The sequence below is a fragment of the Pinus tabuliformis genome, chromosome J (genome assembly GCF_031772625.1).
Source record: "Pinus tabuliformis cultivar Carrire ecotype Pingquan chromosome J, CPIR1, whole genome shotgun sequence".
NCBI lineage: Eukaryota > Viridiplantae > Streptophyta > Pinopsida > Pinales > Pinaceae > Pinus > Pinus tabuliformis.
In genome coordinates, this window is record NC_142295.1 from 225,312,827 (window position 1) to 225,384,915 (window position 72,089).

The window sequence follows — 72,089 nt, forward strand, 5'->3', positions numbered from 1 at the left end:
TTTCCATTTGGCAATTTCATTTAAAGTAATCTTTTTTGAAAAAGTCTTACATACATGGATAAAAAGATCGCATTTAGTGGAATCTACATGAGCATGTTACGTTTGAAAAGTTTTTCAACAAACGCATTTAGACATATTTTAAGCCACAAATTCATTTTAAAAAGTTCGCAACAAAGGTATTTACGCATCTGTTATTTTTTTTAATGGGTTAAATTTTGAATACGTTGGAAGAACAGAGGGCGATGGTGTTGTTTTAAAATGGTTCATCTCATTTTTAAAAGGGCTTCGTTGATAGTTATTTGCAAAACAGATAAAGATTTCTTAAAAAGATGACATTCAAATTTTCCTTTTAGGTATATTTAGAAAAAATGGGCATTTTTCCATTTGGCAATCTCACTTAAAAGAACCTTTTTTAAAAAAGTCTTCCTCCATGGATAAAAAGATCGCGTTTAGTGGAGTGGAATATACAGGAGCATGTTGTTTGGAAAGTAGTAGTGCCATTGTTGTTAGAGCCAGAGTTGATAACGAAGATTGTTTATTGTTTTATAGAGGTGGTCAGCAGAGAAGTTAAGTTGTTATGTATATGGGTTGTGTGGATTTGTTATTAGTCAATGTTCAACAAATGGATAAAACCAAGAAGTTAAGAAAATCAAAGCAACAATAAGAACTATTTGAGATTTACTTGAAATAATTAGAAACCAAAAGGTTAAAGAATGCCTTTGCATTAAAATGCATGAAGGAATGTGTAGATAACAACATTCCTCCCCTCACTACAAATGACGCTTCAGATTGAGAGGCTTTTTGGTGTAAGGGTGAGTACTCAAGTTGAATATGAAAATGAAGGTTGATTTAAAGTAGCAGATGTACAAAAAGATGAAGAGTTTGGTGAATACCACTTAAAATGGATGACAATGATGATGGTGTGTTACGTGTTGCAGAGAAAGAACACATAGATGGCCATAAATCCTATTGTGCTCAGCTACAAGTGGATGATGATTTAGTGAATCCAACAATAGATCTTGCTAAAGATAGTGAAGTTTCCATTGAAGCAATTAAAATGATATGGTGGATCCAACAATTCAAAATTGTAGATGTTAACTTTGATGAAGAACAATTAAATAGTGATGAGTGGTTGCATATGATATAACATAAACATTTCATTGATATGTTGTTATTTGGTGACAAGAGTCTCACTTGTGTTTGGAGGTCAAGTGGAAGACAACAAGTTTGCAACAACAAAAGTTGGTAAAGAAATGGAAGATAAAGATTATGATGCAACACTAGAGGTAGGGAGGGAAGAGGAAGTAGAGAAAGTTATCATTGCAAAGCAAGAAGATCATAATCCATATGGTTCTGCATATGTATTTTCATATAAAATTAACATTGATTTGAGTGTGCAGATGTTAACAACAATAAAGAATAAACAACAAAATTTGAAGAAGAATTAATGTTTCTTGAATCATGGCTTGAAACACTATGTTTTGATGAAGTTTGCATAGAAGTTGCAGCAATGAATGTTGAAAACAATGTGGACAATGAATGTTGAAGACATTGTGGACATTGTAAAAAAACTTATAGAAATTTTCATGTATTGGAGTCTTGAAGAGAGAAAATTTTATTATGGACTTATGTTGCAACAAATTAATGATCAAAAGACTGATGATAAAAAGTAAACTATAGAAAATGACATGTGGCAAATTTTTGAAGAAGTAGAGAATATACATGGACAACCTCAAATAATTTTCTATATTAAACAATGAAAGAGATGCAGAAACTGAAATTTAAAACCAACTGCAAACAAAAATAAAGTTGAAACAATTAAAAAAATTTAGAATTTTGAAGAAAAAGGAGAAAAAATCCAACCAAAACATCGATGTCAAAGTTTTTGAGGCTTTGTAAACTTAGTTGAGACTCAAACCAACATACATCTTAGTTTAATTTTTGTAATTGTAAATAAAGGGCCGTATTGGAAAAAATAAGTGCAACCTCCACGTATACGTCTTAACTGTCAATCCACGTGCTTTTATAATTAGTCTAGTTCATTTCAATTACTTGAGTTCTAGTCAATGTTGAAAATGTAATTTCAACGCAGCCAGACCACTGCCTGAAAACGTTCAGCCAACCAGCCGGAAAGCTCTCGGGTTGATTTCAGGCAAAGGTACTTTTCCGATGTTTGAACCCGAGAAATTTTGGTGATGACACGTGGTTCAGCCCTGACGTAACGCAACGTAAGAATCTCGGGGGATAAAGTTCAACACTTGTTGGTCTTCCGATATTGCCCTCCACCGTCGGATGTGCTCCACCTTCTTCAACCGTTGATTGCCCGAAGCTGCTCCAAACCTGCATACGGCAAACATTAAATTCATAGCGTGGAGTAAATCAAAGTTTTGTTGACCATACGTTTAATTAATGAAATGTCATAGTGGTAGGTAGTATATTGAAGTTTTCATATATTGCACGTAAATCTTTTTTATGGAGGTATGGGCGCATATACTCATTAATTAAGTTAAGTATGGGATATGGGCACGTTTTAATATTTTTTTATATTTACATACGGCATGTATTGAATGTAAAAAAAACGTATGTAATAAGTCTTTTATGTTTTGAGTGTTGACTTTTTTTTTGTAAGTGTTGCACACGGGAGGAAAAGAAATTATTCTTCACAGCAGTGTAAAAAAGAATGATGGAGCAGTAAAAAGAAAAACACACAGCAGTGTGTAAAATGAGAAGAACCAGGTGATGTAATTTTTGGAGTTGTAAGAAAACCATGTGTGGTTTTTGCACAAGCAGTGCATAAAGAAAATGGTGAAGTTTTTTTTGTAAGTCTGTGTGAATTTTGTTTACAGCAGTAAACTTATGTAAACTTTTATTACAGCAGTAAGTTGTTTTCACTGCAGTGAATGTAAAAAGGGATTTACAGCAGTTAACCCAGTAATTTCTCAGAAATCTTTTATGGTGTTGAAATACTCTGTCTCTCAGTGAATTTTTTTTAAGTCTTCTGTGCACAAAAGGATCCTGGAGAAAAGTAAAAACAGAGCATTGCCTCTGTGTGTTTGAATGTTTGGTTTTTGGTATTTTCCCCATCAAAAATACCCAACAGTGGTATCAGAGCAGGCTTAGGCTCTTTGAAGGTGACAAAGAAGCTGAAGGGAGAAGGTTTGTAGCTGCAGCAAAACTTCTCAGGCAGACAGAAGACTCAGACATCAAAGGATTCAGGTATTTCAAAAGTTTTTTTTGTGTTGCTGAAGAAACAGTCAGCTGTTTTAAACACACAGTCAAGGATTTAGAGACATAGATCAGAATACAAGGAATGGCTAGCACAAGCACTGGTATGGGTTTGTTTAACACCCAGCTCCCACAGTTTAATGGGAAGAACTATGACTACTGGTCAATAACTATGACAGCCCTGCTTGCTTCCCAAGATTTATGGGAAATAGTTGAAGAAGGTTTTGAAGAACCAGCAGATGAAACTGAGTTCAATGCATTAACTCAGGGAGAGAAGGATCTGCTGAAGAACAATAGGAAGAAGGACTCAAAAGCCCGTGTGTTGTTGTATCTAGCAGTAGACCAGAGTATGTTTCCAAGGTTAGCAGCAGCTAAGACAGCCAATGAAGCATGGCAAACCCTTAAGACAGCCTATCAAGGCATGGAGAGAGTGAAGACAGCAAAACTACAATTGCTGAGAAAGGATTTTGAGAACTTGAACATGAAGGAGTCAGATAACATTGACTCATTCTTCACTCATGTGATTGGTGTAATCACACAAATGAGAACTCATGGAGAAACCATTGAAGACAGAAGAATTGTGGAGAAAATATTGAGGGTCTTACCCTCAAGGTTAGGTTTGATGCCATAGTCACCACCATTGAAGAGACAAAGGATCTCTCAAGCTATTCAGTTGATGAGCTACATGCATCACTGATAACACATGAGCAGAGGTTGAGTAGGAATGAAAACTCATCTCTTGAGCAAGCCTTCAAGACCCAGATGTCCTTTGGAAGAGGTAGAGGTCAAGGCAGAGGAAACAGAAGAGGAAGAGGCAGAAGCCAGAACAGAGGTGGAAGGAACAGCCCATCAAATGCACAAGGAAGAGGCAGCAATCCAAATCAGAACTAAGGTCAAGGCAGCAGCCAACAAAGAGATCAGTATCAGGCTCAAGGACAAAGGTATGATAAATCTAATGTTCAATGCTATTATTGCAAAAAGTATGGACATTATGCTAGTGATTGTAGAAAGAAACAACATGATATGAACAGTAGACAAAATGCAAATGTTACAAGAGAAAACAGCAGTCAAGACAATGTTCTGTTAGCTTGTAACATGGCTGAAACACATAGTGAGGACATATGGTTTTTAGACTCAGGTTGCAGCAACCATATGACAGGGAATATAGCCCTCTTTTCAGCCTTAAATCAGAATTTGAAATCAGAAGTCACACTAGGTACTGATAGCAAAGTGTCTGTTATGGGAAAAGGAGAGGTAAAAATATTTACAAAACAAGGAGAAAAGAAAACCATAGCAGATGTATACTATGTCCCTGGCATGAGATGTAACCTCTTGAGTGTTGGACAGCTTGTCCATAAGGGGTACAATGTTTTCTTTAAAAATGATGTATGCACCATCATGGATATACCACCCAGCAAAAGATGCATTGCTGAAGTGAAGATGACAAGGAACAGGATGTTCCCCTTGAGGATCAGGGCAGATTTGAAAAACAAAAATGAAATTGCAGCAGTCACCCAAGAGGCCTTCCAAAGCGTGCCAAAGGATGAAAATTGGTTGTGGCACTTGAGATTTGGTCATCTCAATTTTGGAGGTCTAAACTTGTTGAGTAGGAAAGGAATGGTAAGAGGATTACCATTGATAGAGAAACCGGACAGCCTATGTGAAGGCTGCATTTTGGGAAAACAACACAGAGAAAGTTTTCCATCAGGGAAAAGCATAAGGGCAAAGGCACCCTTAGAGATTATCCACTCAGATTTGTGTGGACCAATGCAAGCTCCATCATTAGCAGGCAGCCTATATTTCCTAACATTCATTGATGACTGTACAAGAAAGACTTGGATATATTTCCTTAAAAACAAAAGTGAAGTGTTTGAGAAATTCCAAAACTTCAAGGCATTTGTGGAAAACCAAAGCGGGCTGCATATAAAAGTTTTGAGAACTGATAGAGGAGGTGAGTATATCTCCAAGGAATTCCTAAGATTTTGTAGAGAAAATGGAATTCACAAACAGTTTACAGCAAGGTACACTCCACAGCAAAATGGAGTTGCTGAAAGGAAGAACAGAACCATCATGGAGATGGCAAGGAGCATGTTGAAGGCAAAGCATTTGCCAAATGAGTATTGGGCTGAAGCTGTACATTGTGCAGTTTATATATTGAACAGGTGTCCTACAAAAGCAGTCATGAACAAAGTGCCAGAAGAGGCATGGAGTGGGAGAAAGCAAGGAGTCACCCACATGAGAGTTTTTGGATGTGTGGCCTATGCACACATTCCAGATCAGCTAAGGAGGAAGTTGGACAGCAAAGGGGAGAAATGCATCTTCATTGGATACAGTGATGAATCCAAAGCCTACAGGCTGTACATTCCATCTACCAAGAAGTTCTTTGTCAGCAGGGATGTTCAATTCATTGAAGAGGAAGCTTGGGATGGAAGCATAGAGAAAACAGTGAATGTCAAAAACTGTTTGTCTCAAGATGAAGATGATGAGGAGGTGGCTGAGATACATCCCCAAACAGCAGCACCAACACAAGGACAACAAGGGACACCATTGAGGACAACACAAGGACATCAAGGTACACCATTGAGGATCAATGAGAGTGCTTCTCCATGCACACCACAAGGAGGAAATTCAAGTGCATCCTCAAGCACTTGCACACCAAGTGAACGAGGTAAGAAGTTTAGAAATCTAAGTGAAATTTATGATGAAGGAATGAATTCCTTATTTGCCTTGTATTGTCATGTTGATGATCCTATTCATTTCGAAGATGCAATTAAAGATAGGAAATGGATAGAAGCTATGGATGAGGAGATGAATGCCATAGAGAGAAACAAAACATGGGATTTGGTTGAGCTACCGAAAGGCAAAGAAGTCAGTGGTGTGAAATGGGTCTACAAGACCAAGAGCAATGCTGAAGGCAAGATTGAAAGGCATAAGGCAAGGCTGGTTGTCAAAGGGTACAAGCAGCAGTATGGGAGAGATTATGAGGAGACTTTCACCCCGGTTGCAAGAATGGAAACCGTGAGAGCAGTGTTGTCCATGGCAGCACAAAACAAATGGAAAGTCTACCAAATGGATGTAAAATCAGCATTCCTAAATGGAGTGTTAATGGAAGAGGTCTATGTGGAACAGCCTCTCGGATATGAGAAGAAAGGTGAAGAGCACAAAGTGTGCAAATTGAAGAAAGCTCTTTATGGGCTGAAGCAAGCGCCAAGAGCATGGTACAGCAGGATAGATTCATATCTATTAGATAATGAATTTGACAAATGTGAAGGAGAACCCACAGTATACATCAAGGAAAATGATGGTAAAATTTTAATTGTTGTCTTGTATGTTGATGATGTGATTTTCACAGGTAATGATGATCAGCTCATTGAGAATTTTAAATCAGTCATGAAGGATGAATTTGAAATGACTGACATGGGTTTCTTGAGATACTTCTTAGGCATAGAAGTAGATCAAAATGAAAAAGGAATATTTATCTCACAAGCTAGATATGTAAATCAAGTATTGAGCAGATTTAACATGCAAGAATGCAAGGCAGCCATCACTCCCACAGTGATGGGATTAAAGCTCAGCAGAGAGGACAGCAGCAAGGATTTTGATCCTAGCTTGTATAAAAGCATTGTAGGCAGCCTTATGTATTTAACAGCAACTAGGCCTGATTTAATGTATGCTGTTAGTTTAATTTCCAGGTTCATGGAGAGGCCGAAGGAGGCACATTGGCAGGCAGCAAAGAGAATTTTGAGGTATGTCAAAGGTACTAAAATGTTTGGCATATTATATAGTGTCTCAGAAAGTTCAGATTTAATTGGATACACTGACAGTGATTGGGCTGGAAGTGTAGATGATCGGAAGAGCACTTCCGGTTATGTTTTTCATATGGGTTCAGGAGCCATTTCATGGGCTTCTAAGAAGCAGTCCATTGTAGCATTGTCTACAGCAGAGGCTGAATATGTGGCAGCTACAGCAGCAGCATGTCAAGGAGTTTGGATGAGAAGAATGTTGAGAAGCTTAGGCCAAGAGCAGGCAAAAGCGACAGTGATCTTTTGTGACAATAGCTCTGCTATTGCATTGTCAAAGAATTCAGTGTTTCATAAGAGAACGAAACACATTGATACAAGGTTTCACTACATCAGAGAATTGGTGAACAATGGAGAAATTGTCCTAGAACATTGCAGGACTCAAGAACAGGTTGCAGACATCTTGACAAAGCCACTTGATCAGAAGAGCTTTGAATTTTTGAGAAAGTGTCTGGGTATGACTGAATGCCCAGCTGTTGAAATTAAAGGGGAGTGTTGAAAATGTAATTTCAACGCAGCCAGACCACTGCCAGAAAACGTTCAGCCAACCAGCCGGAAAGCTCTCGGGTTGATTTCAGGCAAAGGTACTTTTCCGATGTTTGAACCCGAGAAATTTTGGTGATGACACGTGGTTCAGCCCTGACGTAACGCAACGTAAGAATCTCGGGGGATAAAGTTCAACACTTGTTGGTCTTCCGATATTGCCCTCCACCGTCGGATGTGCTCCACCTTCTTCAACCGTTGATTGCCCGAAGCTGCTCCAAACCTGCATACGGCAAACATTAAATTCATAGCGTGGAGTAAATCAAAGTTTTGTTGACCATACGTTTAATTAATGAAATGTCATAGTGGTAGGTAGTATATTGAAGTTTTCATATATTGCACGTAAATCTTTTTTATGGAGGTATGGGCGCATATACTCATTAATTAAGTTTCGTATGGGATATGGGCACGTTTTAATATTTTTTTATATTTACATACGGCATGTATTGAATGTAAAAAAAACGTATGTAATAAGTCTTTTATGTTTTGAGTGTTGACTTTTTTTTTTGTAAGTGTTGCACACGGGAGGAAAAGAAATTATTCTTCACAGCAGTGAAAAAGAATGATGGCGCAGTAAAAAGAAAAATACATAGCAGTGTGTAAAATGAGAAGAACCAGGTGATGTAATTTTTGGTGTAAGAAAACCATGTGTGGTTTTTGCACAAGCAGTGCATAAAGAAAATGGTGAAGTTTTTTTTGTAAGTCTGTGTGAATTTTGTTTACAGCAGTAAACTTATGTAAACTTTTATTACAGCAGTAAGTTGTTTTCACTGCAGTGAATGTAAAAAGGGATTTACAGCAGTTAACCCAGTAATTTCTCAGAAATCTTTTATGGTGTTGAAATACTCTGTCTCTCAGTGAATTTTTTTTAAGTCTTCTGTGCACAAAAGGATCCTGGAGAAAAGTAAAAACAGAGCATTGCCCCTGTGTGTTTGAATGTTTGGTTTTTGGTATTTTCCCCATCAAAAATACCCAACAGTCAAGCTCTACTACATTTTTAATTTATTCTGGTTTACGTCTTCAGCCTTTGCAATCCTTATCAACACCGATAATAAAATAGAGTACTACAGCATCGAGGGGCAGATGAACCAGTGATGAGCGAGTAAATAAAGTATGAATCCCACCAAATTTCAGCCAAAATGAACTAGAGAAAACTTCTAACATTTAGACTACGTCAGCTGGAAATCCCACCTCCGCGGAGAACATTACGATCTCTCTTAGTTTAGGGCGGAATCTTACGAGGGGTAGAGGGCGGAATCCTATGAGGGGCAGAGCACGGAACGGGTTACTGTAGTCAATTTACTAGTGATTGTACAAAGAGTGGAAACTCAGACAGGCGGCTGGGAGCAACTAGGCTTTTTTTAGTTTTTATACCTTTGGGATATTTTTGGCAATGTGTAATCAGGATAAATTTAGTATATTTTTGGTTTTTATACTTTTGGGATATTTTTGGAATTTGTATTGCGTATTTGAAAAATAATTTAAAAGTAAATAAATAGATAAATTGTTTGAACTCACTCTTAAAATTGTGAAATATTCTTTCAATTTATAGTTAAAACAAGAATGCTTACCCTATTATTTCTCAACCTATTAAATAAAATAAAGCAAGTTTTTATATTTAATTTTTTTTATCACCCAACTTTCAATGACGCTAAACTTAGAGTAAACAGATTTTTTCCTCGATATTTTATTCAAAATCTGCTTAAAAATAAATAAATTGCGATCATTCAAAACTCCAGTTAAAGAAAATCAACTTTTCCCTGATTCCAAATGCAGTATGGAGTTACTCAAATGCAGATGTAATCTTAACTAATTGTAATTATCCAAATTGTAACTTTTCAAGGGATTGTTTACTATGGCTATCCTTATCTTAAATATTGATTTTGAAATCTTGGGAATGTTATGGGTAAATATTTTCGGAATAGAGAATGAAATTAATTAGTTAACACATTTAGTTATTTAGTGGACCGCTTTTCTGTCGGATGGTACGAGATATAGAAATATCATAGTTCTTGTTTTTCAAATCTGACGACTGTATTTGCTCGGCAGACACAGACGAAAGTGCCAACTTGCCAACTATCTTAATTGACAAGTTGCCAACTATATGTACGGCTCAATATTAATTGCATCTCTGACAGTCTTGGCTTCTCCTAGAGACATTTATTGTCTGCTCTTGAAAATATTTATCGTTCTTTGGCCCACATAAAGTGTTTGCTACACATTATATTGGCATGATCAGTAGCAGCCCAATTGACGGTCAAGTCATTTGTCCGTTCAATATAGTTAAAACTTTTATAAAAGCCTTAAAATAATTTTTTGAAATTGTGAGTTAATCAAATTGATGGGAAAACCACTCAATATAATAAGTGAGTTTATTTTGAAATTTCAATATAAATGTCACTTAATCAGATTGATGGGAAAACCACCCAATATAATAAGTGGGTCTATTTTGAAATTTCAATCTGAATGTCACTTACTCAGACGACCGATAACTGTTTAGAAAAAAGTCCAAAATGTTTTGAAAAGTATATATAGAGTTGGAATGGGTTGTTAAAGCATTTTTTAATTGCAATTTTTAATGTTTAAAATGTTTTTTTCAAATTTAATATTTTGAAAAAAAAAAATTAATTATTAAAATTTATAATTTTTCTTCAAAAATACAACATAACCAAACTCATATTAATATATTTTATAAATGTATATTTTTGGGCTTGATTTTACTAATAATGTACTGCATTACATTTCATGTTCAGTACAAAAAATATATTTCAACCAGTTGATTCTATACATTTTATATCATTCCATACATTTTATAAGCTTGTATATTTTTTTCAGAACAAAAAAGAAAAACAGTTCATATATTAATATAATATGTTACAAATATACCGTGAGCAAAACACTGTAATATCTGCACATAGTAAAGATCGTCACTAATTGCAAATTAAATATTTGCAATAGAAAAAAAAAAAGAGCACTCTCACTGCGAAAACAAGGGAGCAGCTGGTGTGGATCAGTCCAAACTAAAAAAACTAAACCACGATGCAATAGCCCATCTACCTGGAAATTCTGCTCCCTGTATACCTAGGTTTGATTTTACTATTGATGTACTGTATTACATTTCATACGAGAGGACAAAAAATTATATATCAAGCCGTTCCTTCCACACCAGATAACTTTCAGAGTTTAAACATCTCGTATTTTTTCAAATAGGTATGTTCCATGTAAAGGTTGCTCTCATTCGAGTAAAGAATCAATAAAGCTGCAAATTCACGGCCCTCAGTCCACACGCCACACGCGATTGATGAGCATGTATTCAGATATTCAGATTTAGATAAGGTTGGAATTTCAAAACAAAATTATTTTTAACAATTTTTCTAGGATTCCTCACGATTTCAGAAAAGATAATGACAATTTTGTAAATGTTTGAAGGGCTAAAGTTCCCCTTATTGAAATAAAGGTTAAATAAAGCTGCATATTCACGGCCCTCCGGAGTCCATAAGCGATTGATTGAAAATGCAATCAGACATAGACCAGGGGTTAAATTTTGTTGGAATTTAATTCCAACTGCAACAATGAACAGCTGTACATGAATCTGATTTGCAGTAAATGTTAAAGGTGTTCGGTGCAGCCAAGTCGCCTTTGATATTTCTGGACATTAATATGCATTAAAGTTTGAGTTGATTTCCCCTGCATACAGCCGACTTGTTTTTGATAAAGGCATCACCGCCTTGCTGCAATAAATTCTGAGATAAACATTAGAAGATATTTTGTAATATTTTTTTGTTTTAATCAGATATCTTTCAGCATATAAATACCGCACAGCAGTTCTGTTTTAATGTTGGAAGCAGCAGCAGCAGCTGAAGAATCAGACAGAGCAGAGGAAAGCACGCAGCAGCGTGAAGAGGAAGAAGAATAATTTCAGAACAGTGAAATGCACAGCAGTGCAGAAATTTGAATGTAATTTGTTTTTTTTATGTTCATCTGTGTGGAACAGAATCGTTCCTTAGTGAATTTCTGAAGTAGATGTTCAGCAATAGAAGTTTTGAAATTCCCTCTGTATGAGGAAGACAAATCTGTAACAGTTAGTTTATTTTGATAAATACAAGTTAAATTTTTCTTGTTGTTGTTACACCGTCACCGTTGCTGAAACACCTCGTAACTCAAAAATTACTTGACGTCAAAAGTTTACGTTGCTGAAACACGACGATCAGCGTTGCTGAAACAGGTTCAGCAACTGAAAAAAAACTGTGTTGCTGAAACACCGTTTCCAGCAAGCGAATTTTTCTGTTTTTCTGTGTAAAAACAGAGTGTGTTTTTTGTCTGTTTGTTATGGGATTTATCAGAAAATTCCAACATGGTATCAGAGCTAGTCTAGGCACTCAGTGAGTCAAAAACAGAGATTGTTTTTCACTGTAGGAGCTGTAAGAAGTTTGTTGAGTAGAATTTTTCCAGTAGAGAAAGTTTTTTCTTGTTTTTCAAAATACAGTCAGTATCTTTTCTTTACCAGTACAGGTTAATATGGCAGATGCTGGAACAGGTTTGACAAATTCCCAACTACCTCAGTTTAATGGGAAAAATCACAGTTATTGGTCCATAACAATGAAAGCATTGTTTGCTTCTCAAGGACTATGGGAGCTGGTTGAAACAGGTTATGCTGAACCTGCAGATGCAACAGCGTTGGCTGCTTTGACAGCAGCAGAAAGAGACTAGTTGAAGAGTGACAAGAAGAAGGATGCCAAAGCCCTCTTTTTCCTCTTCCAATCAGTACATGAAAGTGTTTTTCCGCGGATTGCAGCAGCAACAAAATCTAAGGAGGCATGGGATATTCTCCAAACTGCCTACCAAGGCATGGAGAAGGTGAAGACTGCAAAGTTGCAGATGTTGAGGAGAGACTTTGAAAATCTCAGCATGAAGGAATCTGATACAATAGATTCATTCTTCACCCAGGTTATTGGCTTGATAACCCAGATAAGATCTCATGGTGAGATTCTTGAAGATAAAAGGGTTGTAGAGAAAATCTTGAGATGTTTACCCTCAAGGTTTGAATCTATTGTGGTGGCAATAGAAGAAACAAAAGATCTCTCACAGTTCACGGTAGATGAGCTGAGTGCTTCTCTGTTGTCTCATGAACACAGACTGAGTAGAGGAACAGATTTCTCTTTTGAGCAAGCATTCAAGACTCAGATGTCTTTTGGCCAAAGAAGAGGTGGAGGCAGAGAAAATTACAGAGGTCGTGGAAGAAGCTAAAACAGAGGCAGAAATTATCCAGCTAGCACAAGCGGAAGGAGCTGCAATCAGAACCAAGCTGAAGGTTCAAGCAAACAACAAGCTCATGGACAAAGGTATGACAAATCCCAAGTCCAATGTCATTATTGTAAAAAATTTGGGCACTATGCCAATGAATGCAAGAAAAAACAAAATGACATGAACAATAGGCAGAATGTTAATTTTGCAAATGAAGAAGATAAGAACCCAAAGAATGTGCTGTTAACATGTAACATAGCACAAGACAAACAAGATGATTTTTGGTTCTTAGACTCAGGTTGTAGTAATCACATGACTGGAAATATTGCAATGTTTGCCAATCTGGATGAAAATGTGAAATCTGAGGTAACAACAGGGACTGATGATAAGATAACTGTCAAGGGTAAGGGCAGTGTCAATATCCGAGCAAAAAATGGAGAACAGATGACTGTGCAAGCTGTATACTATGTACCTGGTCTGAAATGTAATCTTTTGAGCATTGGACAGCTCATGAACAAAGGTTACAACGTGTTCTTCAAAGATGATTTGTGTACTATCACAGACATACCTCCAAGTAAGAAGATCATTGCACAGGTGCAGATGACCAGCAATAGAATGTTTCCTCTCAAACTCAGGGCAGATTTGAAGGAAGGCAGAACTATTGCGGCTGTAACACAAGAAGTCTTTCAAGAACAGGTGAAAGATGTGAATTGGTTGTGGCATTTGAGATTTGGACATCTCAATTTCGGAGGCCTGAATTTGTTGCACAGAAAGGGCATGGTAAAGGGATTGCCATTGATTGAGAAACCGGACAGCCTTTGTGAAGGCTGCATCTTGGGCAAGCAACACAGGGAAAGCTTTCCAGCAGGAAAGAGTATAAGGGCAAAAGCACCATTGGAAATTGTTCATTCTGATGTGTGTGGACCGATGCAAATACCATCATTTGCTGGAAATAGATATGTTTTAACTTTTATTGATGATTACACCAGAAAGACATGGGTGTATATGCTGAAACAGAAGAGTGAAGTGTTTGAGAAATTCCGCCACTTCAAAACTCTTGTTGAAAAGCAGAGTGGGCATTATATCAAAGTGCTCAGAACAGATAGAGGAGGAGAGTACATCTCCCAAGAATTTCTGCGTTTTTGCAGAGAGAATGGCATACAAAAGCAGTTCACAGCAAGGTATACACCTCAGCAAAACGGTGTTGCTGAAAGAAAGAATAGGACCATTCTTGACATGGTCAGAAGTATGCTGAAGGCAAAACATTTGCCGTATGAGTATTGGGCAGAAGCTGTTACTTGCGCAGTTTACATCTTGAATAGATGCCCAACTAAAGTTGTCATGAACAGAATACCAGAAGAGGCATGGAGTGGTCAAAAGCAAACTGTCACTCACATGAGAGTATTCGGTTGTGTGGCATATGCACATGTACCAGATCAGCTAAGAAAAAAGCTTGATAGTAAGGGGGAGAAGTGTGTCTTTATTGGCTATTGTGATGAGTCAAAAGCATACAAACTCTATAATCCATCCACCAAGAAGTTAATAGTAAGCAGAGATGTGCAGTTCATTGAAGATGAAGCTTGGGATGGAAGCTTGGAAAAAAAAGTGAATGTGAAGACAATAGTGTCTCATGAAGAAGAAGAGGAAGGGACAGCAGCAAACAATCCTTCCTTAGTGGCTCCTCCTACACCACAACAAGTACAACAAACCACACCACAAGCTGGAATCCGAACAACCTTGAGAAGTCAAGGAAAAACAGTTGCTGTTACACCACAAACAGCAACTGCTGAAACACCACAGGGATCAAATACACCCTCAAGTTCGGATGGAACTCCAAGCACACCAAGAAGACCAAGATTCAGAAATCTGAATGAGATTTATGAGCAAGGAGAGGTAAGTAACAATACCGGTCTGAATTCATTATTTGCTTTGTATTGTCATATTGATGACCCAATCCATTTTGAAGATGCTGTAAATGAAGATAAATGGATTGAAGCAATGAATGAAGAAATTGGTGCAATTGAGAAGAGTAAAACATGGGAGTTAGTGGATCTCCCTAAAGGCAAAGATGCCATTGGAGTTAAGTGGGTCTATAAGACCAAAAGTAATGCTGAAGGTAAGATTGACAGGCACAAAGCAAGGCTTGTTGTGAAAGGCTACAAGCAGCAACAAGGCAGAGACTATGATGAAACCTTTGCACCAGTAGCAAGGATGGAAACAGTGAGAACAGTGTTGTCTATTGCAGCACAACACAAATGGAAGATTTATCAGATGGATGTTAAATCTGCATTCCTGAATGGGGTGTTAAAAGAAGAGGTTTATGTTGATCAACCTCCGGGCTATGAAGTTGAAGGACAAGAGCATAAAGTTTGTAAACTGAAGAAGGCTCTTTATGGGCTGAAGCAAGCTCCAAGAGCATGGTACAATAGAATTGATGCTTATCTGATTGAGAATGGGTTTGCTAAGTGTGATGGTGAACCCACACTCTACATAAAGCAGAATGATGGTAAGATTATTATTGTTGTTTTATATGTAGATGATCTAATTTTTACTAGCAATGATGCTTCTCTCATTGCCGATTTTAAAGCAGTCATGAAGAGTGAATTTGAAATGACTGACTTAGGCTTCTTAAGATATTTTCTTGGAATTGAAGTAGACCAAAGTGAAAATGGTGTTTTCATTTCTCAAGATAAATATGTAGAAGCTGTTTTGAAGAGATTTAACATGCAGAACAGCAAGGCTGCTGTGACTCCAACAGTAGTGGGGCTGAAATTAACCAAAGAAGACAGCAGCAAATATTTTGATCCAAAATTGTACAAGAGCATAGTTGGCAGCCTTATGTACTTGACTGCAACTAGGCCGGACATTATGCACGCTGTGAGTTTAATCTCCAGATTTATGGAAAGACCGAAAGAGACTCATTGGCAGGCAGCCAAGAGAATTCTAAGGTATGTGAATGGAACGAAGGGGTTTGGTATTTTATACTCCTCTTCTGAAAGTTTCATGTTGACAGGTTACACTGACAGTGATTGGGCTGGAAGTATTGATGATAGGAAAAGCACATCGGGATATGTGTTTCACATGGGATCGGGAGCCATCTCATGGGCTTCCAAGAAGCAACCAGTTGTGGCTTTGTCAACAGCAGAGGCAGAGTATGTGGCAGCAACAGCAGCAGCATGCCAAGCAGTATGGCTGAGAAGAGTTCTCAAAGATTTGTGTCATGAACAAGAAAATGGCACAACCATTTACTGTGACAATAGCTCAGCAATAGCATTGTCTAAAAACTCTGTTTTTCATAAAAGAACAAAGCACATAGACACCAAATATCACTTCATACGTGAATTGGTTAACAATGGTGAGATTGTTTTGCAGCACTGCAGAACAGAGGATCAGCTTGCAAACATCTTGACAAAACCATTAGAAAAGAAAGGTTTTGATCATTTCAGAAAATGTTTGGGTATGCAGCAGTTGAAATTAAGGGGGAGTGTTGGAATTTAATTCCAACTGCAACAATGAACAACTGTACATGAATCTGATTTGCAGTAAATGTTAAAGGTGTTCGGTGCAGCCAAGTCGCCTTTGATATTTCTGGACATTAATATGCATTAAAGTTTGAGTTGATTTCCCCTGCAGACAGCCGACTTGTTTTTGATAAAGGCATCACCGCCTTGCTGCAATAAATTCTGAGATAAACATTAGAAGATATTTTGTAATATTTTATTGTTTTAATCAGATATCTTTCAGCATATAAATACCGCACAACAGTTCTGTTTTAATGTTAGAAGCAGCAGCAGCAGCTGAAGAATCACACAGAGCAGAGGAAAGCACGCAGCAGCGTGAAGAGGAAGAAGAATAATTTCAGAACAGTGAAATGCACAGCAGTGCAGAAATTTGAATGTAATTTGTTTTTTTTATGTTCATCTGTGTGGAACAGAATCGTTCCTTAGTGAATTTCTGAAGTAGATGTTCAGCAATAGAAGTTTTGAAATTCCCTCTGTATGAGGAAGACAAATCTGTAACAGTTAGTTTATTTTGATAAATACAAGTTAAATTTTTCCTGTTGCTGTTACACCGTCACCGTTGCTGAAACACCTCGTAACTCAAAAATTACTTGACGTCAAAAGTTTACGTTGCTGAAACACGACGATCAGCGTTGCTGAAACACCTGTTTCAGCAACTGAAAAAAAACTGTGTTGCTGAAACACCGTTTCCAGCAAGCAAATTTTTCTGTTTTTCTGTGTAAAAACAGAGTGCATTTTTTGTCTGTTTGTTATGGGATTTATCAGAAAATTCCAACAAATTTCACGCCCGTTTACACGTTTTCTATTGTTTTAGCCGTCAAACACACGTTATTTAAAAATATACACGTCATTCTTGACTGGCCAATAATTTTAAAAACTGTCATATTAACGGGCATGTTAAAAAATGACCAGTTTCTGTATATATATATATATATATATATATATATATATATATATATATATATATATATATATATGGGTTAACGTCTATAAGTTTCAACTTTTCCTAAATTAAAAATCGAAGTTCAATACGTCACCCGCCAGCTTAACTCATTTCAATTAATTGATACCATGGTTTGGTGAATCAGGCTGGATGGACTATCAGATGGACTGTGAAGTATTTATGAAAATTATGGATTGTCCGTTTCACATCGATGTACCACAGATTTCATCCCACTTCTTCTATGATCATTGATAATATCAAATCCTATGCGGTGGTCCTCGAGGATTTCGCAAGACTATGCCCATAAATATTGGACCCCGAGGATTTGGATTATGCCCATAAATATTGGACCCCGAGACTTACACTCCAAGGCCTAAAGTCACTGTTTTATATTTCCATTTTTTTTCCAAAATTTTGGTTTACCTAGCACTAATACACAACCTATGTATTTATTGTTGAACAAACGTAACTTGTCCATGAAAATTGTATAATTTATTGCAAGTTAACTGTATTGATGTTTGGTACCTTTATGTGTGTAGTTAAAAATAATGGAGAAATGGTTATATGGTTGTAACGCATCTCTTTAATTTAGGATTTGTTCCTAGAGTTTTGGAGGTTGTTTACAACTATGTAATTTTCGGTGATGTATTTAATATTGTAATATTTATTTGATGTAATGGAGAGAGTGAGTCTCCTCTTTGTTTGAGTGCAGTCTCCCAGGTGCTGTACACACTTGTGAGCTGCAACTCCTTTATTTAATTCAAAGTTTGATATTTAATTATGGTATAAGAGCTTAGGGTAGAGATAGCCTCAATTTTTTTTTAGGGATGTATCATTAGTTACATATCTGTAGTGGTAAGAGAGCATGTAAATGTATCTGTGTGATCAGGGGGAACTGCAGTAACACTTAGAGCGAAGGGTCTCAGATGACTGATCATCTCTGAGCTAAAGAAAGGGTTGGAGCACATTTTTTTTCCAGAAGAAGCAGCACTTGGTGCGGATTTTTCGTAGACAGTCGCGCCAATAGAACAGAACAAGCGACTGGCGTGATATTTTAGAGAACAGACGCGCCCATTTGCACGGATTTGAGTCTGATAAGAGCGCCAGGTAAAAAGTAACTGAATTGGCGTGGATCCGCGGCTGTTAAGCGCGCCAATTTTCGTGCACATCATAAATTTTTTTTTTCCGCAATTGGCGCACGTTCGTGGCTATGTTCAGATCGCCAAAGATCCAACCTCTTTCTCTCTGAAAATCTGCAATTTTTCGTTGCAGATCAGAGTTGCCCGGTGGTGGCATGTGGAGATATCTGCTCGGTGGCAGCGGATTTGATTTGCCCGGTGGTGGCGAATTGGGCTTCCGTGATCCGCTCGGTGGTAGCAGATCGGACCTGCCCGGTGGTGGCGAATCAGAGCTCTGTGATCTGCTCGGTGGAAGCAGATAAGTTTTTTGCCCAGTGGTGGCGCAATGCAGCTCCTTGATCTGTTCGGTGGAAACAGATCGCCTTTGCCCGGTGGTGGCGTGTTGGAGCTTGTTTAGTGATCTATTCGGTGGTAGCAGATCGGTTTTTCCCGGTGGTGGCACAGTGAAGTCCCTGATCTGTTCAGTGGCAGCAGATCGGACTTGCCCGGTGGTGGCACAGTGAAGTTCCTGATCTGTTCAGTGGTAGCAGATTGGACTTGCCCGGTGGTGGCCGATTGGAAATTCAAAATGCAAACTTTGCTGGAGAGCGTAAATGCATGGTCGATCGTTGAGGGAAATGAGCAGAGATCTGGAACAGTGACCCAAGAACAAGATTGGGATAAAAGAGAAACGAAAGCAAAATTTATATTGAAGATGTCCGTTAAGGACAATATTATCCCACATATCAGAGATTCCAAGTCGGTCGCTGATATATGGACAACGATCAAGAACTTGTACGAGACACAGAATACAAATAGTGTTCTGGCACTCAAGGGAAAGTTGTTTGCATTAAAGATGGACGAGAATAAGTTCGTTGTTGGATTCTTGGCCAGAGTCAAGGATCTGAGTGACAAACTGGGAGCTATTGGAGAAAAGGTGTCCAACTCAGATCTAGTCACACTCACATTGAACAGAATGACTGATGAATATCAGACGTTTATCTCAGGGCTGCCAGCGAGGGAGAAAGCCCCTTCATTTGATGAGCTGACAGCGATTCTGCTCCAGGAGAAGGAGCGACGATAGAATTTGAAAACTCAGAGCAATGATCTTGCTCTGATGGCGAAGAGGCGACAGTACAGAGGAAAGCAGCACCAGCACGAACATCAGCACCAGCAACCGCAGCAGCAGCAGCAGAAGGGAGCCAACTCTTTTCAAAAGAGATCATTCAGAGGTATGACTGATAATTATGTTAAGAGATGTTTTCATTGTGGGAAACTTGGTCATCAGATTAAAGAATGCTATAAGAGGCAGGCGGGTGAAAGAAGAGGCAAACAGAGGAAACATCAGGGCTATTTTCCTAGAGAAGAAGAGGACCACAACCATGATATTCGACTATTCACAGTCAATTGTGCTCTTTCAGCATCAAAGGGAGATGAGGACGACATATGGTATGTCGACTCTGGCTCATCCTCACATATGACCGGTAAGAAGGACTGTTTTGAATTTCTTGAAGAATCTACATGTGGATCAAAAATTGATCTAGGAGATGACAGTGGGTATGAGATCAAAGGATATGGAGACATTCATGTGAAGCTACCTAGTGGCGACGTTAAACATCTTAAAAATATATTATATGTTCCAGGAATTAAGAAAAACTTGATCTCTGTCTCAATGATTACAGACCAGGACATGCAGGTGCAATTCTTTAAGAATGGTTGTGTCATTAAGGATAACCAGATGGAACGTTGCAACAGGAGTACGCGTGGGGAATTTGTACAGATTGGATGCAAAGAGTATGCCACGACAAGAAATGTTTGCAGCTGGATCAACAGTTGGACATCTCAATTTGCAAGACCTCATCTTACTTCAGAAGAAAGGTATGGTCGATGGACTACCTAATTTTTATAATGTCAAGCTGGAATGTGATGGATGTGCATTAGGGAAAATGCATAGAGAAGAGTTCCCTTTGCATGTCAACAGAAAGGAAAGAGACATCCTAGAACTAGTGCATACAGATATTTGTGGACCTATGCAAACTAGGTCCCTAGGAGGTGCATATTATTTTCTGCTGTTTACAGATGACTGCACTAGGTTTTCATGGGTGTATTTTTTAAGTAAAAAGAGTCAAGCCTTTCGGTACTTTAAAGAGTTCAAATCTATGATAGAGAACCAAACAGGAAAGAGGATAAAGATTCTCCGCTCGGACCAAGGGGGAGAATACATGTTAGGAGAGTTCATGAACTTCTGCAAGCAGCATGGGATTATGCAGCAATTCACAGTGCCACACACTCCACAGCAGAATGGAGTAGCAGAACGCAAGAACAGAACTCTTGTGGAGTGCGCGAGAAGTATGCTTCAAGGTAAAGGTCTATCGAATGGTCTTTGGGCAGAAGCCATTAATACTGTTGTTTATTTAAAGAATAGGAGTCCTACTAAATGTCTAGGCTTCAAAACCCCCTTTGAAGCATTGTTTGGACTCAAACCAGCAGTTAGTCATCTAAGAATATTTGGATCTAAAGCTTATGCTCATATACCAAAAGCAGATAGAAAGAAGTTAGACCCCAAAGCCTTGAAATGTATATTTGTAGGATATGGCACAAAGTATAAGGCATACAAGTTATATAATCCTGTGACTCATAAAGTTTTTGCAAGCAGAGATGTTATTTTTCATGAACAGAATGAAGATGGAAAGGAAGACTCTAACAGTGACAGCCACAATCCATTGTTGATAGAGATGAACATTGACGAAGATGAAGAGCAGGAGCAGGAGCAGAAACAGGAAGAAGTAGCAGCAGATAGTGTAATAAGTGATGATGCAGGCCCGAAAAGTGCTGAAACAGATAGAGTTGAGGTAAGTCCTTTACCTAGAAGATCAGGTAGGAAGACTAGACTACCTGAAAAATTGAAAGGGTATGCTTTAATGTCCAAAATTTTAAACATTGTAGAACCTTCAAACTATGAAGAAGCAAGTAAATCAGATGAATGGAGGGTTGCAATGCATGAGGAAATTGAATCAATATATAGAAACCATACTTGGGATTTAGTTGAGTTGCCTGAAGGAAAAACCCCCATAGGTTGTAAGTGGCTGTATAAACCTAAGATAAATGCAGATGGGAGTGTAGAAAAATTCAAATCTAGACTGGTAGCAAAGGGTTACTCACAGCAAGAAGGAATAGATTTCGATGACACCTTTGCCCCTGTAGCTAAACTAAATACAATTAGAATGCTAATTTCTTTAGCAACAAAACATAAATGGAAGCTACACCAACTAGATGTTAAGTCTGCATTTCTAAATGGAGAATTAAAGGAAGAAATTTATATAGTACAGCCTCCTAGTTTTGTGAAAAAGGGGCAGGAGCATTACTGTGTAAATTGCATAAGGCACTTTATGGTTTGAAACAAGCATCCAGGTCATGGTATGAGAAAATTGATTCATTTTTTATACAACATGGTTTTCATAGGAGCCTCAACAACCCAAACTTGTATACCAAGATAAATAAACAGAGGCAAATCATTTTGATTTCTTTGTATGTGGATGACATGATTATAATAGGAAATGCAAATAATTTGATCAAAGAAATCAAGCAGCAAATGTCACAGGTATTTGAAATGAAAGACCTTGGAGATCTTCATTATTGCCTAGGTTTGGAGGTGTGGAAAGATTCTGGTCAAACTTTTCTAACTCAAGGAAAGTATGCCAGAACCCTGTTGGAAAGATTCAGAATGGAACAGTGCAAAACAACAGCAACACCATTACAACAGAATCTCAAGTTAAGCAGTGATGATGGCACAAAATAGGTGGATGCCACTTTGTATAGACAACTAGTGGGAAGTTTGATATATCTCATGACAACTAGACCTGATCTGGCATATTCTGTTAGTGTGTTGAGCCAGTTTATGTCCAAACCACTTGAAAGTCACTGGATTGCAGCAAAATGTGTGTTGAGGTACCTTAGTGGTACTTGTAATTATGGTATTTTATACACTGACATTTCTGGTGTTACTTTAGCAGGTTATTCAGATTCTGATTGGGCAGGTAACCTGGATGATCGAAGATCCAACACAGGTTATGCATTTAGTATTGGATCCGGAGTTATTTTGTGGAGTAGCAAAAAGCAAAGTGTTGTAGCATTATCATCATGTGAAGCTGAGTACCAGGCATTGTGTGCAGCCACATGCGAAGCCATCTGGTTGAGGAGATTGCTTAGCGATGTAGGAGAATGACAGAAAGAAGCAACCAGCACCAAAACTGACAACTAGAGCACAATAAAGCTTGCATACAATCGAGTTTTCCATAAAAGTACTAAACATATTGACACTCAGTTTCCTTTTGTTCGAAAAAAGATACAGTCAAAAGAAATATGTGTGGAGTATTGTAGCACTTGTGATAATTTAGCTGATATTTTCACTAAGCCTCTAGGGCGAGTAAAGTTTGAGTTATTTAGAGGGATGTTAGGAGTGCAGAATAACCGTTTATCCATTAAGGGGAGGAGTTAAAAATAATGGTGAAATGGTTATATGGTTGTAACTCATCTCCTTAGTTTAGGATTTGTTCCTAGAGTTTAGGAGGTTGTTTATAATTACCTAATTTTCATTGATGTATTTAATATTGTAATATTCATTTGATGTAATGTAGAGTGAACGAGAGAGCGAGTCTCCTCTTTGTTTGAGTGCAGTCTCCGAGGTGCTGTACACACTTGTGAGCTGCAACTCCTTCATTTAATTCCAAGTTTGATTTTTATCTTGTGTTGTAGAGTTCGTATTTTAATACTTAATTTTGACTCTAAATGATGTATTACTCTGCCATTTCACAAATAAGTTGTTTAATCTTATGGAGAATATCTGTTGATTTCGTGGATTTCTTTAACACTGTAGGTTAAGTTAGATTTTGGATAGATTAGAAACTTTGATTCAATGGGTTTGGATCTGAGTAATACAAGAAATTGCAAATTTGAATCGATTTGGAGCTTTGCATTTGTATTGATTTCAAATTAGGCAAACAATAGTGTTTCTTTATGCACCCCACTAGATGAGAGTTCGATCTCTAAACTTGATGTCAAATTTTTTTCAAATCAAATTTGTAGGCAAGCTTATAATGTCAACAGTCATTGATATCTAAATGATATCACATATATAATCCCATAGTTTGAATGAGTTTTATGGAGAATGAAATGATATCATAGATATAATGGCGTAGTTTGAATTATGATTAATTGGGGAGACTAATTTAGTTGGTATTGGGTTCTAAACAGGCTGAGACTTATTTTTATTTGTATATTTAAACCAACAGCTAAGTGGCTACCCCTGCATTATTTAATCCTAGGGTGTCGATGGGTTTGAGTTCGATCATCTTTGATGGTCATGAGATCGATTCTCTCGAAATGAATTGTACATAAGAAACCAAACAGGGAATGCATAAGGAACCTACAAGTTTGGTGTCGAGTTGACCAATTAGCTTCTAAACAAGCAGTTGTTTAAGCCCACATGCCATACTTTATGAAACGAAAATAATGGATGAAAAACATGCCAAAGAGCTTTTGTGTTTCACACCTTCCATCAGTGCCATCGGTTTAATGGATTTGACAACATAGTGGAAGGCCTCTTGAGACTCTGTGACAGTATGTGGAAGTGCGCTTAAGAGTGTGTAGCGCACTTCTTTATGGCAAACCTCACATGTATGAATGGGAGTCGTAGCTGCATAAGTTGTCTGAAGTGTTAATAGATACATCAAGCTCAAACTCCAAATAAGTTATAGTGCACTAGAAAAGAATGAAAATTGATGTTAGTGGCTTACAAGGGTCTTACAGAAAGTGTCCAAGAGGCTTTTATAGACATTTTCTTATTTTCTAGCGGTTGGGAGTGGGACACTGTAGCTTCTATTGTGGGAGAAGTACAACTCCATTCCCCAAAGGCTGGCAGACATTCATCTCGTCACTAGGGACAATGGCAAAGTAAGGGTGTGTTATACAACCGCAGGTATCAGTCATAAGGTTTGTAAAGGCCTCTGCATTACAACCACAAAAGACCAGGTTTTTGAACAAGAACACGTATGCCTTGCATTTCACTATTTCAGAATCAAGTTTCAACAGTTATATTGATATAATCTATTATCAGTGTCTTTTATTTTGAAACTAAATTTAGACATCTCTGCAATTCTTGAACAAGAACCAGTATGCCCCGCCTTTCACTATTTCATAATCAAGTTTCGATAAACTTATTACGAATTGTATAATTTGCATTGGACTTATCATCTGTGTAGAATGTTGTATAAGCATAACTTAGACAATTCAACTTCATTCTCCATCTTAGGCCTTCGAATGTATTTTTTTCGTTGAAACTCGTTCATGGTTGGGTCCTACTAAGCAAGCAACTACTAAAGTGGTGATGTGAGGTAAACTTCATAGATAAGAACATATTGACAAGGTTTAGGTCTTTGGTGAGCTTTGTTAGCCACTTTTTGTAATCAATCTCTTTCTTGCCAATCATAAAGAAAGGGACAACCAATTTACTCACAACTTGTATTTTACCTTCAATGAATAAACCATATCGGTTAAACCTTTTCAGCAAAAAGAAGAACAGAGTGGGAATAACCACCCCAACGAATGGAACATATCAAGAATAACCCCACTCCATGAAGATAACATCCCCAACGAATGGAACATATCAAGAATAACCCCACTCCATGAAGATAACATATTGGGCAGACAACAAAGAATAGAATAACAAAGAATTGCTGCTAGTAGAGATGCTTTCTATGCTGCTTATAGGAAAGAATGTTGCTCGCAAACTCACTTGGGTTAGATGGTCTTATTGGATTTTATTAGTAAATGGTGGTTTTATTCTTTTGATAATATAAGCATCTCTGATTTTGAAATTGAATTTATAGTGTTCTTATTTTTATAATTGCGAGCTTCAAGAGTTATATTGATATATTCTTTTGATAATATAGGCATCTCTCATTTTGAAACTAAATTTATTGATATATTCTATTGAAAATATTGGCATCTCTTATTTTGAAATTAAATTTATAGTGTTTTTATTTTTATAGTTGAGAGATTCGATACCGAGTTATAGTTGAGAAATTTGATAAAAAATTATAATAAATTTAAGTTGGTGAATATAATTTGTAGAAATTATAAAACATATAAAAATAAATATTACAAGTTATATTAGGGGCAATTTAAATATAAAACCGTCCAAAAAAATTCTTTGATGGCAAAGGCACCCGTCAAATTTAAACCATGCATAGACATATACGAGGTGAACAGCGAAAAGCTACAAGCGTGAGACTAATTATTGATTCCAAGTTAGCGGGCAATTTCGTAGCATGAGCATGCATTATAGGGGAAAAACAAATCTTTAAAGGATAGTCCGACATAGTCCTGGAAGGACCGATTTACCTGCTCAAGCAAATCGCGTACTTTGCATCCAGCCAAAGCGAATGCTGTACACTAAATCTTGTTGATGGAAGAAAAATATCAAATATATATATTGATCGAGAATATTAAGTTAAATTTTAATGTAATAATAATAATTTAACTTTAATGTATTTTCTTTGTAAGTAGGTTAAACGTGGGGGCTAGGTTGTACACTGAATGGAAGGATGGGATATTTATTATTAGGATTGTGAGGTACTTTGAATAGTTTTTTTTTATTTTCTAAAACGTGCTTTCCATTTCAGATTTTCTTTCTTAGAATTGAATTAGAATATTAGGGTTGCGAGGTCCTTTGATTAGTTGGTTTAATTTTCTAAAACGTGTTTTCCATTTTAGATTTTCTTTTTAAGAGATTTGAATTAGAAATGGGTGGTTACTACATCTCACGGGTTAAATTAGATAGTAAGTTCATAATTTTGTAGAGAAATATATATTTTGTAAAATTAATTATATATAACGGTTTTGTTGTTTTGGTTGGTTGGAAAATTGATTGTTATTTTCTTCAATTTTATTCAATTTAAAAAGAAATCTTATATTTTCATTTTTAATTACCATTAAAATGTAAGATTCTTATTTCAAAACAAGATTTCAACAAACTATTTAAATATACATATTAACTAATTTACTTGAATCTCATTTTCATATATATATATATATATATATATATATATATATAATATGAACATAATAAAATATTCTATTGTAAAAAAAAATTAAACCTAAAATAATTCAATCAAATTAATAAGAATAATAACAAGGAGATGTGTAATTCATTTAATTTTTAATAAAAAATTAACATATAGCATTCAATAATAATAATAATATAAAAAAATTATTTGGATCACAAATAAAATATTTCAATATGTAAAGTTAAATAATATAGACTATAGAAATTTGCAATTTAAGAAATTTGATACCCCTTGCCCTTGAATCTATATGGATATTAGTATAGATTATATAAATTATTATTAAAAATTATTTAATTAATATAATTAATTTATAATTGATTAATCTATATATGTTATATTAATTATTTCTTTAATATTTAAATTTCACTGATTATATATATATAATTTGTGCCCTTGTGAATACTTAATTTGCATTTAATCATCAAACATTGATTCCAGATTTCTTATTTTTTCATTCCAAATATATATTACATATATATATGGAATGAAAAGATAGAAAATCTGGAATCAATATTTGATGATTAAATGCAAATTAGCTATTTACAAAGGCACAAATTTTACAGCTTAACTCCTTGCTATGTGGTCTGCCATAAAATTTAGAAGTATTAAGATTGTATAAGAATTCAAAAATCTTGTGTCTTAGTTCTTTCATTTAAAATAGGGAAAAAAACATAATTTAATAACAAATATGTTATTCAACGAAACTTTGTTATTAGATATTGAAATGGTTTCCCTCTTAAAAGTGCTTTTTGGTAATGTCTTATTTAGTAATGTCTTATTTGCTTCATTTAAATTATTAAGTATACTGCTATTCAACTTAGAAATGGTACTTTTTAATTTTCTATAAAATGTTAAAAGCTTTATTTTTCCTAGGGAAAAGAATTAATTTTTGATAAATTATATAATTATTAAAAAAAATAATTTCGACTGAAAATTTTGGCTATAAATGTAGCATCACACATTTGCATCCCCGATGTAGCATCACACATTTGCATCCCCGAGTTTAGGCAAGGTACATCATAGACATAATAATTAGATCGAAGGAACATGGCTAACCGGACCACCGAAGATTGTAGACATCTATGAACGTTTGCAGATGCCCTTTCCCCATTATTTTCTTTGTATCTTTCAGTCATCAATGCAGGACATTCTAATGAGCCAACAATTCTTTCTTCTTGTTCCGTGCTGTTGTTTGAATAATTTAGACTCTGAACAATTGTCCTTGAAATCTTTTTAGTTTTGTTTTATTTTGGTCACAATTTATCTTTGAAATCTTTTTAGTTTTGTTTTATTTTGGTCACAACTTAGCTGTGCATCAATTTTACAGTTAACTGTGGAAGGAACGCCGACATGTCAACATCATGTTAAAGGAACGCCGACATTCACACTCAGAGAACAAATGAAATTAAAGGAACGCCGACCTTCACACTCAGAGAACGGATCACATTTGATAACTTTATAATACATCTCATTTGGCAAAATAATTGGTGGACGTAACCTTGACTTTGGAATTTTTGGGCAAAGAAAATACGATAGCTATGAAAATGCCAAATAATGACAAGAATAACACTGTTTATAAGACATAATCCTGACATTAGAATTGTTTGGCGGACAAAATACTATAGGAATCAACTTGCCAAATAAGGACAACAATATTTTTGCCATCGTGTCAAATTTATTTTAGCATCTATTGATGACTATTTTGAGATTAACAACCGGCGTACGTGAAATATTGGCCCCTCAAAACTTACAACATCTAAAAGCAAACACAATTTTTACAACACAAATGCATCCGCATGAACAAAGTCCAGTTTCTGCATTAAACATGGTTGGTTTCTTTGCTGTGCCATTTCAGGGATGCTCGGATAACGTATTTGTGAAACGCAGCAGCTACCGCAGCTCCAATAAGAGGACCAACCCAGAAGATCCACTGGAATGTAACAATCAAAATTTAATTCCATAAAAACTGCAATACTGATGAATAGAAAACAATAGAAAGGAGACAATTATCTTCTTCTTACATGGTCGTCCCAGGATTTCTTATGGCCATAAATCACGGCTGCTCCAAAGCTTCTGGCAGGATTGATGCCCGTTCCAGTGATGGGAATGGTTGCCAAGTGTACCATGAATACAGCAAATCCAATTGAAAGCGGAGCCAAAGCCTGCGCCAATCAGTATATTAGCATCTATTAATAGTTAAAATAATCATTGTATTATACATAATAAAATTGCTTACTGCATACACGTTCAAGAAATGGACAATGATAACGTACAGGCAAGGTTCACATGGAAATTCCTCACCAGAAATCGTTCACATGGAATTCCACACCAGAAATGGCGAGGTGCACATCCCATTTCCAAAAGAAACAGTCCGACTGGAAATTTCACCTCCAAGGAGAACATTACGATCTCTCTCGTTTATAGAGACGAAATCTTAGGAAGGGCAGAGCACGGAACCTGTTAGCTCATACTGTGGTCAATAGACTGGTGATTGTGCAAAGAGTACAAATCAGATACCAAGCTGGTTATCACACAGGCTTATTAGGTTTTTATATCTTATTTTAAATGCAAATTTCAGAAATATGAAATTCCCACTTTTAGATTGCCTTAGATTTTTATGTCATTGGAATATTTTCAGGAATTTACAATACTATTCAACATTTAAAAGTATTGAACTTATTCAGCATACAAATTCCTGCTGATTCCTATGAGATTTAGAAATGTTCTCCAAATTTACCATCAAAATAAGAATAACCACTTTTGATTCCGTACTTTTAAATAAAATAAGCTTTTATGTTTTTCAATTTGCCCTATTTGAAAAAGACAAGTTAGCTTTTACCAACAGATTTTTTTCTCAACATTTTGTCCACATCCAGCAAAACATGTTGAAATGATGATTCAAATTGCTGCAAGGAAGGTTTTTATATGTTTTCATAGTACCCAACTGTGAATGAAACTAAAGTTAAAGTTAAAGAAAGTACTTTTAAATAAAATAAGCTTTTATGTTTTTCAATTTGCCCTATTTGAAAAAAACAAGTTAGCTTTTACCAACAGATTTTTTCTCAACATTTTGTCCACATCCAGCAAAACATGTTGAAATGATGATTCAAATTGCTGCAAGGAAGGTTTTTATATCTTTTCATAGTACCCAACTGTGAATGAAACTAAAGTTAAAGTTAAAGAAAACTGATTTTCTTCTCAATATTTTCTTCAAAATCCAGTGAAAATAAATCAAAATTGGCATGATTCAAAATGCGTAATGGAGTTACTCAGATGCAGATGTAATCTAAAAAATCATACACAACCTATTGTTATTATTCAAATTTTAACTTTTCATGGTAGCATTCAATCAATGGAAGGGGTTGTTTCCTCTTTTGATTATAGATTTCGAACATGTTAATATTTGGAATGTATAGATAAAAGCGAAGTGAAACCATTGCTGTTACTTTTATCGATAAAATTTCAAAATATTTTCGAATCTAAAATCAAATTAATTTCAAGCCCTAATTACACATTTAATTAGTTAGTCGACCGCTTTTCGATCTGATGCTACAAGATATTTCTATATAGAAATATAGAAATACGATGTTTAAGATCTGAAAAATCTATAAGAAAACGTACAGGAACGTGAGCGTCGCGGACGTTGCTCTTGATGTCGATGGCATAGAAGACGGTATTCACCAAGACGAAAGTGCCAACTATCTCTGCGGTGAGAGCTGTTTCTTTGCCTTATCCCTTCGACACAGAATTCGCTCCTCCGCCGCCACTAGAATAGTAAGTTTTCTGCAACGCTTTCGCCATCCCTGCCCCGCAGATTGCGCCCAAACACTGTGCCACCATGTACAAGACTGCTCGATTCAGAGTCACTTTCCGAGCAACAAACAGCCCAAACGTGACTGCGGGGTTTATATGCCCACCTGCACCAAGATAATATGCTTTTCTCAAATCAAATATCAACGAATTCAGGGAAGAAAAAAATCACTAATTACTATAATAAGATGACCACCTGAAATTCCAGCGGTGCAATACACGAGGACAAAGATCATTCCGCCGAAGGACCAGGCGATACCAAGGGTGCCCACACCTCCACATGGATTCTTATCGTTAGCATTGCCGATGACGGTGGCAATTGTCACATATAGAAACAAAAGCGTGGCCACGAACTCGGCTATGATGGCTCTTCATACTCCACTTTCCCCGATCGTGCTTTCTTCCCCATACTTCAAACATGAACACTACTGTTCTGTATTATGATCGCTTTCTCGCAGTTCTGAACCAGTGGATGAGGAAATCATGAGAATGACCTATAAGTCAGGCGCATAACATCATTGAGGATATGACGCTAACTACTGAGCATATTTATAGGCATAAAGTCATTACATCAAAGTAAGTACTTCACTAAGGAAAGTATCAAAGTAAGTACTTCACTAAGGAAAGTATCAAAGTGAAGTATCAAAGTTCATTATAATCAGGCCCATAAGATTAACTCAGGCCCATAAGATTAGTGAGGATACGATGCTAACTAAGAATATATTTATAGGCCTAAAGTTATTATATCGAAGTCGTTACCTCAATAACATAGCATCGAAATTCATTCAATTTTTAATAGAAATTTAAATTATTAATAAAAATTATATTGATAGACATAAAGTCATTACATCAAAGTCATTACTTCAATAGGAAAGCATCAAAGTTCATTAAATTTTTAATAGAAATTTAATTATAGACATAAAGTCATTATCTTAATAGAAAAGCATCAAAGTTAATTAAATTTTTAATAGAAATTTAAATTAGGAAGAAGATAATAATTATTCCATCTTATTAGAAAGGATCCAATATGTTTATATAAAACTAAAATTTGTTTTTACTGTTATTTTATTTATTTAACTTATAATAGGAGTGTTTAAATAGTATTTTTGATGGTAAAAATGGAAAATTTAACAAATATAACTTGGATTTCCAAAAAAATCACCATAATTTATCAAAATTGTACCTAAATTTCCATTATTAACCTAGCAAAAATATAATATTCTATATATATAACCATAATAAAAATAAAATAAAAATTTTAATTTTTATATTAAAAATATTTACTAATTCTTTAATATAACGAATAATAAATCATATCTCTTCAAATCTAATAAAAAAATTAAGATAACTAGTGACAAGTCATATTCCCTTACATCTAATAAAAAAATTAAAAGAAAAATATTAAAATAGTAATCTATGATTTAAAATTTTGGCTAATTCTTAAACATAGTAATTCATTAATTCATTCGGTTCCATTCCTACCGACCCACCAAAAAATATATATATATATAGAGTTTAAAGTTGAGAAATTAGCAAACAAGAAATGTGACGGTATTAAAAACTATCTAGAGATAATCTTAAAAATGAGAGGTTTTATCCCAGTTTCCTCTACACGAGTTTAAAAATGAGAGGTTTTATCTCAGTTTCCTCTACACGAGGGCAGAGCACGGAACGGGTTACTGTAGTCAATTTACTTGTGATTGTACAAAGAGTGGAAACTCAGACACAGCACGGAACGGGTTACTGTAGTCAATTTACTAGTGATTGTACAAAGAGTGGAAACTCAGACAGGCAGCTGGGAGCAACTGGCTTTTTTTAGTTTTTATACCTTTCGGATATTTTTGGCAATATGTAATCAGGATATAAATTTAGTATATTTTTGGTTTTTATACTTTTGGGATATTTTTGGAATTTGTCAAAGATTGCGTATTTGAAAAATAATTTAAAAGTAAATAAATAAGTAAATTGTTTAAACTCACTCTTAAAATTTTGAAATATTCTTTCAATTTACAGTTGAAACAAGAATTCTTACCCTATTATTTCTCAACCTATTAAATAAAATAAAGCAAGTTTTTATATTTGATTTTTTTTATAATATTTTGTATATCTAAATGATAATTCAAATTGCAGTAAAGAGGGTTTTTATATCTTTTTCGTATCACCCAACTTTCAATGACGCTAAACTTAGAGTAAACAGATTTTTTCCTCGATATTTTATTCAAATTCTACTTAAAAATAAATAAATTGCGATGATTCAAAACTCCAGTTAAAGAAAATCGACTTTTCCCTGATTCCAAATACAGTATGGAGTTACTCAAATGCAGATGTAGTCTTAACTAATTGTAACTTTTCAAGGGATTGTTTATTATGGCTATCCTTATCTTAAATATTGATTTTGAAATCTTGGGAATGTTATGGGTAATAGCGAACTGAGTGATATTATTGATATTACTTTGACTCATCAAATTTCAAAATATTTTCGGAATAGAGAATGAAATTAATTAGTTTACACATTTAGTTATTTAGTCGACCGCTTTTCTATTTGATGGTACGAGATATGGAAATATCATAGCTCTTGTTCTGAAGACTGTATTTGCTCGTGGGGTCGGTCGCAGAGAAGACGGCAGACACACAAACCAAAGTGCCAACTTGCCAACTATCTTAATTGACAAGTTGCCAACTATATGTACGGCTCAATATTAATTGCATCTCTGACAGTCTTGGCTTCTCCTAGACACATTTATTGTCTGCTCTTGAAAATATTTATCGTTCTTTGGCCCACATAACTGTTTGCTACACACTATATTGGCCTGATCAGTAGCAGCCCAATTGACGGTCAAGTCATTTGTCCGTTAAATATAGTTAAAACTTTTATAAAATCCTTAAAATAATTTTTTGAAATTGTGACCTAATGAGAGCGGGTCTATTTTGAAATTTCAATCTGAATATCACTTACTAAGACTAGCGATAACTGTTCAGAAAAAAGTTCAAAATGTTTTGAAAAGTATATATAGAGTTGGAATTGGTTGTTAAAGTATTTTTTTAATTGCAATTTTTAATGTTTAAAATGTTTTTTTCAAATTTAATATTTTGAAAAAAAATATTTAAATTTTTTCGATTATTAAAATTTATAATTTTTCCTGAAAAATACAACATAACCAAACTCATATTAATATATTTTATAAATGTGTATACTTAGGCTTGATTTTACTAATGATGTACTGCATTACATTTCGTGTCCAGTACAAAAAAATATATTTCAAGCAGTTGATTCTATACATTTTATATCATTCCATACATTTTATAAGCTTGTATATATTTTTCAGAAGAAAAACAGTTCATATATTAATATAATATGTTAGAAATATACCGTGAGCAAAAAACTGTAGTATCTGCACATAGTAAAGATCGTCACTAATTGCAAATTAAATATTTGCAATAGAAAAAAAAAAGAGCACTCTCACTGCGAAAACAAGGGAGCAGCTGGTGTGGATCAGTCCAGACTAAATAAACTAAACCACGATGCAAGAGCCCATCTACCTGGAAATTCTGCTCCCTGTATACCTAGGTTTGATTATATATCAAGCCGTTCCTTCCACACCAGATAACTGTCAGAGATTAAACATCTCGTATTTTTTCAATTAGGTATGTTCCATGTAAAGGTATAAAGCTGCAGATTCACGGCCCTCAGTCCACACGCCACACGCGATTGATGAGCATGTATTCAGATATTCAGATTTAGATAAGGTTGGAATTTAAAAACTGTCATATTGACGGGCATGTTAAAAAATGACCAGTTTCAGTTATATATATATATATATAGGGTTAACGTCTAAGCTTCAACTTTTCCTAAATAAAAATCGAAGTTCAATACGTCACCCGCCAGCTTAACTCATTTTAATTAATTGATACCATGGTTTGTTGAATCAGGCTGGATGGAGTATCAGATTGGACTGTTAAGTGTTTATGAAAATTATGGATTGTCTAGTGCTTTTAACTTTTTTTTTTGTCCGTTTCACATCGATGTACCACAGATTTCATCCCATTTCTTCTGTGATCATTGATAATATCAAATCCTATGCTGTGGTCGTCGAGGATTTGGCAAGATTATGCCGATAAATGTTGGACCCCGAGACTTACACTCCAAGGCCTAAAGTCAATGTTTTATATTTCCATTTTTTTTACCAAAATTTTGGTTTACTTAGCACTAATACGCAACTTATGTATTTATTTTTGAACAAACGTAAATTGCGAGTGAAAAAATCGTATAATTTATTGCAAGTTAATTGTATTGATGTTTGGTACCTTTATTTGTGTAGTTAAAAATAATGGAGAAATGGTTATATGGTTGTAACGCATCTCTTTAGTTTAAGATTTGTTCCTAGAGTTTAGGAGGTTGTTTACAACTACCTAATTTTCAGTGATGTATTTAATATTTTAATATTCATTTGATGTAATGTAGAGTGAACGAGAGAGTGAGTCTCCTTTTTGTTTGAGTGCAGTCTCTCAGGTGCTGTACATACCCGTCAGCTGCAACTCCTTCATTTAATTCAAAATTTGATTTTTATTTTGTGTTGTAGAGTTCGTATTTTAATACTTAATTTTGGCTCTAAATGATGTATTACTCTGCCATTTCAGAAATAAGTTGTTTAATCTTATGGAGAATCTCTGTTGATTTCGTGGATTTCTTTAACACTGTAAGTTAAGTTAGAGTTTGGATATATTTGAAACTTTGATTCAACGGGTCTGGATCTGAGTAAAACAAGAAATTGCAGATTTGAATGGATTTGGAGCTTTGCATTTGTATTGATTTCAAATTAGGCAAACAATAGTGTTTCTTTATGCACCCCACTAGATGAGAATTCGATCTCTAAACTTGATGTCAATTTTTTTTCAAATCAAATTTGTAGACAATCTTATAATGTCAACAGTCACTGATATCCAAATGATATCACAGATATAATCCCATAGTTTGAATGAGTTTTATGGAGAATGAAATGATATCATAGATATAATGGCGTAGTTTGAATTATGATTAATTGGGGAGACTAATTTAATTGGTCTTGGGTTCTAAACAGGCTGAGACTTATTTTTCTTTGTATATTTAAGCCAACAGCTAAGTGGCTACCCCTGCATTATTTAAGCCTAGGGTGTTGATGCGTTTGAGTTCGATCATCTTTGATGGTCATGAGATCGATTCTCTCGAAATGAATTGTACATAAGAAACCAAGCAGGGAATGCATAAGGAACCTACAAGTTTGGTGTCAAGTTGACCAGTTAGCTTCTAAACAAGCAGTTGTTTAAGCCCACATGCCATACTTTATGAAACGAAAACAATGGATGAAAAACATGCCAAAGAGCTTTTGTGTTTGCACACCTTCCATCAGTGCCATCGGGTTAATGGATTTGACAACATAGTGGAAGGCCTCTTGAGACTCTGTGACAGTATGTGGAAGTGCGCTTAAGAGTGTGTGGCGCACTTCTTTATGGCAAACCTCACATGTATGAATGGGAGTTGTAGCTGCATAATTTGTCTGAAGTGTTAATAGATACATGAAGCTCAAACTCCAAATAAGTTATGGTGCACTAGAAAAGAATGAAAATTGATGTTAGTGGCTTACAAGGGTCTTACATAAAGTGCCCAAGAGGCTTTTATAGACATTTTCTTATTTTCTAGCGGTTGGGAGTGGGACACTGTAGCTTCTATTGTGGGAGAAGTACAACTCCATTCCCCAAAGGTTGGCAGACATTCGTCTCGTGACTAGGGACAATGGAAAAGTAAGGGTGTGTTATACAACCGCAGGTATCAGTCATAAGGTTTGTAAAGGCCTCTGAATTACACCCACAAAAGACCCGGTTTTTTAACAAGAACACGTATGCCCTGCATTTCACTATTTCAGAATCAAGTTTCCACAGTTATATTGATATATTCTATTATCAGTGTCTTTGATTTTGAAACTAAATTTAGACATCTCTGCAATTCTTGAACAAGAACCAGTATGCCCTGCCTTTCACTATTTCATAATCAAGTTTCGATAAACTTATTACGAATTGTATAATTTGCATTGGACTTATCATCTGTGTAGAATGTTGTATAAGCATAACTTAGACAATTCAACTTCATTCTCCATCTTAAGCCTTCTTGTTGATGGAAGAAAAAGATCAAATCTATATATCGATCAACAATATTAAGTTAAATTTTAATGTAATAATAATAATTTAACTTTAATGTATTTTCTTTGTAAGTAGGTTAAACGTGGGGGCTAGGTTGTACACTGAATGGAAGGATAGGATGTTTATTATTAGGATTGTGAGGTACTTTGAATAGTTTTACTTATTTTCTAAAACGTGCTTTCAATTTCAGATTTTCCTGTTGAAAATTGAATTAGAATATTAGGGTTGTGAGGTCCTTTGAATGGTTGGTCTAATTGTCTAAATCGTGCTTTCCATTTTAGATTTTCCTTTTGAGAGATTTGAATTAGAAATGGGGGGTGATTACATCTCAGGGGTTAAATTAGATAATAAGTTAATAAAAGAGATATATATTTTGTAAAATTAATTTTATATATAATGATATTGTTGTTTTGGTTGGTTGGAAAAAATATTGTTATTTTTTCTAATTTTATTCAATTTAAAAAGAAATCTTATATTTTCATTTTTAATTATCATTAAAATGTATGATTCTTATTTCTAAACAAGATTTTAACAAACTATTTAAATATACATATTAACTAATTTAGTTGAATATCATTTTCATATATATATAATAATAAAAATAATATTGAACATAATAAAATATTTTATTGTAAAAAAAATTAAACCTAAAATAATTCAATCAAAATAATAAGAATAATAACAAGGAGATGTGTAATTCATTTAATTTTTAATAAGAATTTAATATATAGCATTTAAATAATAATAATAATATAAAAAAAAATATTTGGATCACAAACAAAATATTTATATATTTGGATCACAAACAAAATATTTCAATATATAAAGTTAAATACTATTGATCATTGAAATTTGCAATTCAAGAAATTTGATACCCCACCCTTGAATCTATATGGATATTAGATTATATAGATTATTATTAAAAAAATATTTAATTAATATAATTAATTTATAATTGATTAATCTATATATGTTATATTAATTATTTCTTTAATATTTAAATTACACTGATTATATATATATATATATATATATAATTTGTGCCCTTGTGAATACCTAATTTACATTCAATCATCAAACATTGATTCTATATTTCTTATCTTTTCATTCCAAATATATATATTTATATATATATATATATATAATGAAAATATAGGAAATTTGGAGTCAATATTTTATGATTAAATGCAAATTAGGTATTCACACAGAACAAATTTTACATCTTAACTCTTTGCTATGTGGTCTGCCATAAAATTTAAAAGTATTAAGATTGTATAGGAATTCAAAAGTCTTGTGTCTTCGTTCTTTCATTTAAAATAGTGAAAAAAAAAACCTAATGTAATAACAAATATGTTATTCAAAGAAACTTTGTTATTAGATGTTGAAATGGTTTCATTCTTAAAAGTGTTTTTTGGTAATGTCTTATTTGCTTCATTTAAATTATTAAGTATACTGCTATTCAACTTAGAAATGGTACTTTTTAATTTTCTATAAAATGTTAAAAGGTTTATTTTTGCTAGGGAAAAGAATTAATTTTTGATAAATTATATAATGATTAAGATAAAATAATTTCGACTAAATGGTATTGGGTCGAAGGTATTGTTTTATTATGGTTTTGGTCTGTGGTATTGAGCAAGGCCTAAGACTATAAAAGGAGAGGAAGATCATTAGGGAAAGGAATTCAGAAAGTCTTGAATATCTGATGAAGTATGAGATCCAGTATGTAGGTTATGGGTTGATGATGCATTGCTTGATCGGAGCTAAGGAGGGATCTAACCGGTTGATGGAGAACAAGATCTAAGGAGAGATCAGGATCAAATGGTTTGAAATGAACTATCTTTATATGGTTGATTATGCTTATTCTAGATCTGCATACTGACGCATGTAATATAAATGTTATGAGTATGACTGATACAACTGCAAAGTTGTAAGAAAATAGTTTTAGATCTGTACGCGGATTTGCCTTGGAAAAACACGTATGTATGCGTGTTTGATTCATCATAGTAGCGTATACCATTTGAGCTATGATGTCTGAAGTTAAGGTGGTTCCGACTGTTGATGAGTTCTGATGACTGTTTAATGGTGTCAGTATTTTGCATATCTTGGTTGGATGATTGTGTATTGATGGATGAGAACTAATATGGATCAAGATCATAATGGCTCATATTTATGTGATCCGATGGACTAGATCTGGGTGCTAACACATATATTATCCTTGTATACGTAATGATCTAGTTATGTCTGAAGTCAGGAAGTGCAGAGAAGTTATGAATAAGTAATTATTGACATATACGCCGGTTCACCTTGATGAAGTTGCGTATACACGCAGATTCAACACTTCCAAGTAGCGTATGCACTCTGATGCATGTTTTTTATGATACAGTTGGTTCTGATTAATTTTGCAGAGTTCTGTGACTGTGTTGAGTGACAGGGTTTCAGTGTTTCAGTGATTCAGAGGTTGATGATGCTAGTAGTGATTGTTTTGAGCTTCAATGATAGTTATGGGTCCAGTATGAAAATTTGATGAAACATGGCCTTCATATTATAGTGTTGTGCTTCAGGAGTATCCAGTCTGAAAATGTATGAAACGTGGTACCCAGAGGAGATAAGATTGTAGGCAGACTCCTACGTACTAGTATCTTAGCTAGTACAAAAGCAAAGGGGGTTGGAGCTCCCTTCCAGGAGAGTATAGAGAACGAGAGAAGGTTGTAGCCTGCGTGCTGGTAAAGGACTGCACCAGTACATTGTAAAAGAATTTTCTTAATAAAGGAAGATAGAAACGAATTGCAACAAGTGGTTTTCACCCACATTGGGTTTCCACCTTATATCATGGTGTTCATGTGTGCTTCTTGTTCTGTTTTACTATTCTTGCTTACTGTTCATATGGTTAATGAAGTTCTGATGTACTAACTAAAGATCAACACTTAATGGATTAACTGAATCATAAGTATTTTGGATATACGCTAGTTGCTTTAGACACAGTTGCATATACACGCGGGTTCCCTTGAATGAAGTAGCGTATATGTATCTAAGAATGGAAATGAAAAAGTTTTATTGATCTGATAATACTGATTCACCCCCCCCTCTCAGTATTATTTCCAACATGCCTTCCTTGTCCATCCACCACTATCATCAAGGTTTGTTCCTTCAAATTAGCATTTATGAGGCTAAATTTAAAATTCAGATCGACAATGTAAAATCGCATTTACAAGCGGAAATAAATTAGCAATGGAAATAGAAATATGTTTTTTAATTATATATATAGTCACGAGAGACTTAGATATAATATTATATGTCCAACAAGTGACCACAAAGTTGGACCCAAAAGTGCATCTGATGTGAATATACAATCGGACTACGAAAGAAGCTGTTATCACTACACACATAGAAGCTAAGAAAGACCCAATTGTAATTTGTCAATAAAAACACAAGAAGTATTGTAGATGCAAACCCAATACCAAAACCATGCTAAGCGTATGATGCAGATGTCAAGAGATGATGGGTCTAGAAGAATATATATTTTAGGATAGAAAAGGATGATTGAATTGTCCACACAAATCCTTAATATAAGAACTTCTAAATTGGGTCAGAACTTAGATTTCACTTTATTTCCCAATAAATAGTTATCCATACTCAATATTGTAACATTTACACAGTTTTCTTAGATATTTTATTTATAAAAATACATTTTATTTGTAGATACATATATTTTGTCAACCAATATAACGTATAACGTATTTGTGAAACGCAGCAGCTACCGCAGCTCCAATAAGAGGACCAACCCAGAAGATCCACTGGAATGTAAAAATCAAAATTTAATTCCATAATAACTGCAATACTGATGAATAGAAGACAATAGACAGGAGACAATTATCTTCTTCTTACATGGTCGTCCCAGGATTTCTTATGGCCATAAATCACGGCTGCTCCAAAGCTTCTTGCAGGATTGATGCCGGTTCCAGTGATGGGAATGGTTGCCAAGTGTACCATGAATACAGCAAATCCAATTGAAAGCGGAGCCAAAGCCTGCGCCAATCAGTATATTAGCATCTATTAATAGATAAAATAATCAGTGTATTATACATAATAAAATTGCTTACTGCATACACGTTCAAGAAATGGACAATGATAACGTACAGGCAAGGTTCACATGGAAATTCCTCACCAGAAATCGTTCACATGGAATTCCTCACCAGAAATCGTCCAGGGCGAGGTGCACATCCCATTTCCAAAAGAAACAGTTGGACTGGAAATTTCACCTCCAAGGAGAACATTACGATCTCTCTCGTTTATAGAGACGGAATGTTAGGAAGGGCAGAGCACGGAACCTGTTAGCTCATACTGTGGTCAATACACTGGTGATTGTGCAAAGAGTACAAACTCAGATACCAAGCTGTTATCACACAGACTTATTAGGTTTTTATATCTTATTTTAAATGCAAATTTCAGAAATATGAAATTCCCACTTTTAGATTGCCTTAGATTTTTATATCTTTGGAATATTTTCAGGGATTTACAATACTATTCAACATTTAAAAGTATTGAACTTATTCAGCACTGCTGATTCCTATGAGATTTAGAAATATTCTCCAAATTTACAATCAAAATAAGAATAACCACTTTTGATTCCGTACTTTTAAATAAAATAAGCTTTTATGTTTTCCAATTTGCCCTATTCGAAAAAAACAAGTTAGCTTTTACCAACAGATTTTTTTGTCAACATTTTGTCCACATCCAGCAAAGCATGTTGAAATGATGATTCAAATTGCTGCAAGGAAGGTTTTCATAGTACCCAACTGTGAATGAAACTAAAGTTAAAGTTAAAGAAAACTGATTTTCTTCTCAATATTTTCTTCAAACTCCAGTTAAAATAAATCAAAATTGGCATGATTCAAAATGCGTAATGGAGTTAGTCAGATGCAGATGTAATCTAAAAAATCGTACACAACCTATTGTTATTATTCAAATTTTAACTTTTCATGGTAGCATTCAATCAATGGAAGGGGTTGTTTACTCTTTTGATCGTAGATTTCGAAAATGTTAATATTTGGAATGTATAGATAAAGGCGAAGTGAAACCATTGCTGTTACTTTTATCGATAAAATTTCAAAATATTTTCGAATCTAAAATCAAATTAATTTCAAGCCCTAATTACACATTTAATTAGTTAGTCCACCGCTTTTCGATCTGATGCTACAAGATATTTCAATATAGAAATATAGAAATACGATGTTTCAGATCTGAAAAATCTATAAGAAAACGTACAGGAACGTGAGCGTCGCGGGCGTTGCTCTTGATGTCGGTCGCATAGAAGACGGTATTCACCAAGACGAAAGTGCCAACTATCTCTGCGGTGAGAGCTGTTTCTTTGCCGTATCCCTTCGACACTGAATTCGCTCCTCCCCCGCCACTAGAATAGTAAGTTTTCTGCAACGCTTTCACCATCCCTGCCCCGCAGATTGCGCCCAAACACTGTGCCACCATGTACAAGACTGCTCGATTCAGAGTCACTTTCCGAGCAACAAACAGCCCAAACGTGACTGCGGGGTTTATATGCCCACCTGCACCAACATAATATGCTTTTCTCAAATCAAATATCAACGAATTCAGGGAAGAAAAAAATCACTAATTACTCTAATAAGATGACCACCTGAAATTCCAGCGGTGCAATACACGAGGACAAAGATCATTCCGCCGAAGGACCAGGCGATACCCAGGGTGCCCACGCCTCCACACGGACTCTTATCGTTAGCATTCCCGATGACGGTGGCAATTGTCACATATAGAAACAAAAGCGTGGCCACGAACTCGGCTATGATGGCTCTGTAGAACGACCAGAGATAGAATTCGTTTGTGTCTAAAAGCGGAGCAGACGGGGGCTCTTCATACTCCACTTTCCCCGATCGTGCTTCCTTCCCCATACTTCAAAAATGAACACCACTGTTCTGTATTATGATCGCTTTCTCGCAGTTCTCAACCAGTGGATGAGGAAATCATCAGAATGACCTATAACTCAGGCGCATAAAATAAGTGAGGATATGACGCATATTTATAGGCATAAATTCATTACATCAAAGTCAGTACCTCACTACCTCACTAGGAAAGTATCAAAGTGAAGTATCAAAGTTCATTATAATCAGGCCCATAACATTAACTCAGGCCCATAAGATTAGTGAGGATACGATGCTAACTAAGAACATATTTATAGGCATAAAGTTATTACATCAAAGTTATTACCTCAATAAGATAGCATCGAAATTCATTCAATTTTTAATAGAAATTTAAATTACTAATAAAAATTATATTTATAGACATAAAGTCATTACATCAAAGTCACTACTTCAATAGGAAAGCATCAAAGTTCATTCAACTTTTAATAGAAATTTAATTATAGACATAAGTCATTACCTCAATAGAAAAGCATCAAAGTTAATTAAATTTTTAATAGAAATTTAAATTAGGAAGAAGATAATAATTATTCCATCTTATTAGAAAGGATCCAATATGTTTATATAAAACTAAAATTTGTTTTGGCTGTTATTTTATTTATTTAACTTATAATAGGAGTGTTTAAATAGTATTTTTGATGGTAAAAAGGGATTTAATATCATCAAAAACTTCTAGACACTTAAAAAATTTAAAGATTAACAAATATAACTTGGATTTCCAAAAAAATCACCAAAATTTATCAAAATTGTACTTAAATTTCCATTATTAACCTAGCAAAAAAATGATATTCTATATATATAACCATAATAAAAATAAAATAAAATAAAATAAAAATTTAATTTTTATCTTAAAAATATTTACTAATTCTTTAATATAACCAATAATAAATCATAGATAACTAGTGACAAGTCATATCCCCTTACATCTAATAAAAAAATTAACAAAAAAAATATTAAAATAGTAATTTATGATTTAAAATTTTCGCTTCATTAATTCATTCCGTTCCATTCCTACCAACCCACCAAAAAATATATATATATATATATATATTATAGAGTTTAAAGTTGAAATTAGCAAACAAGAAATGTGACGGTATTAAAAACTATCTAGAGATAATCTTAAAAATGAGAGGTTTTATCCCAGTTTCCTCTGCACGAGTTTAAAAATGAGAGGTTTTATCTCAGTTTCCTCTACACGAGGGGCAGAGCACGGAACGGGGCAGAGCACGGAACGGGTTACTGTAGTCAATTTACTAGTGATTGTACAAAGAGTGGAAACTCAGACAGAGCACGGAACGGGTTACTGTAGTCAATTTACTAGTGATTGTACAAAGAGTGGAAACTCAGGCAGCTGGGGGCAACTAGGCTTTTTTTAGTTTTTATAGCTTTGGGATATATTTGGCAATATGTAATCAGGATAAATTTAGTATATTTTTGGTTTTTATATTTTTGGGATATTTTTGGAATTTGTCAAAGATTGCGTATTTGAAAAATAATTTAAAAGTAAATAAATAGGTAAATGGTTTAAACTCACTCTTAAAATTTTGAAATATTCTTTCAATTTACAGTTAAAACAAGAATGCTTACCCTATTGTTTCTCAACCTGTTAAATAAAATAAAATAAAGCAAGTTTTTATATTTAATTATTTTTATCAATATTTTGTATATCTAAATGATAATTCAAATTGCTGTAAAGAGGGTTTTTATATCTTTTTCGTATCACCCAACTTTCAATGTCACTAAACTTAGAGTAAACAGATTTTTTCCTCGATATTTTATTCAAATTCTACTTAAAAATAAATAAATTGCGATGATTCAAAACTGCAGTTAAAGAAAAATCGACTTTTCCCTGATTCCAAATGCAGTATGGAGTTACTCAAATGCAGATGTAGTCTTAACTAATTGTAATTATCCAAATTGTAACTTTTCAAGGGATTGTTTACTATGGCTATCCTTATATTAAATATTGATTTTGAAATCTTGGGGATGTTATGGGTAATAGCGAACTGAGTGATATTATTGATATTACTTTTATTCATCAAATTAAAATAGAGAATGAAATTAATTAGTTAACACATTTAGTTATTTAGTCGACCGCTTTTCTATCTGATGGTACGAGAAATAGAAATATCATAGCTCTTGTTTTCATATCTGAAGACTGTATTTGCTCTTGGGGTCGGTGGCAGAGAAGACGGCAGACACAGAGACGAAAGTGCCAAGTTGCCAGCTATCTTAATTGCCAAGTTGCCAACTATATGTACAGCTCAATATTAGTTGCATCTCTCACAGTCTTACCTTCTCCGAGTAAATTTACTGTCTGTTCTTGAAAATATTTATCGTTCTTTGGCCCCCACATAAAGTGTTTGCTACATACTATATTTACATGATCAGTAGAAGCCCACTTGACGATCAAGTCATTTGTCCGTTAAATATGGTTAAAACTTTTGGATTTTAAAATAATTTTTTTGAAATTGTGAGCTGATCAGATTGATGGGAAAACCATCAAATTTAAAAAGGGGATCTATCTTGAAATTTCCATCTGAATATCACTTACTAAGACTAGCGATAACTGTTCGGAAAAAAGTTCAAAATGTTTTGAAAAGTATATATATAGAGTTGGAATTGGTTGTTAAAGCATTTTTTAAATTGCAATTTTTAATGTTTAAAATGTTTTTTCCAAATTTAATATTTTGAAAAAAATATTTAAATTTTTTCAATTATTAAAATTTATAATTTTTCTTGAGCCAGAGGAGTTCTGGGATGGGTGACCTCCTGGGAAGTCCTGGTTACCGGGTGCAAGCCCCGGAAGTGATGATTGATGCTATGTGATTTGTTCTCCACATTTCACCAGTTTCAATCTCACTTCTTCACCCATGTGAGCATCACCCGATGCAATGAGTGCTAAGTGAACTATTAAAAAATCATGAGAAATTAGTCAGTTACGACTACCTCTCATGGAAATGGTCATACGTTTGAATGACTTACTTAACGCAGTTGAATCCCAAAAATGATATCTAATATAATGCACTGCGTAAATCCCCCATACTTAAATTCAAAAAGAGTCAAGGGATCTCTACTTGAATGGTTCATGAGGCACAATACTTGCTAAGGTTTTGCAAATGGGATAGCAAGCTAAGTGGGCTTGATTGTGGGGAAAAACTCCACAGTTAAGCGCGCTTGAGCCAGAGGAGTTCTGGGATGGGTGACCTCCTGGGAAGTCCTGGTTACCGGGTGCAAGCCCCAGAAGTGATGATTGATGCTATGTGATTCGTTCTCCACATTTCACTAGTTTCAATCCCACTTCTTCACCCGTGTGAGCATCACCCGATGCAAGGAGTGCTAAGTGAACTATTCAAAAATCATGAGAAATTAGTCAGTTACGACTACCTCTCATGGAAATGGTCATACGTTTGAATGACTTACTTAACACAGTTGAATCCCAAAAATGATATCTAATATAATGCACTGCGTAAATCCCCCATACTTAAATTCAAAAAGAGTCAAGGGATCTCTACTTGAATGGTTCATGAGGCACAATACTTGCTAAGGTTTTGCAAATGGGGTAGCAAGCTAAGTGGGCTTGATTCTGGGGAAAAACTCCACAGTTATGCGCGCTTGAGCCAGAGGAGTTCTGGGATGGGTGACCTCCTGGGAAGTCCTGGTTACCGGGTGCAAGCCCCGGAAGTGATGATTGATGCTATGTGATTCGTTCTCCACATTTCACTAGTTTCAATCCCACTTCTTCACCCCTGTGAGCATCACCCGATGCAATGAGTGCTAAGTGAACTATTCAAAAATCATGAGAAATTAGTCAGTTACGACTACCTCTCATAGAAATGGTCATACGTTTGAATGACTTACTTAACGAAGTTGAATCCCAAAAATGATATCTAATATAATGCACTGCGTAAATCCCCCATACTAAAAAAGATATATATATTTCAAGTAGTTGATTCTATACATTTTATATCATTCCATATATTTTATAAGCTTGTATATATTTTTCAGAAGAAAAAAAGAAAAACAGTTCATATATTAATATAATATGTTACAAATATACCGTCAGCAAAAAACTGTAATATCCGCACATAGTAAATATCGTCACTAATTTCAAATTAAATATTTGCAATAGAAAAAAAAAAAGAGCACTCTCACTGCGAAAACAAGGGAGCAGCTGGTGTGGATCAGTCCAGACTAAAAAAACTAAACCACGATGCAAGAGCCCATCTACCTGGAAATTCTGCTCCCTGTATACCTAGGTTTGATTTTACTATTGATGTACTGTATTACATTTCATACGAGAGGACAAAAAATTATATATCAAGTCGTTCCTTCCACACCAGATAACTTTCAGAGTTTAAACATCTTGTATTTTTTCAAATAGGTATGTTCCATGTAAAGGTTGCTCTCATTCGAGTAAAGAATCAATAAAGCTGCAGATTCACGGCCCTCAGTCCACACGCCACACGCGATTGATGATCATGTATTCAGATATTCAGATTTAGATAAGGTTGGAATTTCGAAACAAATTTATTTTTAACAATTTTTCTAGGATTCCTCACGATTTCAGAAAAGATAATGACAATTTTGTAAATGTTTGAAGGGCTAAAGTTCCCCTTATTGAAATAAAGGTTAAATAAAGCTGCATATTCACGGCCCTCCGGAGTCCATACGCGATTGATTGAAAATGCAATAAGACATAGACACACGGGTTACATTTTGACGCCCGTTTACACGTTTTCTGTTGTTTTAGCCGTCAAACACACGTTATTTAAGAATATACACGTCATTTTTGACTAACTGTCATATTGACGGCCATGTTAAAAAATGACCAGTTTCAGTTATATATATATATGGAGAGAAATATATATTTTGTAAAATTAATTATATTTTATTCAGGCAGAAAAAAATAAAATTTCATTTATATCAGAAATATAAATACTACATCATCATGACAATCTCCATATTAATCTCCATATCAACCCTAGGAAAATTTTGGCATAGAAACAGCATATGCCAGGACAGAATCAGCCAAAACAAGCCAAAGAAGCAGCTTCGTTGACAAATCTCCAAGCCACACCAGGAAAGACTATGGCGGGCAACGCAGCCCACAACGAGCACCAAAATCCAAAAAAGAAATCCAAATTTGACAAAAAACAGCGACCATCGCCAGGGAAATGGAGGCATCACCTGCGATCACTAGAAAAGCATATTAACAAGACAAAAAACCTTCATCTTACTTGAAACAAAAACGAGGGAAAGAAAGAGAGGCTAGGATCGAGAACAGGATTAGAAGTCAGGCGGAAGAAAGTCCTCAATGGGGATAACGTTTCCCTCAAAGGAGATTTGCAAGAACCATAAACCTGTGGGCACCCTAAGACCCATTTTGGATAAGCCATTTGCAACTTGATTAAGATCCCTCTTGATATGACAAATGGATGCCCCTTCTGATCTGTTCCAGAGGACATTAATTCTCTCCAACCATCCCGAAAGCTACGGATTTCTAATAAAGACCTTACCACTAAGACTATCAATCAAGACCTTTGAGTCACCGAAGATGGAAACATTCTGTAGATTGAGCAAGAGGCAAAAGTGCAGGAGACCAGCAAGGGCCATTGCTTCCGCCTTACTGTTTGAGCCATTGCCCCCGTTCCAAAATAGCTGAAAGCTACATAAATCATCTACCACAATATGAACCCGCAACCACACTGGCCCTCCTGCTCAGCCCCATCGAAGAAGGCTCTCGGAATGACAGATTGGGTCTACTGAATCCCACACTCTTTTTGGAGAGGCATATTAGGAGGACTTTGCTGGATTGATTCAAAAATATAGGAGATGGAGGAATAAATATCCATGAGATGGGAGGGTTTACCATTGAAGATAACCTTGTTACGCCACTTCCATATGCACCATACCATTATAATGAATATTGATCTCCAGGTATTGTTTTGCAGACATCACCATAAGAATGCATCGATCGTCGAAGGAAGAGATGGGAGTTGGACACCATGGGCTTGTTCCAGAATTCGCCATAAAAGACGAGTCTTCTTGCAAGCAAAAAAAAGGTGGAAATTGGACTCTTCTTTTGCCCAACAGAAGTAACAAACCCCCGACCCTTGCCAACCATACTTCCGCAAGGTATCCCAAGTAAGATTCCTGTTGTGAAAAGCAAGCCAAGAAAACAGAACCATCTTTAAGGGACATCCTGTTTTCCATAGAATGGATGGAAGGGTGGCTTGAGCAGCGAAGGAGCTTTGCTTATCAGGTCTTTATAAACTTCCTTAACTTGGACCTGATATAATACCTTAGAATTTCTCCAGGTGAGACTATCATGTTCCCTTCACCGAAATATTCCACAATTCCTGAGGCGCATTTTAAGATTGTCCCACAGAAAGGAAATGTCTGCTGGCATCTGCATAATAGTGGCATCCTTCCATTGGGGAATGCGACTATTCCAATTTGTAATGAGGCTTTCCAAGAAAAAAATGCCAACTCTGTGGAAAAAATTAAGCAAAGGCAATTGAATCTCAGATGCAACAGGGCCGCCTATAAAACAGTCTTTTCCAATGAGAATAGATTTGCCTGATTGAAAATGCCAGGTGAGATTTTGCAGAAAAAGCATTCCAATTTTCCGTAAGCTTTGCCATATTGGTGATCCTCTTAGAGAGCCGAGTTGTTTTCATCCAAACCAATATGCTAAGCTCTTGCTTCTTAGGTATTTGCCTTGAATAATACAGCTCCACGGCCCATCCTCAAACACTTCCCTCCACAGAGTCCTGCACAATAATGCCTTGTTGAAAGATTTCAAATCTAAAAGGCACCATCCTCTCAGAGCCTTTGGTTTGGATAAATTGGCTAAGGAAGAAAGGTGATATTTTTTCCCCACTGCACGGTCTCCCCAAATAAAACTCACCGTGAGTTTATTCATTTCCCAGATAATGCTTGCAGGGATGGCAAATAAATGTGCCCAGTAAACCATCATCTGATTTAACACCGACTGGGCAAGGATCACTCTGCCTCCAAGAGAAAGATATATGTACTTCCAACCAGAAATTCTCTTATGGAATTTGTCTAGGATCCAACCCCTGTCCTCCTTTCTGTATCTATCGGCATTAAGCAGAAAGCCCAAGTATTTCAAGCCCCGTCCGATAGGGTGTGCCTTGATTCCAAACAAACCAGACAGCCAGTCGATCATCTCCTGGCACGAGCTGTTGTGAAAAAAAACAGACTTTTCAGAATTTATTTTGAGGCGTGTTGCTTTTTGAAAAATTTCCACAATGATGAAGAAGCAAGGCCAACTATTCTTGCACAACATTCCAAATAAAATGATGTCGTCAACAAACAGGTTGTGAGATATTGAGATTCCTCTGCAGATTTTAAGCGGGGATTCTCTGGAGTCTTCAACAGCTTTATTTATGTAGAGGCTAAGAGTATTCATTGCCAACATGAATAACAAAGGCGATAAGGGACATCCTTGCCGAAGCCCCCTGGAAGCAGAGAAAAAAGGGGATGGGATGCAATTTATGATCACTGAGAAGTTCACCATCTCGACACACGCCATTATCCAATTTGTCATACCAGTATTAAGGCCAATTTTTACCAGTAAGCATCTGAGGAATCCCCACTCTAGGCAATCGTATGCCTTTTGGAGATAAATCTTAAGGATGGTTGCATTCCTTTTCCTTTTCTGAATAGTAAATAGTCCTTCCTAGGTGCTTGCCACTACATCCTGTATGTTCCTCCCATTTAGAAAAGCATGTTGTTCAGATGAGATATGCGAAGATAAATAAAATTTTATTCTTTCAGCAATTATTTTTGCAATAATTTTATAAGATATGTTGCATAAAGATATCAGTCGATAATCCATGAAATATTCAGCTTCATCTTTTTTGGGGATGAGGGCAATGTTGGTGGATGCAACTTTAGAGTTTATACTGCCCGCCATTCTTGAACCTTCTACCATTTTTAGCAAGTCATGTTTGAACAGGTCGAAGAAGTGGATATAGAACTCTATTGTCCAGCCATCCGGCCCTAGACATTTATCAACCTTAAATGATTTCATAGTCTCAAGAAGCTCTTCGTCATAGATTTTTTGGAAGACTTTTACCTTTGCTTCTTCATCAAACATCTTTGGGAATATTTCAATACCCCACAAGATATCTTTAAAGCTACTTGTTTCAGACCTTTTGTATTGCTTCCCAAAGTAATTCACTGCCTCTTTAGTAATGTCATTCTGAGAATATAAGAGATGCCCATTGCCATTTCTTATCTTCCAAATGGTATTTTTTTTCTCCTTACATTTGCGAACTTATGAAAGAACTTTTTAAGTGATTTATAAAAACAGAGGCTTTAGCATCTTCATCTTTATGACCTAGATATCATTTTATTCAATACAGAATATAGAGCCTCCCTTGTTTCTGCATTGAAAGATCAATTTGTTTAAAACATCACTAATAGGACATTTCTGTCAACCCAGATTTTAGGTTATGGTTGGGCTGGTTTGTTGAGGAAGTATCTCATAGAACCTACAGATATGTGGTGGTCATCCAACTTGGCTCAGGTTTCTCTCTTCAGGGATGAACATTCTCTTGCCTTAAACATGGCAGAAGGGAAGTCTGGCTTTTTTTCTTCTGCGTCTTAAAAAAAGGTCGATTTGATGTTACATTTCCTGCACTGTTAGGGCTTGTTACAATATGATACGACTTAGAAAATCAACCAAATTTAAAATTTATAGCGAGTTGAAATTCTATATAACATCACCAACTTAATTATGTTTCCAACCATATGAGGAAAAAAAGTCTAAGCTTACAATTTACACATTTAATTCAAACATTAAATAACTATTCAAATATAAACACACAATGTTTAGCAACTACCCGCAAATCTGACCTGTGAGTAAGTTGCTTTCCTTGGCTCATTTCTTTTTCTTGATATTTGTAACTTGAACAAATTTCAGACAAAACATAAAGTTATTGTACTTATTTGAAGCAATTCCAAGTATCTAATATATTTTCAAATATATTTAAGAAAACTCTGAAGTATATTTTTAAGGCAATAAAACTCTAATTCCAAATTTGAGTTGCAAATCATCTAAAACTTCACTAAAAATATAAAATATATTCTTAGATCTATATATATATATATATATATATATATATATATATTAACTAATATTTTCATTTTTCATTATTAAAATTTGTATTTATTTTTAATCATATAAAATAGTAAGTATATCATTGCCTTATGCATCTTTTTGTGCCTTGAGAGCTGAGATGTATCTTTGATCTATAACTTCTCCAATGTTGATATCTTTTTCTTGATTTTAATAATTATTCCTCGATTAAATAAAAAATAGCTTTCCTACAACCATTTTTAAAATAGGGTGCACTTATGTCAAAATAAATACACTTACCTTGCTTTATCTGAACTAAAAATTGCTAATTTTGAATCTTCATGTAAGGTGTCACCTTGTCTTCGATTTCATTTTCTGTGACATTAGTAGACAAATATTATGCTATACCGCAAAAGTTTGCTTAAAATTTTCATATTCTTCATAGTGTTTATTTTGGGACGGTTCCTACAAAAGTAACCCTTCAGTTCATCAAACGGTTAACTCTGTCAGTTATTCCTGTGGACTAGAGCTGCTAATAGTCCCCTTGAAACACTGGGGTAAATTATTAATATTATAGAGATAAGATCCTTATTCTTAGTCATTGCCTATCAACCTTTAACTTAACAATAAGTTTCTCAAATTGTTTGGGTTTGAGTATATGTCTTGCATAGGATTTCCATAAATATCTGATATCAAAGAATCCAACTATATTGGATCGGAAATGTCATTTTTATGATGCGAGAATCAACCTGATTATTATGGTCAAATAGAATTTACGAAGGCGTGTTGTCACTTATAGCTCTTGATGAGGGGTGTTGTCACTCATATTTCTTACTATCAAACTTAACTGGATTGCAGATTTTGGGAATATTTTCGAATCTGATGGATTGTTTGTCAAATTTAGAAATATTCAGTTAAATTTGACCTAAAGATATAAGGAGAAATATTTAGTTAAGTTTGACCTAAAGAAATAAGGATGGCTCTTCTCATGGGCTATTTAGTTTCTAGAATTTCTCATTAGCATTTTATAATGACCCATCCAAGACGATTCTCTTCCTATGGAAGGAACCAAATATCCCAATCCACTAAGGGTAGAAATCTCTTACCTTTATGTTTTCCTTAGGCATTTGAGAAAGGTATGAGTAATGTGCATGTCTTACTACCAGAATTTTGTCTACCATGTCAATCCTTCCTAAGAATGGAATATCTCACAGCCACCATTTGCCCATGATTTCTTTTAAATTTATTTAGAACCCAATTTCATATGTGCTTTTCTGGAACATGTACATGCCATAAGGGATGCCTGAGTAGCTGCCTTCCTCTTCTGGAAATATAATCTTCAATATTTTACCGAGCCATTCATGAATTTCTCAGCCATTGTCTCTTTTTTCACTCGTCACTGCTCTATGGCTTGGAAAAACATGTCTAGGCACTACATGGTAACTAAGTTTTGTTGAGTTCTGAAGTGATCATTGAATCATCAAATCCTCTGTAAAGTAGTCATTAAGCAGTTGCCTACCATCAGGTAGTAGAATATCTTGGATCTGCCTTTGAACTCAAGCAACTTTAGAAGGTCACTAGAGACAATCGCTGGAACCATATACAACTCTGGAGCTAGGAACATGTCTAGACACTACATGCACTACAACAAAACAGGCAATTTACGCCAGATTTAGCACCAGATTTTAGTGTATTTTTCTCTCCATTGGGATGAGCAGCATGGCGCTAAATCTGGTTCTATTGTATAATTTTTAAAGCGTCCTTTTTTGCGCCAAATTTTTCATCTTTTTTCTACACCAAATTTTGCACCATTTTTTGCATCATATTTTGCACCAAGATTTTCATTTGGTTTTACAACAGTTTTTTCTTCTAGTTTTGTGCCATTTTTTGCATCTATTTTTGCATCATTTTTTTCTCCCTATTTTGTGCCATTCTTTGCTTCTATTTTTGTGTCGTAATTTGCATCGAGTTTTACACCATCTTTTGCATCTGATTTAGTGCCTTTTTTGCATCGAGTTTGTGCCATTTTTTGCATCTAGTCTCATGCCATTTTTTGCTTCTAATTTTGTACTTCTTTTTACATCTGTTTTTGCATCAATTTTTCTGCCTTTTTTTACACCATTTTATGCATCTAATTTTACACCATATGTTGAATACGATTTAGTGCCAAAATTTTCATCCATTTTTGCACCATTTTTTTCATCCACTTTTTCGTTTCATTTGTCTCCCTTTTTTGCATCCTATTTTGCACCTAATTTTGCATCATTTGTTGCATCCAATTTAGCATCATTTTTAACAACATTTCTTGCATCCAATTTTTCATCCTTTTGAGCATCTAAATTTTTACCCTATGTTGGACCATGTGTTGTGTCCACCTTTGAATCCCATTTTGTGTCTAATGTTACGTTCAATTTTGAGCCATTTTTTTCGTTATTTTTTCATTTGTTTTTGCACCAAGTTTTGAATCATTTTTTGCACCTCATTTTGCATCCAATGTTGCATTCAAATTTGAGCCATTTTTATGCCCATTTTCGCACAATTTTTTCTACTTTTCTGTCTAATTTTCACCATTTTTTATGTCCAATTTTGCATCCTTTTTGGTGTCTAATTTTGCATCCTTTTTGGCATCCAAATTTGCATCATTTTTTCTGCCACATTTTGTGTCCACATTTGCATCTCATTTTGCACCTAGATTTCAGTTTGAATTTTCATCTAGTTATGCATCATTTTTGGCATCCTTAGTTTCACCCTTTTTTAGTCCCATTTTGCTTCTTGTTTTGTGTCTTTTCTTACATCCTTTTTGCACCCAATTTTGCATCCTAATTTTACACCATTCTATGCATCCTCATTTTGGTGTCCATTTTTACATCCTTGTTTGCACCCAATTTGGTATCTTTTTGTATGCCCTATTTTGTTCCCTTCTTTGTGTCTACTTTTGCACCCTTTTTTAGTTCTACTTTAAATCTCTTTTTGTCTCATTGTTTTCATTTTGTTTTGATGGCTAGTTTAACATCCAATTCTACTCCCAATTTTGCATCGATGGTTACATCCACTTCTGGCTTCTTGTTTAGAGTTTTACTTTTACTTCCATTTTACTAATTTTATTACATAGTGAAATATATTACAGTTTCTAAATATCATTTTGCTGTAGGATTTAATGCACAGTTAGATGAACATAAAACCCTCTCAGTTTATCCCAAAAACCTAAGATAGATTGATTAAGAGAAAGGTTGTTATAAGGCTCAGGATTCTTAGTAGATCAATATTTAGAGTACAGATTAAGAAAAGAAGAATGATTTCATGTGAGTCCTCGCATGCAGGTCTTGTTGGGGTTTTTAGTGTAGTTGGGAAGCGCTCCTAGATAGCTCCAAATCTTGGTCCTACACACAAGAGAGAGAACAAATAAAACTTCACAACGTAATATCTTGATAATTGAAACTATCATAAACATATAAATATTACTGAATAAATAAATAAAAACCAAAATCCCATACATTCATTAGTTAAATAGGATAAGTAAAGAATGAATAGTAGCATATGGAAGGAAGAACAACTAATTTATATTAATAAAGGAGTTGGAGGAAAGTTACAACCATTAGATGCAGTTGCAACAATACCTCCCCCAATTCCTAGCTCCAAAACTCTCCCTCTCAGGATAAATCTCAGCAGCGTGACAATACATGAACTCCCATCATTTCCTTAATGGCCAAGCCTCCAATATATAGGAAAGTGAAGGCTATGAAGATTTCCCAAATTCCTCATTAATTCAATTTTGGCAAAAGCTTTTGGATGAATAATGTTTCCTCATATAAAAATGGCATTTTCCACTTTTTAGAAGCTTTTGTGCTTGGGAAAAAGCTTCCCCATGCTTTATGGCTCTTTCCCACTTTTGTATGCTTTTATTTTTTAGGAAAAAGCTAAAGATGAGGATAAAGAGATTACATTCCACCATATGAGTTTCCAAAAGTGAACAAGAGTGTCAAATTCTAGTTAACTCGAGCTTTTTTCCTCGCATTAGAGGAATTTTCATTTTAAAATGTTAACTTTGAATTTCCATGTCATAATGTGTAATCCAATCAAAATCCTTTAAAATTTAAAAAACATACAAGTGTGACTAGGCAGTGGATTTTTTTTTAATAATATAACTTACCTAATTTAACTGTGAATAGTGCCCAAGTGACCCAAAACTATATTAAATATTAAAAATTAAATTAATATCTTAATATTAAAAATTAAATTAATATCTTAATCTATACAAATTAGAATATCGGAATATTTTTAATGAAGAGTAAATCATGGCGTGTTAAATAAATAAATTTAAATATAAAATCATAAATCCTAAATTTAATTTAAATTTTAAATTTACTTTCTTAATTTAAATTTTATTAAATCTTCTATTGATAAATTAATTTAAATATAAAATATAAACATATGGTTATTTTGAAAAAAGTGAATTTATTTGAGTAACTTAAATTTAAATTTAACTTAAATTTATATTTCAAATTTTCCTTTGAAATTTAAATTTTCTTAAATCTTGTGTTAATAAATTAATTTCAATATAAAATACATGTAGATGGTGATAAAAGTGACATTTATTTGGGTAATTTAAATTTAAATTTAAATTTCCTTTAAATTTTGAATTTGCTTTTTTAATTTAAATTTATTTTTTTACTTTAAATTTTATTAAATCTTGTGCTAATATATTAATTTAAATATAAAATACATATACAGTTATTTTGATAAATGTGACATTTATTTGGGTAATTTTGGTAAAAGAATAATAAAAATGATATATTAAAAAATTGTCTACATGGCATTATTTTATTAGTTTCTTAATTTTTTCTTAAGTGGTTATTTTTTGAGTTGAAAATTCCTCTAATGTGAGAATTTTGATAACAAAAGTTAGATGAAGGGGACAACTTGTTATAGGCTAGGATATCGTGGTCCTCATCATACATAACTTATATTATAGGCTTATATAGTTTAGGAGAAAGGGGTATTTCAACCAATAGCATAGTATTCTCCTCCAAGATGATGAGGAGGTATTTTCATGTATAACACATTTAAGAATATATCACAATTCAAATTCATAACTTATTATTTGTAAAAAAATTTAAGTGTAATTGACAACATTCATAAAAAATATAGCAGTATCCTCATATATAACAATTCTCCATCAAAAAATCATTGACAATTTTCAATATACATATATTACTACTAAATCAACATTTATCGTAAATATCATTATTCCAAGGTAAATTCACAACATTACATCCAAAAATAGTAATATCATCATACATAATCATTCTCCATAAAAAAGCATTGATAGGTTTCAACACATATATAAAGTAACAAGATAATACTAATAATATCCTCATCATCTTTAATCAAATCAACTAAGATTGAAATGTGTGATTATCATATGAAAATATTTCATGAACACCATTATTCTAAGGTAAATTCACAACATCCATCAAAAGATAGTAATATCATCATACATAATAATTCTCCATCAAAATAATGTTGATAATTTTCAATATATACATAAAATAACAAGATAAAAATGATAATATCATCATCATATTTAATCAAATCAACTAAAAGTCAATGTAAGATTACCAAATAAAAATGTTTCATAGATATCATTATGCTAAGGTAAATTCACAACATCCATAAAAAAATAGGAATCTCGTCATACATGATAATTCTCATAAAAAAATTGTAAACAATTTTCAACATATTCATAAGGTAACAAGATAGTGCCGATAGTATCATCATCATTATTCAAATAAACTAAAATTCAAATGTATGATTACCATATTAAGACATCCAACTAAATATAAAAAATAACGCATGGCTAGCTAGCACCACGAAAATCATAGTCAAGCTCATCCTCATGATCATTTCCATGATCATCATCTTGACCATCCTGATAATATCATCCACATAATCATCACCAATGCCATCGCCATCCTAATCATCATCATCTCTGATATATGATGTAATCTAAACATAGTCTATATTATAGTCTATATCTAAACATAGTCTATATCTTAGGATTGATAACATGTTATTTAATTTAAGAAAATGTGTTATTTTCCATATTATTGTTAAATATTGATATTAAATATGTTGGTTTTGAACATGGTTTAGCAAAAAGTTCCCAAAAGGTTTATAGATTGTAATTTATAATGTAATGCTTCATTGCTTGATGAAATTGTTTTGGATATTTTTTTTAAAGATTCATTGATTGATGAAATTTTTATGGATATTTTTTTTAGTATATTAACTTATATGTGATAAAGTCAAAAGTCACCTCTTTTTGAGATTTTCATTCGTTAATTTCCCTTAAGGCTATCAATTTCACCATTCAATCCCAGGTTAAGGAAATATAGGAGTCATGAAGTGGCATTGTCCAATAACATAAATCTTGGAACATGTTTTTTTTAGTCACAATATACTTCCTTTCGGTGTAAATTATCCATGAAAATAGTCTCATGGAACATGAGGGACCTCAATAGTAAAGGAAAACAAATACTCACAAAAGAAAAATGGTATGCAAAGCACCCATCAATAATGTTGATATAAGAAATAAAAATATTAAGTGAGGTTCTACCTCATATAATTAGAAAATGGGGGAGGAATTTCCAAATAGTAGTGATTGATGATTAGATATACTTGGGTGGAATGGTTATTATTTGGAATGATCAAGACATCAAGGTTACCAATATGTTTACCTATTTTCGCATTATGACTCCAATAATATCCAATGTCTATGACTCCAATATCCAAATCATAGACTCCAATATCCAAATCATAGACTCCAATGTATCCAGTGTCTATGACTCCAATATCGCAAATGGAAAACCTCTATTTCTCAATTCTATTTCCAGCACAAGTAATTTATACTCCCCATCTCCATGGATTATTGGGAGTGACTTCAATATTATCAAGTGTCTCGAGGAAAAGAAAGGATGAATCACAATGTTTACCAAGCAATTTTGTAAGATATATCATCAAGGCCCTAAAGTAGTATCCATTAAAGTTCTCAAGCAATGAGTCTCCAAACCACACATGTGGATCAATGACATGTAATACATGTGTGTGTGGTGACTAACTTAATACACTATTCTAAAAGTCCACAAACTTAAGTATTTCACTCCGTCACATGATTGATCGTAGTGTGCCATAAGTAAACCAAGAGTATACATGAAACCCTTAGGCAAGAAAAATTCCCTAGATCCTCAATTAGGTGCTTAAATGATGAAGTGAAAATGAAAGGGCAAAAGAGGACTTCATGATTTAACCATCACAAACATGTGATCAAGTGTGACTAGGAGTGTATATATTCATATGTTTTCCAAAGAGGGTGTGAATACATGAGTTACCATTCATTGGGCATTATTTTTCTTTCTTTTGATTTTTATTATATATAGGACTTAGGGAATTATATTTAGTGATTTTTTTGGTGCTAATACTAACATCACCATTACAACAAGATATTTTTCTAGTGCTAATACTACCATTACAACAAGATATAAGAGGGATATAATGCAAAAAGTTTAATAATAATATGTATGTAGAAGATGGTCTTCAGACTGGTGAATTCATGATAATCAATGGGACTACAGTCAAAATAATTGGATGTTATTTACTTTTTTACATAGATTGTCAAAATAATTGCATAAATCAGTTTTTTTTAACCAAAATTTAACAAAAACTTTGCTAGTGCTAACATTAGAACCACCATTACAACAAGATATCTTTCTAGTGTTGACAACACCATTATAGTAAGATACCTCAAGAGAGACAGAAAATCTAAAAAGTATGATAGTAATACGTATCCAGAAGATGGTATTGAAACTAGTAATTGTTCACGAATCCATAAGATTGTAAGGTCATTCTCATTATCATAATTATTGTCATCACCATCACATCCTTGTCATTGTTATTGCCATCATTACATTATCATCATAATCACCATTCATGCCATCATCATCATCATTATGGACATTGTTTGCAATTGTTCATAATTGTAGATGTTGTAAGAAATATCATCAACCCAAAAAATGTGATCAGTGCTAAAAGGGTTGTTTAGGACACATTGATATACATAAGAGAAATAACAACTCTATTTTTGAGAGATGATCGATGATGATCATCATCACCACCATTATCATTGTCATTGTCATTTTTATGATCCCCATCATCATCATTAATGTAATTTCTATCGACATTGTTGTAATCATGATCATCATTCATGCCATTATAGTTTTTGATGATGACCTAGATGAAAATGATGATGATGACACCAAAGATAATGCTTATGATTATGACAATGACAACATCTAAAATTGGGAAGATTCGCCAACGTCATTAGCATCGTCATCATCATAATCATTGCCATCATCATCATTGTTATTGTAACCACTATCGTCTTTATCATCATAATCACAATTCATGTCATCGCCATCATCTTCATTTTCATCATTGTCAATATTATTGACATTGTCATCAATTGTTCATAATTGTCAATGCCATAAGGAATATCATCAATGCAGAAAATATGACGAGTGTTGGAAAAGGGATGCAAAAGCGAACATAGAAATGGGGGCAACAATAGAGGTAAAATTGGATGAAAAGTGGATACAACATAAGTAGATGCACAACAACATGAAAAACCTGACACAAAAGTGGATGCAAAAGTAGATGCAGTTGTCAATGCAAACTTGGATGCAAACATGAAGGCAAAAGTGGAAGAAAACATGGGTCCAATGGTAGGTGTAAAACTTGGCACAAATTGTGGTGAAACAAATGTGGATGCAACAACGGACACAAAAGCAGATGCAAAAATGGATGAAACAAAAGTGGATGCAATAGGGGATGCAAACGTGGAAGCAAATGTGGTTGCAATGGTAGGCGCAAGATATGGTGCAACAAAAGTAGATGTAACAATAGACAAAAAATATGCAAAAATGGATGTAAAAGTGGAAGCAAACATTGATGCAACAGGCAAAACAAAATTGGATGCAAAAAATGGATACAACGTAAGTAGATGCAAAAGTAGATACAATATGAGATGCAAAACCCAATGCATAAACCTGACACAAAAGTGGATGCAAAAATAGATGCAATATTTGATGCAAAAGAGGATGAGAACATGGATGCAAAATTGGAAGCAAACATGGATATAACAGTGAGTGCAAAACATGGTGCAAATTGTGGCATAACAAAAGTGGATGTAATGATAGATGCAAAAAAAGAATCAAAGTATGATGCAAATGAAGATGTAAAAATGGATGCAAAAAGTGAAATTTAAAATGGGTGCAACAGTGGATGCAAAATTGTGTGAAAAAGTGGATGCAATAGAAGTCGATGCAAAAGTAGATGCAAAACGAGACATAAAACCCGATGCAAATCCTGGTCCAAAATTGGATACAAAAAGGGATGCAAAAATAGATGTAGTAGTTGATGAAAACCTAGACGCAAATGAGGATGCAAACGTGGATGCAAAATTATAATCAAAAGTGGGTGCAAAAGGAGGTGCCAAACTAGGCGCTAATTGTGGCACAAAAATATTAGATGCAATAGTGGGTACAATAATAGATGCAAAAGAGGATGTAAATATGGATGCCAAACAAGATGGAAAAGTGGATGCAACAAAAGTAGATGCAAAATTATATGCAAAACTAGACACAAAACTCGATGTAAAACTTGGCACAAAAGGGATGCACAAATGGATGAAAAAATGGATGCAAAAAATGATTTAAAAAAGGATGCAAAAGTCGATGCAAAAGTTGATGCAAGTGTAGGTGCAAAAAGTGGATGCAAATGAGGATGCAAAAGTATGTCAACCAAAATTAGGTGCAAAACCTGGAACAAAACCTGGTGTAAAGGATGACGCAAAACTTGGCATAAAATTTGGTGCAAAACGTGGTGCAAAACCTATTGTAATACCTGGTGCTAAACTTGGTGTAAGATTTGGTGCAAAACTTGATGCAAATTTTGTGTCAATTTTTGCACCATATTTGATAAATGGATGCAAATAGCACCAAAAATGGGCTCTAGATGCAAAAAAAGAAGTGAAAAGGGACGCTAATCGCTGGTTTTGTTGTAGTGATGGTACCTAAGTTCTTTGAACTCAAGCAGCTTTAGAAGGTAACCCACGACAATTGTTGCAACCACATACAACTCTCGAGCTAGGAACGTGTCTAGGCACTACATGGTACCTAAGTTTGGTTGAGTTCTGAAGTGATCATTGAATCATTGAATCATCTGTAAAGTGGTCATTAAGCAGTTACCCACCATCAGGTACTAGAATATCTTGGATCTATCTTTGAACTCAAACAACTTTAGAAGGTAACCAAAGACAATTGTTGCAACCGTATACAACTCTGGAGCTAAGTGGAATCCTTTTGAGATAAATATTTGAAGAGGGATTACCTAAAGATGGAAACCCTTAACAGACACACTCTAGTTGAGGCATTAGTATAGTTATGTTGAACTAATGACAACAATTATGAAAATAATGTAATTATGGGTAAATTTAGTTTTTACCGTTCAGTCAGTTTTATATCGAAAGAAGTTATGTAATGAAGTAATCCATATTAATTGGGATTTCCCAAAAGGTTTGTAACATGGAGAATTCATTCAACACATTTATTTAAAGGGTGCTAGCTCAATGGAAGAGCAACTGCTTTGCAAGTAGGAGGTTGCTGGTTCAATTCCATCGTGCCCTAACATGAATTAATCATTGAAGAAACAAAAAGATTCATATTCTATATTTTGTAAAGAGATATTTTTATTGTTTCTAGAGAGACAATAATTGAGATTAAAGACATTGTCTCTATAGAGACAACATGTGGGATTTAAGACATACTCTCTCTAGAGAGGCAATATGTCTTTAATCATAGCTATTGTCTCTTGAAAGTAAATTGTCTTAAATATTGTCTTAAAACCCCTTGTATGGAGTAATGTTTGTTTGTCTTATGCCTCTATAATATTTGTCATGATATTAAAGCGTGAGGTTGCATAAAACCCAATGAGAATAGAATTTCAAAGCATAGAGAATAAGAGCTTGAGAAAGAGAATAAACAAATCAGTTGTGGCAAAAAAAACCAAAATCCATCAACCAAGCAGAACTAAGCGTGAACCCGCTTCGAAGTGATAACAAAAAAATGTTCTATGAGGAAAACACACTAACGCACCCCAACCATAGTAGCAACCGCGTTATATGGTGGACACTTCAAGCACTAGTGATTTCATGAACACGAACACTAACACGGCCTCCTGAACACTAATGTAAGCATTAACCCTAAATTAAAAAAAAAATTGCCACGAAAATTCCAAAGCAAAGGTATTTACGCATGTATTAAGCAAAAATAACGTTTGAAAAAGTTTGCAACAAAGGCATTTACGCATATGTTAAGCCACAAATTCATTTTAAAAAGTTCGCAACAAAGGTATTTACACGTGTTATTTTTCTTAATGGGTTAAATTTTGAATACGTTGGAAGAACTGATGGGGATGGTGTTGTTTTAAAATGGTTCATCGAATTTTTAAAAGGGCTTCGTTGATAGTTATTTTCAAAACAGATAAAGATTTCTCAAAAACAAGACATTCAATTTTTTTTTTTTAAAGTCTATTTAGAAAAGGGGGCATTTTTCCATTTGGCAATTTCATTTAAAGTAATCTTTTTTGAAAAAGTCTTACATACATGGATAAAAAGATCGCATTTAGTGGAATCTACATGAGCATGTTACGTTTGAAAAGTTTTTCAACAAACGCATTTAGACATATTTTAAGCCACAAATTCATTTTAAAAAGTTCGCAACAAAGGTATTTACGCATCTGTTATTTTTTTTAATGGGTTAAATTTTGAATACGTGAATACGTTGGAAGAACAGAGGGCGATGGTGTTGTTTTAAAATGGTTCATCTCATTTTTAAAAGGGCTTCGTTGATAGTTATTTGCAAAACAGATAAAGATTTCTTAAAAAGATGACATTCAAATTTTCCTTTTAGGTATATTTAGAAAAAATGGGCATTTTTCCATTTGGCAATCTCACTTAAAAGAACCTTTTTTAAAAAAGTCTTCCTCCATGGATAAAAAGATCGCGTTTAGTGGAGTGGAATATACAGGAGCATGTTGTTTGGAAAGTAGTAGTGCCATTGTTGTTAGAGCCAGAGTTGATAACGAAGATTGTTTATTGTTTTATAGAGGTGGTCAGCAGAGAAGTTAAGTTGTTATGTATATGGGTTGTGTGGATTTGTTATTAGTCAATGTTCAACAAATGGATAAAACCAAGAAGTTAAGAAAATCAAAGCAACAATAAGAACTATTTGAGATTTACTTGAAATAATTAGAAACCAAAAGGTTAAAGAATGCCTTTGCATTAAAATGCATGAAGGAATGTGTAGATAACAACATTCCTCCCCTCACTACAAATGACGCTTCAGATTGAGAGGCTTTTTGGTGTAAGGGTGAGTACTCAAGTTGAATATGAAAATGAAGGTTGATTTAAAGTAGCAGATGTACAAAAAGATGAAGAGTTTGGTGAATACCACTTAAAATGGATGACAATGATGATGGTGTGTTACGTGTTGCAGAGAAAGAACACATAGATGGCCATAAATCCTATTGTGCTCAGCTACAAGTGGATGATGATTTAGTGAATCCAACAATAGATCTTGCTAAAGATAGTGAAGTTTCCATTGAAGCAATTAAAATGATATGGTGGATCCAACAATTCAAAATTGTAGATGTTAACTTTGATGAAGAACAATTAAATAGTGATGAGTGGTTGCATATGATATAACATAAACATTTCATTGATATGTTGTTATTTGGTGACAAGAGTCTCACTTGTGTTTGGAGGTCAAGTGGAAGACAACAAGTTTGCAACAACAAAAGTTGGTAAAGAAATGGAAGATAAAGATTATGATGCAACACTAGAGGTAGGGAGGGAAGAGGAAGTAGAGAAAGTTATCATTGCAAAGCAAGAAGATCATAATCCATATGGTTCTGCATATGTATTTTCATATAAAATTAACATTGATTTGAGTGTGCAGATGTTAACAACAATAAAGAATAAACAACAAAATTTGAAGAAGAATTAATGTTTCTTGAATCATGGCTTGAAACACTATGTTTTGATGAAGTTTGCATAGAAGTTGCAGCAATGAATGTTGAAAACAATGTGGACAATGAATGTTGAAGACATTGTGGACATTGTAAAAAAACTTATAGAAATTTTCATGTATTGGAGTCTTGAAGAGAGAAAATTTTATTATGGACTTATGTTGCAACAAATTAATGATCAAAAGACTGATGATAAAAAGTAAACTATAGAAAATGACATGTGGCAAATTTTTGAAGAAGTAGAGAATATACATGGACAACCTCAAATAATTTTCTATATTAAACAATGAAAGAGATGCAGAAACTGAAATTTAAAACCAACTGCAAACAAAAATAAAGTTGAAACAATTAAAAAAATTTAGAATTTTGAAGAAAAAGGAGAAAAAATCCAACCAAAACATCGATGTCAAAGTTTTTGAGGCTTTGTAAACTTAGTTGAGACTCAAACCAACATACATCTTAGTTTAATTTTTGTAATTGTAAATAAAGGGCCGTATTGGAAAAAATAAGTGCAACCTCCACGTATACGTCTTAACTGTCAATCCACGTGCTTTTATAATTAGTCTAGTTCATTTCAATTACTTGAGTTCTAGTCAATGTTGAAAATGTAATTTCAACGCAGCCAGACCACTGCCTGAAAACGTTCAGCCAACCAGCCGGAAAGCTCTCGGGTTGATTTCAGGCAAAGGTACTTTTCCGATGTTTGAACCCGAGAAATTTTGGTGATGACACGTGGTTCAGCCCTGACGTAACGCAACGTAAGAATCTCGGGGATAAAGTTCAACACTTGTTGGTCTTCCGATATTGCCCTCCACCGTCGGATGTGCTCCACCTTCTTCAACCGTTGATTGCCCGAAGCTGCTCCAAACCTGCATACGGCAAACATTAAATTCATAGCGTGGAGTAAATCAAAGTTTTGTTGACCATACGTTTAATTAATGAAATGTCATAGTGGTAGGTAGTATATTGAAGTTTTCATATATTGCACGTAAATCTTTTTTATGGAGGTATGGGCGCATATACTCATTAATTAAGTTAAGTATGGGATATGGGCACGTTTTAATATTTTTTTATATTTACATACGGCATGTATTGAATGTAAAAAAAACGTATGTAATAAGTCTTTTATGTTTTGAGTGTTGACTTTTTTTTTGTAAGTGTTGCACACGGGAGGAAAAGAAATTATTCTTCACAGCAGTGAAAAAGAATGATGGCGCAGTAAAAAGAAAAATACATAGCAGTGTGTAAAATGAGAAGAACCAGGTGATGTAATTTTTGGTGTAAGAAAACCATGTGTGGTTTTTGCACAAGCAGTGCATAAAGAAAATGGTGAAGTTTTTTTTGTAAGTCTGTGTGAATTTTGTTTACAGCAGTAAACTTATGTAAACTTTTATTACAGCAGTAAGTTGTTTTCACTGCAGTGAATGTAAAAAGGGATTTACAGCAGTTAACCCAGTAATTTCTCAGAAATCTTTTATGGTGTTGAAATACTCTGTCTCTCAGTGAATTTTTTTTAAGTCTTCTGTGCACAAAAGGATCCTGGAGAAAAGTAAAAACAGAGCATTGCCTCTGTGTGTTTGAATGTTTGGTTTTTGGTATTTTCCCCATCAAAAATACCCAACAGTGGTATCAGAGCAGGCTTAGGCTCTTTGAAGGTGACAAAGAAGCTGAAGGGAGAAGGTTTGTAGCTGCAGCAAAACTTCTCAGGCAGACAGAAGACTCAGACATCAAAGGATTCAGGTATTTCAAAAGTTTTTTTTGTGTTGCTGAAGAAACAGTCAGCTGTTTTAAACACACAGTCAAGGATTTAGAGACATAGATCAGAATACAAGGAATGGCTAGCACAAGCACTGGTATGGGTTTGTTTAACACCCAGCTCCCACAGTTTAATGGGAAGAACTATGACTACTGGTCAATAACTATGACAGCCCTGCTTGCTTCCCAAGATTTATGGGAAATAGTTGAAGAAGGTTTTGAAGAACCAGCAGATGAAACTGAGTTCAATGCATTAACTCAGGGAGAGAAGGATCTGCTGAAGAACAATAGGAAGAAGGACTCAAAAGCCCGTGTGTTGTTGTATCTAGCAGTAGACCAGAGTATGTTTCCAAGGTTAGCAGCAGCTAAGACAGCCAATGAAGCATGGCAAACCCTTAAGACAGCCTATCAAGGCATGGAGAGAGTGAAGACAGCAAAACTACAATTGCTGAGAAAGGATTTTGAGAACTTGAACATGAAGGAGTCAGATAACATTGACTCATTCTTCACTCATGTGATTGGTGTAATCACACAAATGAGAACTCATGGAGAAACCATTGAAGACAGAAGAATTGTGGAGAAAATATTGAGGGTCTTACCCTCAAGGTTAGGTTTGATGCCATAGTCACCACCATTGAAGAGACAAAGGATCTCTCAAGCTATTCAGTTGATGAGCTACATGCATCACTGATAACACATGAGCAGAGGTTGAGTAGGAATGAAAACTCATCTCTTGAGCAAGCCTTCAAGACCCAGATGTCCTTTGGAAGAGGTAGAGGTCAAGGCAGAGGAAACAGAAGAGGAAGAGGCAGAAGCCAGAACAGAGGTGGAAGGAACAGCCCATCAAATGCACAAGGAAGAGGCAGCAATCCAAATCAGAACTAAGGTCAAGGCAGCAGCCAACAAAGAGATCAGTATCAGGCTCAAGGACAAAGGTATGATAAATCTAATGTTCAATGCTATTATTGCAAAAAGTATGGACATTATGCTAGTGATTGTAGAAAGAAACAACATGATATGAACAGTAGACAAAATGCAAATGTTACAAGAGAAAACAGCAGTCAAGACAATGTTCTGTTAGCTTGTAACATGGCTGAAACACATAGTGAGGACATATGGTTTTTAGACTCAGGTTGCAGCAACCATATGACAGGGAATATAGCCCTCTTTTCAGCCTTAAATCAGAATTTGAAATCAGAAGTCACACTAGGTACTGATAGCAAAGTGTCTGTTATGGGAAAAGGAGAGGTAAAAATATTTACAAAACAAGGAGAAAAGAAAACCATAGCAGATGTATACTATGTCCCTGGCATGAGATGTAACCTCTTGAGTGTTGGACAGCTTGTCCATAAGGGGTACAATGTTTTCTTTAAAAATGATGTATGCACCATCATGGATATACCACCCAGCAAAAGATGCATTGCTGAAGTGAAGATGACAAGGAACAGGATGTTCCCCTTGAGGATCAGGGCAGATTTGAAAAACAAAAATGAAATTGCAGCAGTCACCCAAGAGGCCTTCCAAAGCGTGCCAAAGGATGAAAATTGGTTGTGGCACTTGAGATTTGGTCATCTCAATTTTGGAGGTCTAAACTTGTTGAGTAGGAAAGGAATGGTAAGAGGATTACCATTGATAGAGAAACCGGACAGCCTATGTGAAGGCTGCATTTTGGGAAAACAACACAGAGAAAGTTTTCCATCAGGGAAAAGCATAAGGGCAAAGGCACCCTTAGAGATTATCCACTCAGATTTGTGTGGACCAATGCAAGCTCCATCATTAGCAGGCAGCCTATATTTCCTAACATTCATTGATGACTGTACAAGAAAGACTTGGATATATTTCCTTAAAAACAAAAGTGAAGTGTTTGAGAAATTCCAAAACTTCAAGGCATTTGTGGAAAACCAAAGCGGGCTGCATATAAAAGTTTTGAGAACTGATAGAGGAGGTGAGTATATCTCCAAGGAATTCCTAAGATTTTGTAGAGAAAATGGAATTCACAAACAGTTTACAGCAAGGTACACTCCACAGCAAAATGGAGTTGCTGAAAGGAAGAACAGAACCATCATGGAGATGGCAAGGAGCATGTTGAAGGCAAAGCATTTGCCAAATGAGTATTGGGCTGAAGCTGTACATTGTGCAGTTTATATATTGAACAGGTGTCCTACAAAAGCAGTCATGAACAAAGTGCCAGAAGAGGCATGGAGTGGGAGAAAGCAAGGAGTCACCCACATGAGAGTTTTTGGATGTGTGGCCTATGCACACATTCCAGATCAGCTAAGGAGGAAGTTGGACAGCAAAGGGGAGAAATGCATCTTCATTGGATACAGTGATGAATCCAAAGCCTACAGGCTGTACATTCCATCTACCAAGAAGTTCTTTGTCAGCAGGGATGTTCAATTCATTGAAGAGGAAGCTTGGGATGGAAGCATAGAGAAAACAGTGAATGTCAAAAACTGTTTGTCTCAAGATGAAGATGATGAGGAGGTGGCTGAGATACATCCCCAAACAGCAGCACCAACACAAGGACAACAAGGGACACCATTGAGGACAACACAAGGACATCAAGGTACACCATTGAGGATCAATGAGAGTGCTTCTCCATGCACACCACAAGGAGGAAATTCAAGTGCATCCTCAAGCACTTGCACACCAAGTGAACGAGGTAAGAAGTTTAGAAATCTAAGTGAAATTTATGATGAAGGAATGAATTCCTTATTTGCCTTGTATTGTCATGTTGATGATCCTATTCATTTCGAAGATGCAATTAAAGATAGGAAATGGATAGAAGCTATGGATGAGGAGATGAATGCCATAGAGAGAAACAAAACATGGGATTTGGTTGAGCTACCGAAAGGCAAAGAAGTCAGTGGTGTGAAATGGGTCTACAAGACCAAGAGCAATGCTGAAGGCAAGATTGAAAGGCATAAGGCAAGGCTGGTTGTCAAAGGGTACAAGCAGCAGTATGGGAGAGATTATGAGGAGACTTTCACCCCGGTTGCAAGAATGGAAACCGTGAGAGCAGTGTTGTCCATGGCAGCACAAAACAAATGGAAAGTCTACCAAATGGATGTAAAATCAGCATTCCTAAATGGAGTGTTAATGGAAGAGGTCTATGTGGAACAGCCTCTCGGATATGAGAAGAAAGGTGAAGAGCACAAAGTGTGCAAATTGAAGAAAGCTCTTTATGGGCTGAAGCAAGCGCCAAGAGCATGGTACAGCAGGATAGATTCATATCTATTAGATAATGAATTTGACAAATGTGAAGGAGAACCCACAGTATACATCAAGGAAAATGATGGTAAAATTTTAATTGTTGTCTTGTATGTTGATGATGTGATTTTCACAGGTAATGATGATCAGCTCATTGAGAATTTTAAATCAGTCATGAAGGATGAATTTGAAATGACTGACATGGGTTTCTTGAGATACTTCTTAGGCATAGAAGTAGATCAAAATGAAAAAGGAATATTTATCTCACAAGCTAGATATGTAAATCAAGTATTGAGCAGATTTAACATGCAAGAATGCAAGGCAGCCATCACTCCCACAGTGATGGGATTAAAGCTCAGCAGAGAGGACAGCAGCAAGGATTTTGATCCTAGCTTGTATAAAAGCATTGTAGGCAGCCTTATGTATTTAACAGCAACTAGGCCTGATTTAATGTATGCTGTTAGTTTAATTTCCAGGTTCATGGAGAGGCCGAAGGAGGCACATTGGCAGGCAGCAAAGAGAATTTTGAGGTATGTCAAAGGTACTAAAATGTTTGGCATATTATATAGTGTCTCAGAAAGTTCAGATTTAATTGGATACACTGACAGTGATTGGGCTGGAAGTGTAGATGATCGGAAGAGCACTTCCGGTTATGTTTTTCATATGGGTTCAGGAGCCATTTCATGGGCTTCTAAGAAGCAGTCCATTGTAGCATTGTCTACAGCAGAGGCTGAATATGTGGCAGCTACAGCAGCAGCATGTCAAGGAGTTTGGATGAGAAGAATGTTGAGAAGCTTAGGCCAAGAGCAGGCAAAAGCGACAGTGATCTTTTGTGACAATAGCTCTGCTATTGCATTGTCAAAGAATTCAGTGTTTCATAAGAGACCGAAACACATTGATACAAGGTTTCACTACATCAGAGAATTGGTGAACAATGGAGAAATTGTCCTAGAACATTGCAGGACTCAAGAACAGGTTGCAGACATCTTGACAAAGCCACTTGATCAGAAGAGCTTTGAATTTTTGAGAAAGTGTCTGGGTATGACTGAATGCCCAGCTGTTGAAATTAAAGGGGAGTGTTGAAAATGTAATTTCAACGCAGCCAGACCACTGCCTGAAAACGTTCAGCCAACCAGCCGGAAATCTCTCGGGTTGATTTCAGGCAAAGGTACTTTTCCGATGTTTGAACCCGAGAAATTTTGGTGATGACACGTGGTTCAGCCCTGACATAACGCAACGTAAGAATCTCGGGGGATAAAGTTCAACACTTGTTGGTCTTCCGATATTGCCCTCCACCGTCGGATGTGCTCCACCTTCTTCAACCGTTGATTGCCCGAAGCTGCTCCAAACCTGCATACGGCAAACATTAAATTCATAGCGTGGAGTAAATCAAAGTTTTGTTGACCATACGTTTAATTAATGAAATGTCATAGTGGTAGGTAGTATATTGAAGTTTTCATATATTGCACGTAAATCTTTTTTATGGAGGTATGGGCGCATATGCTCATTAATTAAGTTTCGTATGGGATATGGGCACGTTTTAATATTTTTTTATATTTACATACGGCATGTATTGAATGTAAAAAAAACGTATGTAATAAGTCTTTTATGTTTTGAGTGTTGACTTTTTTTTTGTAAGTGTTGCACACGGGAGGAAAAGAAATTATTCTTCACAGCAGTGAAAAAGAATGATGGCGCAGTAAAAAGAAAAATACACAGCAGTGTGTAAAAAGACAAGAACCAGGTGATGTAATTTTTGGTGTAAGAAAACCATGTGTGGTTTTTGCACAAGCAGTGCATAAAGAAAATGGTGAAGTTTTTTTTGTAAGTCTGTGTGAATTTTGTTTACAGCAGTAAACTTATGTAAACTTTTATTACAGCAGTAAGTTGTTTTCACTGCAGTGAATGTAAAAAGGGATTTACAGCAGTTAACCCAGTAATTTCTCAGAAATCTTTTATGGTGTTGAAATACTCTGTCTCTCAGTGAATTTTTTTTAAGTCTTCTGTGCACAAAAGGATCCTGGAGAAAAGTAAAAACAGAGCATTGCCCCTGTGTGTTTGAATGTTTGGTTTTTGGTATTTTCCCCATCAAAAATACCCAACAGTCAAGCTCTACTACATTTTTAATTTATTCTGGTTTACGTCTTCAGCCTTTGCAATCCTTATCAACACCGATAATAAAATAGAGTACTACAGCATCGAGGGGCAGATGAACCAGTGATGAGCGAGTAAATAAAGTATGAATCCCACCAAATTTCAGCCAAAATGAACTAGAGAAAACTTCTAACATTTAGACTACGTCAGCTGGAAATCCCACCTCCGCGGAGAACATTACGATCTCTCTTAGTTTAGGGCGGAATCTTACGAGGGGTAGAGGGCGGAATCCTATGAGGGGCAGAGCACGGAACGGGTTACTGTAG

General features: G+C 34.9%; 2 pseudogenes across 2 annotated transcripts; both read right to left on the bottom strand.

Annotated features, from left to right (window-relative positions):
* Positions 1 to 28,013: 28,013 nt before the first annotated feature.
* On the bottom strand, positions 28,014 to 30,855 carry LOC149226539 (aquaporin PIP2-2-like; annotated as a pseudogene). The gene is made up of 4 exons (XR_016247738.1): positions 30,527 to 30,855; positions 30,142 to 30,437; positions 28,542 to 28,682; positions 28,014 to 28,450 (listed from the first exon to the last, which is right to left on the bottom strand). The product of XR_016247738.1 is annotated as an aquaporin PIP2-2-like (transcript).
* Positions 30,856 to 40,193: 9,338 nt separating this feature from the next.
* Positions 40,194 to 42,545, bottom strand: LOC149226540 (putative aquaporin PIP2-8; annotated as a pseudogene). The gene is made up of 4 exons (XR_016248293.1): positions 42,155 to 42,545; positions 41,770 to 42,065; positions 40,390 to 40,530; positions 40,194 to 40,298 (listed from the first exon to the last, which is right to left on the bottom strand). The product of XR_016248293.1 is annotated as a putative aquaporin PIP2-8 (transcript).
* Positions 42,546 to 72,089: the final 29,544 nt, after the last annotated feature.